At 40.0% G+C, this 72,089-nt stretch overlaps 1 protein-coding gene across 2 annotated transcripts; it reads right to left on the reverse strand.

Moving 5' to 3' along the window:
• Positions 1-10,503: 10,503 nt before the first annotated feature.
• On the reverse strand, positions 10,504-11,607 carry LOC110652445 (uncharacterized). 2 transcript variants are annotated; one of them, XM_058129144.1, is made up of 2 exons: positions 11,485-11,607; positions 10,504-11,397 (listed from the first exon to the last, which is right to left on the reverse strand). In XM_058129144.1, exons 1-2 carry the CDS (start codon positions 11,490-11,492, stop codon positions 10,827-10,829), a joined length of 579 nt encoding a protein of 192 aa, XP_057985127.1. In that variant the 5' UTR covers positions 11,493-11,607; the 3' UTR covers positions 10,504-10,826. The 2 variants fall into 2 exon arrangements, with proteins under 2 accessions (XP_057985127.1, XP_057985126.1); XM_058129143.1 differs by having other exon boundaries at positions 11,526-11,581.
• Positions 11,608-72,089: the final 60,482 nt, after the last annotated feature.

Raw genomic sequence — 72,089 nt, forward strand, 5'->3', positions numbered from 1 at the left:
GATTGTCAGATATGCAGTCTTTCTCGGGCAGCAGGTTTCACAATCTGCGACAAAATCCGCAACACAACCGATTCAGCTTGTGTCGTTCTACTGAAAATGGCTGACGTGGCATTTTCGTTCCTCTGATTTAATACATCACTTTCTCTAGAATCTTCTACCTTTTTACCCATTCTAGGGTAGATCTCTGAACCATATAAAAGCTCCTTTATCTATTTCTTTCCATAAGAAAAAAAGAGAGAGATTTTTGGCAAGAAAGAAGGAGAGGAAGAGGAGCACGTGAACCATTTTGCAGCAGCAGCAGAGGACATTTTCTGCACTCTCCAACAGCAGATTCATCATCATTCTACAGGGTTTTTCTATTCCTTAGCTTAGATTTTCATTAATTCTTCATTTCTACACTTGGGTTTGTCTTGAAACCATGATTTGTGAGTAGATATTTGAGATTCTAGAGATGGCTTTGTAAATATTGCTTTGTATTGTGGTTTTTAAACTGATTTAGTCATGTAAATGAGATTTGCTGCAATTTGATTTATTGCTTATGAGCTTGTTGCCTTGCTTGATGAATGGGCCCTCATTAATTTAAGTTTTAATCCTTGACAGATGGACTGAAAAGTGAATGTTTGGGATAGATAATCTTGCAATAAACTTAGTTTTCTTAGTGTTAGAGATAAGCTAAGAGGATTAAGGGGACTTTCCTAAATCAATTAGAGCTTTAATTGGGTTTTTGTTAGGTTTGAAATACCGTGAAAACAGGGTTTGATTTAATGAATACCAACTTTGAAATGCTTGAAAAAGGTTTCAAAGAACTAAGAATTGATTTCCTTTAAAATTGCAAATCTCATGTATTTGGCTAAATTAGGGATAAATCACATGCAAATAATATTGAAAACCCTATCTCTAGAATCATTTTAATTTTTATTGAATTTAGATTTAATTCCTCCAAAATTCATAAATAGCAATTTCAATTTAAATCTTGGTAATCTAGTTTAATTAATTTAGTTAATTATTTGATTTAGCTTAAATTCCTCAAATACCAATCTTAAATTTTAAATTTCATTTTATATCTTTAAATTTTACCATTCTAATTAGCTTATCCTTTTATTTCCAATTTAAGCACAATTCCTTGTGAGAACGATATTATTTTTAAAACTATACTACTATGACCTGTGCACTTGCGGAAGCACATTATGTCCTATTCACTACCTTAGTTTGTCCATCAGTTTATGGATGACAAGTAGTAGAAAATAGAAGTTTAGTGCCTAACTTACCCCACAAGACTTTCCAAAAGTGACTTAGGAACTTAACATCTCTATCACTAACTATCGTCCTAGGTATGCCATGCAATTTGACAACCTTCGAAAAGAACAAATTAGCAATATGAGTGGTATCATCAGTTTTATGGCATGGAATGAAATGTGCCATCTTAAAAAATCTATCAACAACCACAAATATGCTATCATGTTTTCTGTGTCCTAGGTAACCCTAATATGAAATCCATGGAAATGTCAGTCCAAGGTTCTTTAGGCACAGGCAATGGTGTATACAACCCATGTGGCATAACTTTACACTTGGCCTTTCTACATTGCACACAACTAGAACATAATTTTTCAACATCTTTTCTCATCTTAGGCCAAAATAAATATTCATGCAAGATGTCCAAAGTTTTTGCCACGCCAAAATGACCCATTAAACCCTCACTAGGCGATTCCAACCCAAGCAAGTCATTTATAGAACACTTAGGCACACAAAGTTTAGTATCTTTAAACAAGTACCCCTCATGCCTATAATATTTTTGAAATGCACCCTTCTCACAAGCATCAAACAAACCAGCAAAGTCATCATCAATAGCATACAAATATTTCATGAATTCAAACCCAAGCAACTTTACATTAAGTGTAGACAAAAGTGAGTACCTCCTAGAAAGTGCATCAGCAACAACATTTTCCTTTCCTTGTTTATATTTAATCACATATGGAAATGAATCAACAAAAGTAATCCATTTAGCATGCCTTTTACTCAACTTATTTTGATTCTTAAGATGCTTCAATGATTCATGATCAGAATATATGACAAACTCTTTAAGCCATAAATAATGTTGCCAAGTTTCCAAGGTCCTAACAAGTGCATACAATTCTTTGTCATAAGTAGAGTAATTCAAGGCAGCACCATTCAATTTCTCACTAAAATATGCAATAGGGCGTTTCTCTTGCATCAGAACCGCACTTATACCTACACCACTAGCATCACATTCAATTTCAAACATTTTATCAAAATCAGGTAAGCTCAATAATGGTGCAGTGCATAATTTTTCTTTCAATTCAACAAATGCATTTTCATGCTTCTTTTTCCATTCAAACACAACATCCTTTTTCACAAGTTCATTCAAAGGAGCAGCAATAGTACTAAAATTAAACACAAATCTCTTATAGAAACTAGCCAATTCATGAAAACTCCAAACCTCAAATGCATTTTTAGGAGTTGGCCAACCCCTAATGGCTATGACCTTTTGCTCATCTACTTCTACACCTTTGCTACTCACAACTAACCAAGAAAGATAACTCTATCTATGCAAAAAGAACACTTCTTCATATTAGCGTATAGTTTTTCAAATCTCAACACATCAAATACATATCTCAAATGATGCAAATGCTCATCCATGTTTTTGCTATAGATCAAGATGTCATCAAAATAAACTACCACAAATCTGCCAATGAATTGTCTAAGCACATGGTTCATTAACCTCATGAAAGTACCAAGTGCATTGGTTAACCCAAATGGCATAACCATCCACTCATACAACCCATATTTTGTCTTGAATGCGGTTTTCCATTCATCCCCCTCTTTCATTCTAATCTGATGGCAACCACTTTTGAAGTCAATCTTTGTAAACACACATGCACCAAATAACTCATCAACCATATCATCCAATCAAGAAATGGGATGTCGATACTTTAACATGATTTTGTTGATAGCATGGCAATCTACGCACATGCTGAATGTCCCATCCTTCTTTGGTACAAGGAGCCCTGGAACCGCAGATTGACTCATACTTTCACGCACATAGCCATTTGCCAAAAGTTCCTCCACTTGCCTTTGTAGTTCTTTTGTCTCCTCAAGATTACTCCTATATGTTGATCTGTTTGGAATTGAAGCACCCAGAATGAGGTCAATTTGGTGTTCTATCCCCAGAATTAGTGGCAAACCCGAAGGAAGACCATCTAGAAACACATCCTCAAATTACTGCAACAAAGAAACAACACACTAGGTAAGTTTTGGTCAATGTTAGATAAATATAAATTCACCTCTCGGTACATAAGCACACAAAAAGGTCTCCCCCCTTGTAAGGCTTCCCTCACTTCTTTTCCTCTCACATACAAACTCATTTTCTTCTCTCTACTCTCCTTTTGCCCTGAGCCCTCACTCTTTTTTTTTTTTTTTTTTTTTTTTTACTTCTTTTGCTCTCACTCTCCTCTCATTTTTCTTCTCATCAAGCTTGGCCTCTCTCAAATTTTCTCTCTAATCTTTCTTTTCCTCAATTGATTTTAAGATCCTCACTTGGTATTCATGCACTTGAGATGGTGACATAGGAAGCAAGGTGTAGGTTCGGCCATCTTTCAAAACTATATACTTGTTCTTTTTCCCATCATGAACCCCACTTCTATCAAATTGTCATGGACGGCCCAACAAAAAATAGGTAGCTACCATAGGCACTACATCACAAAATACCTCATCATGGTACTTCCTAATGCTAAAAGGCACTACAACCTGTTTGGTAACTCTCAATTTCCCACAATCATTAAGCCATTGGAGACCATATGGCTTTGGATGCAAAGTGGTAGGCAATCCCAATTTCTTAGCCAATAAGCTACTAGCAACATTGCAACAACTATCACTATCCACAATCATACTACATAGTTTCTCATTCACCAAACATCTAGTATGGAAAATATTGTCCCTTTGCACCTCATCTCCATCACCCAAACTGACTTGTGCACTCAAGGTGCGCATAGTGACAAGGACATTACCATCCATGGGAGTTTGCTCTCCCTCATCAAGATACTTATCATCAATATCATCACTAGCACTCTCTTTGACCTTTTCTTCACTACTCTCCCATTCTCCATCTTCTTTAATAAACATCACTCTCCTGTTTGGACACTTATTGGAATAATGCCCCCTTCCCAAACACTTGAAGCACTTCACATCCCTTGCTCTATTTTCCACCTTCTTATTTTTCTCTTCTACTTTTCCTTCCATCTTTCCTTTTCCTTTCCACTCCTCTTTCTTCACTTTTGGCACATCTTTTTCCACTCTAGGTGTTCCACTCCAATTCGGTTTCCATGGTGCATTGGAAGCTGAATTGTATGATGATTGAGTGTTCCATTTACTTTTGGCAGCCCGCTTCCTCTTCATCTCCTTTTCTGTTTTGATGGCTACTTGCATCATTTGCTTTAGCATTCTACAATTTTGCAAGTTAACCATGTAAGCAATGTAAGAATTCAACCCATTCAAGAACCGAACCATGGTGGCCTTTTCATCCTCCTTTACTTCAGCCCTAATCATGGCAATTTGCATGGCTTTGTAATACTCCTCCACACTCCTACTTCCTTGGGTAAGTTGCTGCAATCTCAACTTCACCTCTCTTCCATAGTGTGGCAGCACAAACCTTTCCCTCAAGATCTCCTTCATTTCAGCCCAAGTAGTAACGCCCCTCAAGCCATGTCTTCTCCTCCTTGCAAGTAATTGATCTCACCAAACCAATGCATAATCCTTGAACTCAATTGCTGCCAACTTAACTTTCTTCTCCTCACTATAATTGTGGCACTTAAAAATCATCTCAATCTGCCTCTCCCATTCAATATAGGCTTCGGCATCCTCCTTTCCATGAAAAGGAGGTATTTTCATCTTTATGCTTCCCACATTGGCCTCAACCCTCTCATGGTGCACCTCTCTCTCACCATAGTCATCAAATTTAAGTTGTCTTGCTCCTCTCCTACCTCTAACATCTCTCCCCCTTGGTGGCTGAAACCTCATACCATCAAAGTGATGGTTCCCATACTCAAACACTTCCTCAAACTCATCATCATACCAATTCAACTCCTTTTCCTCCCCCATCCTAGGTTCTACCCGAATTCCCCTTCCAACTCTACCTCCATCTCCCATATGCACACCTACTTCCTTCCTCCTATTTCTATTCTCCCTCTCATTACCCATCATTTATTTCATCATCCTATTCACATCAGCTCTCAAACCCTTCAACTCATTCAAGTCTCTTCTCATAGTTTGCAATTCTTCATTATGAGTGGCTGTTTGGAGAGAAAGTCTCTCAAATTGTTATGCCATAGCCTCCTTATAAACCCTTTCATCTTCAAAATTCCTCCCCTCAACTCCACTACTACTACTTGTGTTTTGTTCCATTTTGCTGCAAAGAAAACAAGGTTAGAAAATAAATGGCTCACCCTCTCAAGTGTTTAGCACACAATTAGGCTTTTACCCTCTTATGCACTCACCACTCTTGCCTTTTACCACTCAAATTCCTTCTTTCACTTCTTTTAAGAACCCCAAATACAAAACAAACAAAACACTCACAAACTTTATCAAAATATTTAAGAACGAGATGAAACAAGACGTAAATAAAAATATGCAATGAGACACAGAATCAAAGAAAAGAAGATTCCAAAATTAAAGCAATTAATATAAGTGAAAAGATTTTGTAGACTTAAAAAAACTAACAACCTAAGGATCAAATATTAAGCCAAAATTCCAGAAATCATAGCTAAGTCACACAACTTCCAACAATAGCATAATTTCACCACAAGATGCAATAATTTAGTTCACTACTCAAATGAATGAGTTTTTCCCTGAAATTTTGTGGACAAACCTATCTCAAAACTGACTAATTGCTGGTAAAATTGCAGAATTTTCTGGGTAGGTTTGCTATGTAAACCAGAAAATGCCCATTTTGTGTCAAAAAATTTTGTTTTCAACACAAATTATGAAATTTTTGGCTGAAATTTTATATGGAGACTACAGAGATGGTATTTAAACAGTGGGAAAATTTTCAGATTTTTTCGGGTGGATTTACTATGTAAACCAAAAAATGACTAGTTTGTGCTGAAAATTTTGTTTCTAACCCAAATAATGAAATTTTGAGCTGAAATTTTATTTGAAGGCTACCGAGATAGTATCTAAATAGTGGGAAAATTTTCAGATTTTTCTGGGTGGGTTTACTATATGAACCAAAAATTAGCCGGTTTGCGAGTAAATTTTGATTTAACAGCCAAACAGCATCATCTACCCCCTAAAATTGATATGTGATGTCCCAAATACCTCAAAATATCACAGATTAAATTTCAAGATCAGCAACTAAGTGTAACCCCAGAAATCAATACAAACAACTTATCACAATTTTCCAATTCTCGCCAAACAGCAACAATCACGAACCAAACAGCACATATTTTTATTCAAACTCAGATTTTAATTCAATCCAACAACCAACATCAATTCACAATTATCAAATGCATCATCAATAATTTTCTCAAGCTTGATATTCAAATTAAAAAGTTAAAAGATAGCAATAATAAATAGATTAGCTTGAATGACTGCAACCCTAAGACAAACACAAAAAAAACTCAATTTCAAGCAAAAATCAAATCTAAAACCCAATGTAGAGTGTTTGGCTATGATGTATTAATGTCATATTTGAATGAAAAATCACTAAGGAAACAAGAAATATTCAGCCAAACACAAGAAAAATTCGGACAGATTTGAAGCTACTACAATAAACCCTAGAAAAATCACTTTAGTGAAATGCTATTGTGATGAAAAACAAATAGAATGTGAATGAAGGATTCTAAGCAGAAATTAAAAGGGTAGATCTAAGGATATCTCTTATGGCTTTCTAAATTTTTCTCCCTCTCCTGAAAGTCAAAAATTCTATCTTATTCATATCATACTCTATTAAGGCATGAGCATGCTCTATGCTTGCTACTTTTAGTGGATCCTATATATTAAAAAATGCTAGTTCATTGATTCATTGCTACGGTCCTCTAAATCTAATTCTATATAATAATACAAAAGAGTAAAGCCTTGAGATTTGGCTGGCCATGGTGGCTTGTTGTATCTCAGCACCAAATGAGTATTTTGATGCTTAACTCAGGTTGTCTTTGCCCTAGAAGAAATCTTTTCAAACGAAGAAAAATCTTTATGAACATATTGTGCTTGGCACATTTATAACCACTCTTTACGTTGGAAGTGTGGTTCTTACTTTCTTCCCCAACTATAACACGTCTCTTTAAGACTAAGAAAACATAAAGATACGTAGACTCAGTTCAATCCAGATGCTTCATTCCTCACAGTTTTCTATTTTAGTCCCTCAGATGACCTGCTACTTGAAGAAAAATAGTTCTTATGGTGTATGATAACTCTCTATAACATTGGTTTTGAAGTTTCTACCACTCCCATGTATTATTTCCTAAATGATAGGAACAATAAGAAAAAAGTAAAATGGAATTTTCTTGAATGGTTTAAGCCAATACCTCAATGGTGCAATGACCTAAAAAAGATTATTAATCACTATGGTCTATGGCATAGATGATCAAACGATGGTAAAGAATTCTGCTCACTATTCATCATACATCATCTTTTTCCTAGAAAAAAATTGGCTAAAAAATGGACCTGATAGTCAGTCAAGCTCAATTGACTGGATCCTACGTATTAGAAAATGCTAGTTCATTGATCCATTGCTATGGTCCTCTAAATCTAGTTCTATATAATAATACAAAAGAGTAAAGCCTTGAGATTTGTTTGGCAATGGTGGCTTATTGTATCTTGGCATTGCATGAGTATTATTATGCTTAACTACTTTCTAAATTTCTTCCCCTCTCTTGATAGTCAAAAATTCTATAAGATGAGAGGAATTGTTTGAAGAGAAGTAAGGGTATGTTTGGAGGTCTAATGAGGAGATCTGGATTGAGATTGAGATGCCCTTTTATATGTTCGACAATATAGTCATATTTATCAAACCAATTTTTAAGCCTTAACAGTTGTGGTTCTGGAAGAGAGCTTTCTAACCATAATGATCTCTCCAATTCAAGAAAAAAGAGAAAAGATTGTTGTTCACTCCTTTCGAGCAGATGGACGACTAGTCTATAGAGTGAACCAAGGACCAGAAGTTAGCCTAAGGAGGACTTTATTTGGATTTTCTCCATCATGAGTATCAATTGGTTACTCTACAACAAGTTCCGTGATCTTATTATTAAAGCCTATTGAAGTTGCCATAAGCAAGTTTGTGATATCTGCTAGATCTTTTTCAGAATCTTCATTAGAAGATGATTTTGAATACCTTAGTATCAATGCTCTTCAATCATGTCATCTAGTACAGCCCTTGATCACAATTCCATTAGGACATATTCATGTAATACCTTCCAAATATGAGAGACCAATTCCTATCATTGGTTTTTTTAATACTGGTGCCCATAGAAGCATGATGAATCCTGCAGTGTTACCTAATGAAGCCTAGATGGCCCATTCAGAATATTTTAAGGCCTCAGATGGGAAAGTTTTCCACACCAACCTCATTACCAAAAGGCCTATTGGAATACAGTTTTTTCTAGACTAAAATTTAGGTCCTAACCCAAAAGCCAACTTGTGAGTTAGAAGTGCTCAATTAATATATAAGCTAGGCTGGATACAACAAGCCACCATAGCTGAACAAATATCAAGGCATTTCCATTTTGTATTACTGTACAGAACTAGATTTAGAGGATTGTAGCAATAGATCAATGAACTAGTATTTTTTAATACATAGGATCCACTAAGAGTTTTATCTCAGCCAAAGGTATCCTTTGATGCTTTATTCATTCTTGCAGACACAAAGACTAGATTTTCTACCACTCAAGCACCAGATTGACCCAGCCCTTCACAAGTCGGCTTTTGGGTTAGGCGCAAAGTCTTAAGTGGTATCAGAGCCCAGGTTCTTTCAGGGGTGAAGGTGAAGGAATGTGGAGCAAAAATCCCACATTGCCTGAATACCTGATGTCAGCCTGGCTTATATACTAACTAAACACTTCTAACTCATAAGTCAGCTTTTTGGTTAGGCCCAAAGGCTTAAGAAACTGTCTTGACAATGCCATTTGTTTGCCTATGAAATGTCGGCTTTTGAGAGCATTCTTTGGATATGGCAAGGACATTGATTCTGATGACTCAGACTATTATAATCTTTGGTTATGGCAAGGATATTGATTCTGATGACTCAGACTATTATAATAATAATAATTTAAGTCTAGGCTAGTACTTCCCATTTTCAAATTTCATTTCCAAAAATTTAATATCATTTTGGGCTAAATAGCTCTTCTTTTTAGATAACATAATCCCATATTATTGGACCAAAGAGTGAAATTGGGCCAAGAGTTGTTTATGGGCTGAACTATCGTTTGAAAATAGCAAAATATTATCAATATACATCATAGCACTTTGAAGAAAATGACAATGTAAAATGATTTTTCCAAATAAAGATCAAAAATTAAATGATGGATTTGGCCTTACTTGGAAATATACAGTAACTTGTTTCTTCAACATATTATAGTTGTCATTGCCTTAAGGGTTTTTTTTTTAATTAATTATACTATATATTAGAAACATTAAAAAAAATCTTATGAACACATAAACACTTAATTTTATATAGAAAAAGTATATGCTTCCAAAGCCCACGATAATTTTTCATTGTTTTAATCTCAACCACAGCATGGTGATGTCTTTTTCCCTTTTTTAAAACACATAAAAATTAGAAACATGCACCCCTCCACACCACAAGGACATTATCACCTCACAAAAATTGATGTATATATACCTAATTAATAGAAATTTAATAAATTGTAATTTTGGATAAACTCTACTCTATCCTATCATTATGATTTTAAACAGAAACCATCATGAGTTTATATATTGTGATATTTATAAAGTAGTTGTATCTATATATCCGGATGCAGGGATTAGTTGAGTGTAGACACCCGGATATGGATAAGACTCACTACTTTCTTACACTTTAAAGGTAGATTATAATGCTTTAAAGTATTTCCCTTGTTAGTAGAAATACACATGATCTAAGTGAGAAATTCTTATTTAAATTTAATTTATTATTAATCAAAACGTATTATATACAGTGAAACTCATATATTAAATATCTTAAATCCACGTGTTCATATTCTAGGTGCAGTTAGTAAGTTTTTCCCAACTTGAAGGGCACCTACTTAGAGTGAAAGGCACTCCTTGATTAAAGGAAAGAAAACTTTTAGTAGCCAGCCGAAAAAAGGAAAGAAATCCTAACTTTCAAGAAAAAGGTGAGTGGAAGTCTTTCCTTAAAGCAAGTTCACAGAAAAAACAATATCCAGAATCTCAATAAATCATCCATGATCTTGAACAAGAGGTCGTTTGGTATCAATTCGGTGCTAAGTACCCACACATACAAAGATGGCGAAGAAGAGATATGCTAACTACTAAGAATAGAGAAAAAGGCCCATCCGCTTTGGTACTCTATTATTTGGGACAACATATTATCTACTTTTTAAGTTACAGCGGAATGAAAGTAGAGTAAACAGAAAACACATTACACTTTACAAATGAGAAAAAGACGACACTCGCTTCTGTTGAGTAGTAAACTGGACTCTATATAAAGCATGAACAGGTTCTAGAGAAAGCCCAGCACATAGAAAGACACGCTCTTGACATTTTGGGACGGTACTCATGATCAATCACTACACTTGGACTTCAACTTCCACAAGGTTACAGGCGTATACGCAGACAGAGACATCCATATATGATAAACATTATGCTTTGGGTTTATCTTCGCGATCGGGTTTGGGTTTGTAATTGAGAGATTTCCATATAGCATAAAACATGGATGGTACATAAATGAAGAGAGCAAGAAGTACTATTCCACAGAGTGATCCAACTGCGCGATAAGCATATACGCTCCCACAAGACAGCTTCCCAATCCTTATCTGGATGACATTAGCCATGGAAAGTGCCAAAAACACAACCCCTACAATTGATGCGATTGCTGATAAGTATAGCATAAAGCCTCTTCCCAACTTAAGATGCCATTGTTTGAATTCATCTTCTTGGTAAATATTGAGATGAACCTTGAGTGTCTTGGCTACCAAGCTTGAAAGGAGGAAGCAAGCGAAGGATATAACTTCGTAAAGGATGAGCCTCATAGCCATCCCTGGGTCTGCATCACACTCAGGTCGGTTTTCAAGGCTGTGTTGGCCTGGAGAGGCAAAGGACAAGCCCACGAACACGGCTATTGTAAAGAGAGAATTAACGTTCACCAAGTCATCCAATGCTTTTTGATGGATTTCTATAGGATCAATTGGCTTTTTCCCATCTGTTTGAACCCTGAAGAACAAAACAAAGGAAAACAAAAGTCAGATTTGTTGAAAGCATAAATTCTCAATATGGAAATGTTCTAAGAGAGGTGAAAACCCAGCCATGATTCTTCTTTTTGCTGGTGTTGCAGTCCTTACAAGTATCTTTTGGGTTTGGAAGGCTTCCTCGAGCTCTTCATATATAATTAACGAGTGTTGAAAAATCAACTATCTATTAAAAATATATAATTATATAACTTATATAACTTATGTAACTTATTCTTAATAGAGAGTTGTCTCCAAAATCAACTATCTAAATCCAAAATCAACTATCTAAAACACTGGTTATATATATTAGGTGCACAGAAGTAAGGTTTATAAATTTTATTAAACATACTCTAAAAATTTTAGTAAATTATTAATTTATTTTTGTTAGGGACGGAATATCATTTATTAGCAAAGGAAATTCCTGATGCTAAATTATAATTTTCTTGTAATGATTTGTACAAGAGAATGTTTCAAAAATATTAAAATCCATTTTTAAGTCCTTATAAGTTTAGGGAAGAAAATTTATTTTTACCCCAAAATTTTTTGTTCATGTTTAATTTTACCCATTTTCAAGTTTTTAACTCAATTAACTTAAATCTTTATATTTAAGCTCAAAATAGCCACTCCCTATGAACGTAATTAATCCTTTTTTTTGTTAATTAGTATTAAAAATTTATTTAAAATAACTTATACACTATTTTTATATGGAGGAGTTAATTCGAGTTTAAACAAAAAATTAAATAAATTTAATGAAAAACTTAAAAATAGATAAAATTAGATATAAATAAAAGAAATTTAAGGCAAAAAAGAGCTTATAGCAGACAACTTTTGTTTAATTTTGCATCCCATTTATTTAAAGATAGAGATATTAGTTGATAAGAAAGAAAAGGATTCTTGGCTCCCTTATCTATAAAATTGAGTGACACATGTTCAAAGAAGGTGCATATTTATGAATTTTATACATAAATTTGGAATGTGATAATAAATTGGAGTAGTGTAAGGGACAGAAATGGACATATATGTGAGAAATCTATACAATACATAATTTGAAATTTTAATGGAGTTTGGCTCATCAAGACAAATTGAAAGAGATGGGAAACTCCAGGTGTAAGCAAATGAATTAACGTGGACCATGACAGCGATCTCTTAGTTGTCTCCTATCCACCTATATATACACCCCAAATACTATATTAATTGTTTGTCTGAGAGAGAGACACACACAGGGTTTAACTCCTTAACTTTAGAGTTTATTATATTTTTATTTTCATTTTAATTTTATTATTATACTCTCAATTTAAAAAAATTTCATAACAACTTTTCATATTAGAATCTTATCATATTTCCAACCACTTTAATATGTAACAATGCCGTGCTGTAAAATAAAAAGAAATTAAAGAAACTAAAGTACTATATATGAAATTCATATTAGCTTTTCTTCTGCAAATATCTATTAATCCTCCTAAAAAATCTAGAAATTATACTCTTGCCCGATTAATGATTGGGTTATTATACTACTTGAAATATCCATAACAACGGGAACTCTGTTATTTTCTACCCTAGTACATAAATGAGGCATATTTAGTACAATAAATCATTCCACCAAAAAACTCTAGCTTTAAAATTAGAAAACCAATCTAACACACTTATCTCATATTTTTTGCATCCAAAAAAACTTCTTCTTTTTCATTTTATAGTGTGGTATTGTCATATATTAAATTGGTTAGAAATATGACAGGATTTTGATATGAGAGACTTTTATTTAATGTTTTTTAAATTAAGAAACTTTATAATAACAAAATGAAAATAAAGGACAAAAGTATAATAAACTCTAAAGTTGAGAGATGACCAATAAAAATTAGTGCACAGAGGGAGAGTGTAATGTGAAATGGATAAAAAAGTCATTGCATGGAAGCTGAAAACATTTTTTTGAGTTTTGCACTTGAACATTTTTCTTTTGATATTTAAATTTTGTAAAAGTATAATTATTTAATTCCCTACTATTAATGAGCATATAGATGTAATTTATATGTATTTTAATTTTTTTATTACATTTTTATAAAATTTAAGAGTTCAATAATTACATTTTCATATATTTAAAAATTAATTAATTATATTTTATAAATTAATTATTAAATAGGATGTAATTAAAATGACATGTTAAATGATTTTTCAAAATAAAGGTCAAAAATTAAATGATGCATTTGGCCTTACTTGGAAATATACAGTAATTTCTTTCTTCAAGATATCACGCTGTTATTGCCTAAAGGCATTTTTTATTATTAATTATACTATATATTGAGAGCACTAGGAAAAAAAATCCACAATAATTCTTCATTGTTTTAATATCAACCGTTATCTTTTTCCTCTTTTTAAAACACATAAAAATTGGAAACACGCACCTCTCCATGCCACGAAAATTTACACAATGAAATTGATATATGTACAACGATTTCATTATAACTATTGATTGTGGCAGGTCCCATCATAATCAATGATTATAATTAAGGAATTGTATGTTTGGTTACATCAAATAAAAATTCCCACACCACAAAGACATCATCACCTCACAAAAATTTATGGCATATATACCCAATCAAAAGAAATTTAATAAACCTTAATTTTGGATAAACCTACCCTACCTATCATGATTTTCAATAGGACCCATCATGATTTAATATATTGTGGCATCTATAAATTAGTTATATGTATACATCCGGTGTGGAGATATTAGTTGAATGTATGCACCCGGATATGGATAAGACTTGGTCCCTTCTTACACCTTAAAGGTACATTATAAAGCTTTAAAATATCTTCATTGCTAGTAAGCATACATATGGTTTGATTGGAAAATTCTTATTTAGACATGGTCTGTTATGAATCAAAATACATATATATAGTGAAACTCATGTATTAACTAGCTGAAATCTACGTGTTTATATAGCGGGAATGTGATGGATGCAGTCTAGTAAGTTTTTCCCAACTTGAGTCGGGATATCGAGTCACTTACCCCATAAGTGCACCTGCGTAAAGTGAAAGCCACTCCTTGATTAAAGGAAAGAAAACTTTTAATAGCCATTGGATAAACGAAAGAAATCCTAACGTTCAAGAAAAAGGCGAGTGGAAGGCTTGCATTAAAGCAAGTTCACAGCAAAAACAATATCCAGAATCTCTATAAATCGCCCATGATCTTGAACAAGAGGTCGTCTGGTATCAATTCGGCGATAAGTAGCCAAACATATAAAGATGGCGAAGAAGAGATATGCTAACTGCTACGAATAGGAAGAAAGGCCCATCCCCTTTTGTACTCTATTATTTGGGACAACATATAATCAATTTTTTTAGTTACAGCAGAATGAAAGTAGAGTAAACAGAAAACACTTCACAATGTACAAATGAGAAAAAGACGACACTCGCTTCTGTTAAGTAGTAAACTGGACTCTATATAAAGCATGAACAGGTTCTAGAGAAAGCCTAGCACATAGAAATACATGCTCCTGACATTTTCAGACGGTACTCATGATCAATCACTACACTTGGACTTCAACTTCCACAAGGTTACAGGCGTATACGCAGACAGAGACATCCATATATGATAAACATTATGCTTTGGGTTTATCTTCGCGATCGGGTTTGGGTTTGTAATTGAGAGATTTCCATATAGCATAAAACATGGATGGTATATAAATGAAGAGAGCAAGAAGTACTATTATCCAACTGCGCGATAAGCATATACGCTCCCACAAGACAGCTTCCCAATCCTTATCTGGATGACATTAGCCATGGAAAGTGCCAAAAACACAACCCCTACAATTGATGCGATTGCTGATAAGTATAGCATAAAGCCTCTTCCCAACTTAAGATGCCATTGTTTGAATTCATCTTCTTAGTAAATATTGAGATGAACCTTGAGTGTCTTGGCTACCAAGCTTGAAAGGAGGAAGCAAGCGAAGGATATAACTTCGTAAAGGATGAGCCTCATAGCTATCCCTGGGTCTGCATCACACTCAGGTCGGTTTTCAAGGCTGTGTTGGCCTGAAGAGGCAAAGGACAAGCCCACGAACACGGCTATTGTAAAGAGAGAATTAACGTTCACCAAGTCATCCAATGCTTTTTGATGGATTTCTATAGGATCAATTGGCTTTTTCCCATCTGTTTGAACCCTGAAGAACAAAACAAAGGAAAACAAAAGTCAGATTTGTTGAAAGCATAAATTCTCAATATGGAAATGTTCTAAGAGAGGTGAAAACCCAGCCATGATTCTTCTTTTTGCTGGTGTTGCAATCTTTACAATTATCTTTTCGGTTTGGAAGGCTTCCTCGAGCTCTCCGTATAAATATACTCATCTTGTCATCTTGCCAATAACCGCATAGAATTATAAGTTAATAAAAATCATATATAATTAACAAGGATTGAGTCTCAAATTAAATTTTTAAAAAAGAGATTGTTAAATTTAGAAGGACGAAATTAAAAAACAAAAACCGTTTGATCCTATATATGAAAGAGCCAGGGATAAATTTTAACAACTGTTCCTGAACTTATATAGTTGTAACACTATAGTCCTTTAACTTTAAAATGTAACATAAAATCTTCTAAACTTTTAAAATTTTCACAATAAAATCCCTCTGACTTTCAATTACTGATTTTTCAGTTAAAAAATGATGTAAATAGCTCCCGCATGGCGCTTAATCAATATTTCTTTCTCCTCTTTTATGCAAAGTGTAAAATTATTCTCTTTACGTATGAAAAATTATTCTGTCTATAGAGAGAAGAGGGATTCAAATTACACATGGCTTGTGAGAGAAAAGAGAAATACTGACTAAGTTTTATGCTGGAACTGCCATGGTCAGTGTTTAACTGAAAAACTAGTAATTAGAGGTTTGAGGGATTTTACTGTGTAAAATTTGAAAGTTAATGGGGTTTTATGTTACATTTTTAAGTTGAGGGACTGTAATGTTACAACTAGATAAGTTCAGAGCCAGTTGTTAAAATTTATCCAAGAGCCAATTTGCCGTAAAATCTCTTCATGATTTAGGTGTGTTAGAGATCTGGGGAGCCCAAAGCACTTGAGGAGAATCCTTCTTGATGGGTTTTGTGAAAGAACACACTTATGAGCTTGACATCACATCTAACTCAAGACCTTAAGGTAATAGGTATATAGATCCTTTCCACTTATATATCTCTCACTCATCCCATCTTTTTCCGATTTGGGAATTCCATACTTGCATATTCCCAACAAGGTGACACTTACCATTCAAAGGCTTTTTTCATGTGATGTGTGAACAAATTATATTTGGTGCCATGAGGCTTGAATGATGGAAAGTGGAAATGATTAGGCAGTAGATCAAATAATATAACCATATCAACATCTTGGTAATCTTTTTTTTACTAAATGCACTTTACTAGAAATTATAAATGGCTTAATTTAATCACTTTGTCACACCCTACCCCTCTGTAAGGCATAACATGATCCCGTAGTATACCTAATGAATTACCAACTCCGTCTACTGATAACCCATTAAATACACTACAAGGGATTTTAAAAACTTTTCTTACTTCTTTTACAGTGGTGAGCACTATTTACAGTGTTAAAACCTTTTTGAACAAGCGATAAAACTAACACATTTGAATTATTTGGAATTTCTGTAAAAATTTTGGCAGAGTGCCATCTGTATTTTGGACAAAACAGTTCTTCAGAAAACCTGTAAAAAGCACTTCAATATATTTCCAAATCTCAACTCCAACATATTTCTCAACACAACATATTTCTCAACTCAAAACCACAGTGATTTTTCAAAGACTGAGATAAAGAAATACAGTACAAATTTTACAAGTCAAAATATCTCATAATTTACTTTACAACTTCAATGTACAATTTTAATTTACAACTGCTCAAAACCAAAAACACTATGTACATACAGTGGTCATATATTACAGTACAAAATGCAAAATGTGGTATACTCATTATACCCGATAATCTTTCGCTGGATGTACTAGCAGCCTAGTTCTCACGCCTCGTCTGTCTGTCTACTGCGATAAAGAATGAAAAGCTATCGCTGAGACAATGTCTCAGTGGTGCACAACATTAACCAAATACAACTTTAAATCATAGTTCATAAATCATATAAATGATGGATACGTAAAACCATAGTTAAATTCAAGACAATGAACGTCATAAGGAATTTAACACAATATCACAATAAATCTCAGTAATCAAAACGTAGTTAAATTCAAAAGACAGTGAATGTCAATAAGAATTTAAACTCCATTTCACAAATTATCAAAGCTCATAATAACACAATTTAGTCAAATAATTTATGAACACAGTGTTGCCAATTCATACACAACTTAAGCCATGACACAAAATTTCCGATCAATGTCGCGTTGTACACCACGACAAAGCAATCACAACCCCACTAATCGAAATCAATGAGGAAGGGAGCTAGCTATATAATGAGTACTCATCCGATCACCTCAACTGGTAAACTAGAGAGGGAGAAAAATAAACGATCACGACTCCATAAATGGAGAAGGAAAATAAACGATCACAACTCCATAAATAGGGAAGGAATGATATGATACTGTCATGCTAAGTGTGAACACAAAATCAATTCCAAACATTTTATTCAAATGATTCGTGAGAATCCAATAAATTTCTAAAGTCATAAATTCATTCACAAAATAGCAACACAATTCATAATTAACTTCAAATTTTCACAAATCACACTAAATCAATTTTTCCACAGTTTCAAACCATTTACAATGCTTTTCAAGCAATAAGTATCCATTCAAACACATTTCCATAATTGAAAACAATAATATACAAATAGTCATAATTTATTTCAATTGAAAAATTCAAAAGAAATAATCATGCACAAACCTCTCGATAATCGTCTTCCTGGCCTTGACTCAGTGTTTCCTTCCCTTTCCCTGAGTCTTTGCTAACTGAGAAACACAATTTGAAGTGTTTCAGTACTTAATTAAACTATCTCTAACGATAATATTTGATAAGTAATTCACTGAATGCTAGTATTTGCTTAATCAACCTAATATGTCGACCCTCGGTGCATTCTAGGTAATTTAGGTTTTAATGTTACTAACATGTCACATTCGATAGTCTTTTAGGGTTAGTACATGTTACCAAGTTCATTTCCGTGTATATTGCATTTTCTTGCAATTTGCTGGATTTCGGGATACTAGTTTGACCTAGCCGGACGACCTAGTTCTCTCAGTTTTCAGGTTTCGGTCAAAACTACAAACTTGTAGATCTATGTCTTATGGAATGCGGAGCAAAATTTCAGGTCATTCTGAGTTATGTAGGCCAAGTTATGGTCATTTTACTATTGCTGGTCAAAATGCATCAAAATTGATCACTTTAGGTCACTTTAGGTCATTTTAGGTTCGGCTAGTTTTTGAACCGAAACTTGTGTAAGCTGTTTGACTTGCTTATGGTCATTTCTGGGCTTTGGTGTCTTCATAAGACTTGTAGATATGGGTCTTAACTATTCATGGTTAAAATTTCAGGTCAATTGGACCTGTTTTGAGTGAGTTATGGCCTAAATACTAACTGCTGCCCAAATGGTCAATTTTCAGGCCTTATTTGCACTTAATCCGGATTTGGTCATTTTTCAAGCTACCTTGCATGCAGAATTCGGCAAGCTTTCTTCATGAAAGTTGGCACATTTTGTTCCTAGTTTCACCTCTAATTAGTCTCATACCAATTGGAGCCACACACTTAAAGTTATAGGCCTAAAATACAAACTGCCTTATTGCATTTTTTGCATACACATCAAGGATCACTTTTAACACTTACCAAACTCAACATTCAAACCAATTCTGGTTGTACCACAACCTAAACATAATTTACAACATATTATAGGTCATTTTGGCAGCTTACAATTACATTCAATGTGCACCAACAAGTGCTGAATTTGTCCAACTCAATTTACAACAATTCAATCACCAATTCATGCTCATTTACATGTCCAACTTCACACCATCATACATGCACTCAAACTGCCATAACCCCTATCACAAATTAACATCATTATTCCATAAACCAAGCATGAATTCCATCATTCTTCAAGAGCTAACAAACTACCACAATGGTACATTTACATTCCATTAATTTTCAAGCTTTAAATTTCATTTCACATTTACATATACTAGTATACATCACCCAAACAATTTCCTACACAATATACATTTAATCAATCATTTAATTCACCATTTACAAGCAAAAATAAACTGCCTTCAAGATGTTTCCATGGCTGCCAAAAGTACACATCCCCCTTTGTCGCAAGGTGTTTTGCGGTCGCCTGGACGAACACTCACCGAAGTGGGAAAAGTGAGGAGTCGCCACTTTAATTTTGAGGGAAATTAAAGAAAACCATTTGCGAAAGTAAGTTAAAATAAAACCACTTCAAAAACAGAGATTCTAGGTTCGGGGTCCGTAAACGAGCGGGGAAGGTGTTAGGCACCCCACCTCGTCCCTCAACGAGGGTAAGCAGATTTAACTTCACGTTCTTTATAGTTAGGAGGGTTTGAATGGAAATGTTAATCCTTTTGACAAAAAGAAATATTTGATTTTTCACTAATCCGGATTACCCAGATACATAAGTAAATGAGACAATCTTAGTGAGTTGCTATTGCGTATTTGTTTTATTTTAGGGGGATCATCTTACGTATTTGTTAAAATTTAATTTGGAAATCGGATAAGAACTCTCCTCCGATCTCTTTAAAATATTTATTAAGATTTTTAAATTATAACCGGCTAAGAACCCTCCTCCGATCTCTTTTAAATATTTGTTAAAATTTTTAAGTGAGAACCGGATAAGAACTCTCCTCCGATCTCTTTTTAAATATTTGTTAAAATTTTTAAGTGAGAACCGGATAAGAACTCTCCTCCGATCTCCTTTTAAATATTTGTTAAAATTTTAGATTGAGAATCGGATAAGAACTCTCCTCCGATCTCCTTTAAAATATTTATTAAGATTTTTAAGTGAGAACCGGATAAGGACTTTTCTGATCTCTCGAAACTTGATTACAGCTACCCGTCACGAAATCCTAGAACTAAGGGTTCTGGCATTTAAAGATGCCGGGGCTCGGAATAAGGCTTCTTTTAACTCATTGGTACCTTGTAACTAGTCAGGAGATACCAAACCGAATTTTCTGACCTTCCTATGTAGTTGCCTTACCAGTACCTTTTGATACCCGATCTATCCCATTTATCTATCTTAAAGTTCGGTTTTACTCTACCTTGTGACGTCTTACTCAATTGTCTTTTGCATTATTCTATTGATTCGACCTTACTATTTTCCCGACTTATTGTTCAAACCTTTCATTATTTTAAAGAGACCCTTAAGATACAGTTACCTTCATTTTATCCGACCACTTATATGCTACTCGGGACTAGAAGACTTACGTTCAGGAATAACAAAGATTAACAAAAAGAATGGACTGGTCAACACGGAAGTAAACTCGAGAATGACCTTCTTCGTGTTCTTTAGCGAAATATAAACTTGGAGAAAATTATATATATATAAAGAATAAAGGAAATACGTAAAATAAGAACGAGCACTTAATAAAAAAGCAATATGAGCACTCACCTGTGGGGAGTCGGATCTATTGAACTAATTATGGGATCACAGAACGTAATGGGGGCCGCGGGCTGGTAGCCTGAAGACTAAGGTTCGCCTTGAAAAGAAGAATACCTTGTTAAAATGCAGTCCGATCAATATTATAACCAAGTATGAATGAAGTTGAGCTTGAACAACGGAAGTGGGAATAAATATAACAAAGACAGAAAGTGAGAGTGTCACAGGATAATGAACGAACTGAAAATGGAGAGTTTTAGTATTCAGAAATCCTTTGCAAGAAAATACTTCAGAAAATTGGTTTCAAAAGTTTTCTTATGAAAGCTTCAAAAATAGCAGAGTAACGAGCTGAATTAAGTTTCAGAGTCCTTCCGCTATCTTCACTATTTGTCCTCTCCTGAACAATTTTTCATGCAGGTATTTATAGGAACCGGGTGCTCCCTATGGAGGGTCAGGATCTGTTTTGAGGGAGATGGAGGGTTAAGATTTTGCAGGACATGATCTAAGGGCTCGGGAATTAAAGAGAATCAGAACGGACGACTGAGATCCCTTCCGGAGTATTTGTCCTTTTCTCTCTTCTAATCTGACGGCCCAAAATTTCTTGTCAAGAGCGATCTGAGGGCTAGGAGTGAAAGGCGCTGATCTTGTCGTTTTCTTCTTTGATCCGACGCTCCGAGCTCGTCCTTATAAGTAAGATCAACGGTGGAGATTAGGATGTACAGCGCTGTCCTGACGTACTCTGGCACATGTCAGTAATGCGGGCGATTCTGGGGCATGCGGTGGAGATTTTGTTTGCGACGCTTTAACTACCTCGGCCCTGATTATGACGATAATCAGTAGGAGCTATCTTATTCTTTTTGCTATCCGACCTCCTTTCTTTTCCGATCTTCCTAACATGCTCTTTTCTGATCTTTCATGCCGGTCTCCCTTCTACCGATCTTTACCACATCGGTCTTCCTTTTATCGGGTTCGGTCCAGTCAAAGCATTTATTTCCCTCAATTCTCGAGGCGTTCGCTTCGTTTTCTGCTTGTAATAAATGCTCAAATTTTCCTATATATACCTTCAACCGGGAAGCCCTACCTCATTTGACTTTCTCCCCTATTCTCCTCATTTTTCCTGTTCTAGCTGCTCTGGCAACAATCCCAGACAAGATGACCTCTTTTAATCTTTTTTCGGTTGCCCTCTTTGTTCCTTGCCTGAAAATTTATGATCCCGGTGATCGAAAAATCATGATGACCTTATCTGATGACAGTGAGAGAACTGGACTAATTAACCGATCTGGATCGAGGACCTCGATCGTGCCGATCTCGAATCGTTCGCCCGATATAATCGGTGAACTGATTTCGGGCGAGAAGACTGCTAATATTCCCCTCAACACCGGTGACTGCTCTTTGGCGTTCATCTGGCTCCTCTCCACACTGGGTGTTCCGACAGCGGCTCGGTTTCGAGCGGTAACTTTGATGACGACCTCTCTCATTCTCATGAGAGTCATATTCCCCCCAGCCGTTCTCCTGGTCAAACACATCTTTTGACTCAGCCACGAGACTAGGCTTTGACATAGGCCTTTTAGATAGAATTTTCCACCGATCTCTAAAGATCGCCCTTATGATGTACTCAGACCTTTAATGTAATCCGATCTCTAGAGATCGCCCAAATGATGTAATTAGACCTTTAATGTAATCTGATCTCCAGAGATCGCCCAAATGATGTAATTTGACCTTTTGGAAATAAAATTTATTTTGCCAATTATCACTTTATTATTATTGATTATTCTCCGATCTCTGGTGTGTTTATCCGATCTGGTTTTCAACTGAACAGCCCTTATTCGATCCGCATTTCCAAACATTTGCCTTAATTAGCCGATCTCTAACTAGCCAGTCTCTCCTTATGAAATTTTGGAATATTCGTGAGACGTGTCAGAACAGCTGGCGAGTCCCGCTAACCGATGCACTGCCTGGAACATCGTGAGCATTAAATGCTCAGACGAGTATAAATAGGGGTGGGGGTTAGCCAGTTGCTCCCTTATGTCATTTTCAGTCTCTCGCGAACGATTTCAAAATTCTCTCGTTTCCTCAAGTTCTTCCGACACCGATCAGACTCCGGTAAGGGTTTTGATCCTTCTTTTAGTTTAAATTTCTTGTTTCCTTTGAAAATGAGCGGCGCCGAGGGTCAGAGAGTGGCAAGCCCCCCTTCCATTCAAATCTCGTGGTCATCTGATGAAGTGGAGGTGGTCGGACCAAGCGTGCGACCTGAACCTTCTAGGGTCCTTGTTCTAGCTCGAGGGCAAGCAGCACCATCAAGGCCTGTACCTTGTTCAGGGAGGGAAAATCTTCCCATGGACGAGCTACCATCAGTTCTTCAAGAAACCGACCTACAATCGTTCAGCCAAGAATACAACATTCATCCTGATTCATTCGAACTCATCCGGTGTCACGGAGATATCCGAGCCGATCACTTCTTCGAAGGGAACGACATGATTATAGTATACGAAGAGCAATTAAAAGCCGGTCTACGGTTCCCTTTGGACGACTTCTTTAAGGAAGTTTTAAAATATCACAAAGTGTGCATCGTTCAAGTTCACCCGAACTCGTGGCGGATCTTAGTAGCCTTCCGAGGCCTATGCCGAGCTAAGGGACTCCGACCCACAGCTAAGGTATTCGCTGAACTACATAGATTAACTCGTCGAAAGGACGACGAGTATTGGTTCTTCCAGGTGAAACCTCATTGTGGACTTTTTACCGACCTGCCTTCCTCCCTGAAGAATTGGAAGAACAGCTTCTTTATCCTGAGGAGAAAAATTCCGAACAGCTTTGAGGGCTTCCCACTGGCCGCACTGTGGCCCCGCATTCAAGCGCATCACCTTAAATAGAGAAGAAGGCCTGATGGTGATGGAGCTAAAGGATCAGGCGGGCAGAGAAGTTTTGTTCGATGTCGTGGATCGCCGAATCGCATCACCGACAATGGAGTTGATCACGGGCGAAGATCGCGGGCTTTAGCTCTCTGACCTCGGCATCGGTATTTTCTTATATCTCAAATCTTTGGACCTTAGCGATCTCACTGACCTCTTCTTTGTGCAGGTATGGCAAGCGGCGAAGCCTCCAAGGAGAGCCGGAAGCGAAAGAGAGAGGTCTCCGGGAAAGTGCGGGAGATGAAGCGATCCGAGCTGCTCCAGACACCCAGCCATGAGCCCGGGGAAATACAAGGGGGCTCATCTCAACCTTCGGGGTAGCCGATCCCCGAGGTAGAAGTGATCCGATCTCCTCCTCGCCAAGAAGAGCCGCCTCCAGCTCCTCCAGTTGCTTCAGGTGCGGAAGGGGGTCCTTCTCAACCTACCACACGGACCCTCTCCCGCTGTGCTCAAGTGTTGATCCATTCCTTGGAGAAGAACCGAACTGTTTGGGGGAATCCGGGTTTGGCTAAAGTCCTGGGTGCTTTTATTTGCCTTCGGGAGGATCGGGACAGGCTGTCTCCGGACAACCTTGATGATATCCTGACCCGATCCATGAGCCTGAACGTGGAGTGCTTGGTGAATCAGCACATCGTCCGGGAGAAGGCTCATCGCCTGGGTAAGGAGGTCGAGAAGATGGGTCATGAAGCGGCTTCCCTCTGATCCCAACTCTCATCAGCTCAGAAGTACATATCTGAAATTGAGGGGCGGATGAAGTTCTACGAGGACAAGCTGGCCGAGCAAGCTCGTGTTCTAGCAGAGCGAGATCGTGTTCTTGAAGAGATTCAGGCGCTCCGGGCTGGTGAAGTTGCTCAGCTCACTGAGGAGCTCAAAGCGAAAGAGGAAGAGGCAGTGACAAGGGAAGTCGGCACTTATGTGAATGCTCACAGGGATCTCCTGGCCGAGCTCAAAAATCGGTACCCCGAAGAGGACTTCTCTTGGATGGTAGATCTGGCTCCCTAGGACGAGGGTGAGGATAGCGAGAGAGAAAATGAGCAAAATGTAGATCAGGCTGGGGGTGATCCTCTAGCCAAATGACTTGTACAAACTTTAATATGAAATGAAACTCGCTTTTTGTTCAGTGAATGGATGTGATCGGAAATCTCTAAATTACTTAAGCACTTGATTGTCTGAGCATATTAAAACAACCTAAGTTGATTATTAATCTAAGTGTATGAGGTCGGAAAACACCATAAGCATGAGATCGGCAGGGAACCAACGCTAAACAGGACTTAATTTAAAATTGGAAATTTGGCTTGAGTACTTAAGATCGGGATCGCCATTAAACCGGATTGGAACCTTAACTTGATTATTCCTAAACTTTTAAAATGAAGATCTAGTGCTGGTTCAGTTTCGTCTAACGAGAGAGATCGGGAATGTAATTGACTATTCAGGATATTTTACAATTGGTTTGAGAGATCGGCAAGGCTTTAAATGACATGGGGACTTAGTATTGGTTTGATTCCTTTTGAGGAGAGGTTGGAAATGTGATTGTTCGGTAAAGAGAGATCGGAAATGTAATTGGCTGGCAAAAGGAGACTTAGTGCTGGGGATCAGTTTCGAAATTTATTGATTTTGGGGATCGGCCAAAATATGGTGTCGACAGCTGCCCCTCTTTACATAATTTCTATTAAAGGGAAAAATTTTTCCGTGTAGGAGTTATGTAAAGATTCAGACCCATATTTTGGGCGGTTAGGAGTTCAAGGTTAGGAAGCTAAAGCCTACTTAAGTTAGTGACCTAGAGATTGGTAACAGGAGTTAAAATGCTAAAGATTTGAAATCAACTTGGATCAAGGAACCAGAGGTTGATTAACAAGAAATTTAGAATGCTGAAAGTTAAAATCAACTTTGATCAATGAACCAGAGGTTGATTGACAGGAAATTTAAAATGCTGGAAAATTAAAATCAACTTATATCAAGGAACCAGAGGTTGATTGACAAGAAATTTAAGATACTGAAAATTAAAATCAACTTAGATCAAGGAACCAGAGGTTGATTGACAGGAAATTTAAAATGCTGAAAAATTAAAATCAACTTAGATCAAGGAACCAGAGGTTGATTGACAGGAAATTTAAAATGCTGGAAAATTAAAATCAACTTAGATCAAGGAACCAGAGGTTGATTGACAGGAAATTTAAATGCAGGAAATTAAAATCAACTTAGATCAAGGAACCAGAGGTTGATTGACAGGAAATTTAAAATGCTGAAAAATTAAAATCAACTTAGATCAAGGAACCAGAGGTTGATGACAGGAAATTTAAAATGCTGGAAAATTAAAATCAACTTAGATCAAGGAACCAGAGGTTGATTGACGGGAAATTTAAATGCAGGAAATTAAAATCAACTTAGATCAAGGAACCAGAGGTTGATTGACAGGAAATTTAAAATGCTAGAAAATTAAAATCAACTTAGATCAAGGAACCAGAGGTTGATTGACAGGAAATTTAAAATGCTGGAAAATTAAAATCAACTTAGATCAAGGAACCAGAAGTTGATGACGGGAAATTTAAAATGCTGGAAAATTAAAATCAACTTAGATCAAGGAACCAGAGGTTGATTGACAGGAAATTTAAAATGCTGGAAAATTAAAATCAACTTAGATTAAGGAACCAGAGGTTGATTGACAGGAAATTTAAATGCAGGAAATTAAAATCAACTTAGATCAAGGAACCAGAGGTTGATTGACAGGAAATTTAAAATGCTGGAAAATTAAAATCAACTTAGATCAAGGAACCAGAGGTTGATTGACAGGAAATTTAAAATGCTGAAATTAAAATCAACTTACAAAGCAAGTCTAATCTCGACACAAGAAGTTCTTCCCCGATGAAGTGTACTTAACAGGATCCTGAAAGCCAATGATTAATGGAGGACGAGTTACAAGACTTGGCCCACGACCTCATTTCTTCGGATGCCCCTTGACTTTCTTCTTATTTTGCGAAAAGCGCCCTTGCGGGTTTTCACTTTCCTTTCGTCCATTTGACTAGAAGCGCCCTTCCAGGTTTTCACCTCTAGTTTTTTTTTTTTTCCGGCCATTTCCTGCAAATCTCATAGTAAAGTACGTGAGGTTATCAATTTTCAAATCCTAACCTTATGGCAAAATTTTAAATGATTAATAGCGTAGAGAAAATAGTGTGAGTATAAAGATAAAGCAAAAAGACGAATTGAAACGGGAAGAAGATAGATTGGAGAAGAAGAATGACTTTATTAAGGCTTTAAGAAACAAAGATACAGTTTTAAAGGAAAAGGGTACAAGGATAGATCTCACATGTTTCTTGTAGTTAGCTTTGAAGCCCCTTAACTGCCATTATTTCAAGTACTCTAAAGCCTCGTGCCATGACGGTTTATTTCCCTTCTCGGTTTCATGCCCCGCTCCTTATTTCTCCCCTTTTGGTTCTTGGGATGCCCTTTCGGGTTTTCTTTTCTCTTTTTTTTTTTTTTTTTTTTTTTTTTGGCTTGCTCTTTCAGGATGCCCTTTCGGGTTTTCATTCTTCACTCATTTTACAGAAAGCGCCCTTCGAGGGTTTTCGCCTTCTTTCACACATTTTGCTAAGAGCACCCTTTCGGGTTTTCACCCCTACCCCTTTTTTTTTAGGCATAGTATCTCTTGACGGCGTCAGTATTCACAGGTCTTGGAAATTCTTCACCGTCCATGTGGGTTAAGATCAGGGCCCCACCAGAAAATGCCCTTTTAACCATATAGGGTCCCTCGTAGGTTGGTTACCATTTACCCCGGGGATCATTTTGATTCGGGAGAACTTTCTTCAGAACTAGGTCCCCGGGTTAAAATTCGCGAGGGCGAACACTTTTGTCAAACGTCCTGGCCATTCTTCTCTGGTACAACTGACCATGACATGCTGCTGCTAGCCTCTTCTCATCCAGCAAGTTTAATTGATCCAACCTTGACTGGATCCATTCCGACTCATCAATCCCTGATTCCTTCAGAATCCTTAGGGAAGGAATTTCAACTTCGATAGGCAATACAGCTTTCATCCCGTAGACCAGTGAGTACGGAGTTGCCCTAATTGATGTTTTTACGGAGGTCCGGTATGCATAAAGAGCGTAAGGGAGCATATCATGCCAATCCCTATAAGTGATCGTCATTTTCCAAATTATTCTTTTGAGATTTTTGTTTGCGGCTTCCACCACTCCATTCATCTGGGGACGGTATGGGAAGGAATTGAGATGTCGAATCTTGTATTGATCACATAACTTCTGGATCTTTGGGCCATTCAAGTTCTTGGCATTGTCAGTGACGATTTCATTGGGGAGGCCGTGCCGGTAGATGATATTATTTCTGAGGAATTTGAGAAATGTGTTCTGTGTAATGTGAGCATATGATGTCGCTTCGACCCATTTAGAAAAATAGTCGATTGCTACTAGGATAAACCTGTGCCCATTGGATGCCTTAGGGTTGATGGGACCAATCACATCGATGCCCCACATTGCGAAAGGCCATGGTGAAACGAGGTTGAACAATTGGTGAGGCGGAACATTTATCGGATCCGCGTATATTTGACACTTATGGCACTTTCGGAAATACTCGACGCAATCCTTTTCCATGGTAGTCCAAAAATATCCTCGTCTCATGATTTATTTAGCCATCATGTGTCCATTGGCATGGGTTGCATAGTTTCCCTCATGAGTCTCGAAAAGGATTCTCTTTGCCTCTTTTGCATCCACACATCTCAGCAATTCGCCGTTAGAGCTCCTTTTGTATAAGGTTTCTCCACTAGGGAAGTATCCCAATGCTAATCTCCGAATCATCCTTCTTTCGTTTTTGCTCGCCCCTGAGGGGAATTCTCTGGTTCTGATGTAGAGCAAGATGTCATGGTACCAAGGTTTACCATCAGGTTCTTCTTCGATCATGAAGCAGTAAGCCGGCTCACTTCTTACTTTAATCTTTAACACCTGAGTCGTTTGCCCTTCTTCCATTTGAGCCATAACAGCCAGGGTGGCTAAGGCATCTACAAATTGATTTTTGTCTCGACTAAGGTGAGTGAAAGAGATTTCTTCGAATTTCTTAATCAGCTCCAGTAAGTACTTCTGATATGGGATTAGCTTCGGATCCTTAGGTTGCCACTCTCCCTTGACTTGATAAATGATCAGAGCTGAGTCTCCATACACCTCCAACTTTCTGACCTTCATTTCAATAGCAGCTTGTAGACCCATTACACAAGCTTCATATTCTGCGATGTTGTTGGTGCAGTCAAATCTCAACTTGATAGCTATCGGAAAGTGTCTCCCATCCGGAGATATCAATACAGCTCCGATTCCATTACTGGACAAATTGACAGCTCCGTCGAAATACATTTCCCAAACATCAGCTGGCTCTTCTTCTTCGCAATCTACTTCGTTGATATGCTTATCGGGGAACTCGAAATCCAGAGCTTCATAATCCTGGATAGGGTTTTCCGCTAGGAGGTCAGCGATCACACTACCTTTCACTGCTTTCCGGGTCATATAGACAATGTCATACTGGGAGAGTATGACCCGCCACTTGGCTATCCTTCCTGGCACGAATGGGCTTTCGAATACATACTTGATAGGATCCATTCTGGAAATGAGCCATGTCTTGTGATTCAACATGTAGTGCTTGAGGCGATTCGCTGTCCAAGCTAGTGCGCAGCAAGTTTTCTCTAGGAAAGAATACCTTGACTCACAATCATTGAACTTTTTGCTCAGGTAATAAATAGCTCTTTCCTTCCGGCCAGTATCATCATGTTGCCCCAAAACACATCCCATTGAGCTTTGTTGGACTGCCATATACAGAATCAGAGGCCTTCCGGCCACTGGTGGAACCAACACTGGCGGGTTTGACAGGTAATGCTTGATTTTCTCGAATGCCTCTTGGCAAACTGAATCCCATTGAGTGGTGTTGTTCTTCCGGAGTAGTCTAAAAATAGGCTCAGCCTTAGCGGTTAGATTGGAAATAAACCTTGATATGTAGTTCAATTTTCCCAAGAAACTGCGCACCTCCCTTTCTGTTTTTGGGGATGGCATCTCTTGAATGGCTCGGACTTTGTCCGGATCAACTTCTATTCCCTTCTCGCTCACTATGAATCCCAACAATTTCCTAGATCTAGCTTCGAATATGCATTTGGAAGGGTTCAGTTTCAGCTGATATTTCCTGAGTCTCTCGAATACTTTCCTCATTACCTGCACATGGCTCTCCTCTCCCCGGGATTTGATGATCATATCATTCACGTACACCTTCACCTCGTGCATCATATCGTGGAATAATGTGACCATGGCGCGTTGGTAGGTGGCTCCAGCATTCTTTAACCCAAAAGGCATGACCCGATAGCAAAATACCCCCCATTGAGTGATAAAAGCAGTTTTCTCCTTATCTCCCTCATCCATTGGGATTTGATTATACCCTGATGCCCCATCTATACACGAACACCTGCCCAATCCCGCAGCATTGTCTACTAACACATCAATGTGAGGGAGAGGGAAATCATCTTTTAAGCTCGCCTTATTAAGATCCCTGTAGTCAACGCACACCCTAACTCTCCCATCCTTCTTCATTACCGGGACAACGTTAGCTATCCATTGGGGATATTTGACTACTTCCAGGAACCCAGCCTCATACTATTTCTTGACCTCATCCCTAACTTTGAGCAGTGTGTCAGGGTTCATTCTTCTTTGCTTCTGCTTTACCGGGATTGTCCCTGGAATTAGAGGAATTTTGTGTGTCACTATCTGGGGGTCCAAACCAATCATGTCGTCATAGCTCCAGGAAAACACGTCCAGGAATTCTTTGAGCAAACTGATCATATCTCCCAATTCCTCACTCTCCACAACCTTAAGTTCCCTTTTCACTTCTTCCGTGCCTAAGTTTATGGTGCGCGTTTCGTCTCCACAAGGCACTAGGGAAGGTTCATCCCTTTCATCCCTTTCTTCTGTGAGCTCTACCTCAGAATCACTTGAAGTAATGGCAGTTATGGGGATTTCAAAATTAACCAGAGGAAATTCTGAGTCTATTGAATTATTAGGTGTTAATTGATGAATGGTCCTGAATAAACGAAAATAGAATATATTATAAGGATGGAATTCAAGTGAAAAGAAAAAGAGAATTGGAAATAAATGCACTATTAATTCATTAAGATTTATGAGATAAGAAAAGGGTCCATTTACAATGTTACACTTGCCACCATGGACAAAATGATCAAGTGTAGATAACCAAAGGTACTTTACTCGAAATTAAGTACAGGGATGTCCTCTGCCGTCCAGTTGTCCAACTCTTGCCCCTCAGCTATTGGCGAGACCAGAGCCTCATACAAGGAATCCAAGTGGATGACATCAATAGATGGTTCATCGGGTGATTCTTCAACCTCTGCCAGATTTTCGATGACCGGTTTAGTGAAAACCTCTGTGATCCTCGGGACTACTTTCATTCTCCCGATTTTCTGGTCAAATCTCTGATCCCGAAGTCTATTCCTCATCCAGAATCGTCCATCCATGAGGGCATCTTCCTCATATCCCAAACCGCAATGGCCCACCTTCTGGATAGCCGGTATAGGTTCAACAATTCCTTGTAATGTGGCGCCTAGGCCTTTGCCTTCTTCATATCCATTCCTTGACATTATCTTGGCTACCATAGCCATAGCCCCTTCATTTCTGGTTTCTTGTAATTCGAGGGCCTGGAAAGAGCTTTCCAACGACTCCTCAGCAGCTTCCACATAAGGAAGTGATTGTGGCTTAGTGACCAATATGGCTTCTTCCCCTCTCACCGTGATGATTTTGCCGTACATGATGTACTTTATCTTTTGATGCAAAGTTGAAGGAATGGCATTTGCTGAATGGATCCACGGCCTCCCCAGCAACATAGTGTAGGCCGGTTCAATGCTCATCACTTGGAATGTGACGTTGAAGGTGCATGCGCCAATTTGAAGTGGCAAGTCGATGTCTCCCAGCACTTCTCTTCTTGTACCGTCAAAGGCTTTTACCACCATAGCACTCTGATGTATATTTGATTGGTCAACTGGCAGTCTAGCCAAGGTAGCACTAGGCAGTACGTTGAGTGCTGATCCATTATCAATAAGGACCTTGGCCACTATACAACCTTTGCATTTCACTATCACATGGAGGGCTTTAGTGTGTGCCAAGCCTACAGGATCTATCTCTTCTTAAGAAAAGGTAACAAAACTGGATGCCTGGATTTGTCCCACTATCTTCTCGAACTGCCCCGGTGTGATGTCGGGGTTCACAAAAGCCTGATCCAGGATTTTCTGCAAGGATTGACGGTGCACCTTAGAGCTCAAAATCAGCGATAACAGTGAAATTCGGGTAGGTGTCTTTCTCAACTGTTCCACCACATCATACTCACTCTGCTTCATTATTTGGAGCAACAGCTCCTCCTCTTCTTTAGGCCCGGCGAGCTCTACTTCCGCCGTTTTCTCAATCTCCTCTTCTGTACTTGTAGCAAGGGATTTTGCGGTTGCCTAAACGAACCCTCACCGAAGTGGGAAAGAGTGAGGAGTCGCCACCTTAGTTTTGAGGGAAACTAAAGAAAACCATTTGTGAAAATAAATTGAAATGAAACCACTTCAAGACAGAGATTCTAGGTTCGGGGTCCGTAAACGGGTGGGGAAGGTGTTAGGCACCCCACCTCGTCCCTTAATAAGGGTAAGTAGATTTAACTTTGCATTAGTTAGAAGGGCTCGAATGGACATGTTAATCCTTTGATTAAAGGAACATTTGATTTTTCACTAAATTTGGATCACCCAGATACATAAGTAAATGAGACAACCTTAGTGAGTTACTGTTGCATGTTAATCTTATTTAAAATTTAATTTAAGAATTGGATAAGAATTCTTCTCCGAACTCTTTAATATTTATTAAAATTTTGAGTTGAGATCGGATAAGAACTCTCCTCCGATCTCTTTTAAATCATTAAAATTTTGAGTTGAGATCAGATAAGAACTCTCCTCCGATCTCTATTAAGTATTTATTTTAAATTTTGAGTTGAGACCGGATAAGAACTCTTCTCTGATCTCTTTTGAGTATTTATTTTAAATTTTGAGTTGAGATCGGATAAGAACTCTCCTCCGATCTCTTTTGAGGATTTATTTTAAATTTTGAGTCGAGACCGGATAAGAACTCTCCTCCGATCTCTTTTGAGTATTTATTTTAAATTTTGAGTTGAGATCGGATAAGAACTCTCCTCCGATCTCTTTTGAGGATTTATTTTAAATTTTGAGTCGAGACCGGATAAGAACTCTCCTCCGATCTCTTTTGAGTATTTATTTTAAATTTTGAGTTGAGATCGGATAAGAACTCTCCTCCGATCTATTTTGAGGATTTATTTTAAATTTTGAGTTGAGATCGGATAAGAACTCTCCTCCGATCTCTTTTGAGGATTTATTTTAAATTTTGAGTCGAGACCGGATAAGAACTCTCCTCCGATCTCTTTTTAAATTAACAGGAACCTTAATGGGATCTTTCTGACCTTCCAAATTTTAATTTAAGCTACATGTCATAAGGTCCTGAAGCTAAGGATTCTGACGTTCTAAGGTGTTGGGGGGTAAGGCTTCTAATTGATATTTTGTGACTAAATAAGATAAGTCGGATGAATTTTGTCGACTTCCTAAGGTCACTTTACCAGTACCTATTAATGTCCGATCTATTTTGTTTCGTTTACTTTGGTTTTATTCCACTTTATGGCATCTTGCCGAATTGCCGTTTACGTCAGCCTAATAGTTTGGCTATTTTCCTGACGTGTTATTCAGGCTCTCTCTCTCTTAAAAGAGACCCTTAAGTTGCAGTTATCTACATTTTACCCAACCACTTACACGCTACTAGGAACTAGAAAATTTGCATTCGGAAACAACGAAGGTTAATAAAATGATAGACTGATCACTAAAGAAATAAACTCGAGAGTAACATTCTTTAAGGTTCTTTGGCATTAAATGAACTTGGAGAAAATCACATGTATAAAAAAAAGCAAAGAAAATGCGAAAAGTAAACGTAAACACTTAACAAAACGGCAATATGAGCTCTTACCTGTAAGGAGCCAAATCTATTGAAATGACTACGGGGTGACAAATAGTAATAAGACAGTAGACTGATTAGCTTGAGGGTCGACGTCAGCTAGAATCAAGGGTGCTTAGCTAAAATGCAATCAGATTAAGATAAAAACCGAGTGAAATGAAATTGAGCTTGGATAATGGGGACGAAGACAGAGATAATAAAAGGCTGAAAGTGAGAGTGTGACCGGATAATGAACAAACTGAAAAGGTAGAGTTTCAGTATTCAAAATCCTTTTCAAGAAAACACTTCAGAAAACTAGTTTCAAAAGTCTTTCTAATCAAAACTTCAAAGTAGCAGAGTAACAAACTGAATCGAGTTTCAAAGTTCTTCCGCTATAATAACTACCTCTCTTTTTGCCCGCCCTGACAGCTTTTTCATGGAGGTATTTATAGGAATCGTGCTCCCATGAAGGGTCAGGATTCATTTTGAGGGAGATGGAGGGTCAAGATTTCGAAGGAAATGATCGGATGTTCAGGAATTAAAGAGAATCAAAATGAATGGCTGAGATTATTCTTCAGAATATTTGTCCTTTTCTTCTTTCAATCTGACGGTCCCAAATCTTCTCGTCCGGAACGATCTGAGGGCTAAGAGCGAAAGACGCTGGTATTGTCGCTTTCTCTCTTGATCCAAGGGTTCCGGTTTGTCCTTACCAAAGTGAGATCAACGGTGGGGATTGGGATGTACAGGATCGTCATGACATACCTCGCACTGCCACAAGATTAAGTGCGATTCTTAGGCGTGCGGTGGAGATCTCGTCTGCAACGCTTTAACTACCTCGGCTCTGATTCTGACTACGGTTATTGGGATTTGTCTTATTCTTTTTGCCTTCCGATCTTCCCTCTTTCTAATCTCTTTTACATGCTCTTTTCCGATCTTTCATGTTGGTCTCCCATCTTCCGATCTATTATTCCGATCTTTCCCTTTCTCAGGTCCGGTCTAGTCAAAGCATTAATTTCCCCTCGATTCCCGAAGCGTTTGCCGTTTCTCGCTCAAAGAATAAATGCCCGTTTTCCCCTATATATCCCCCTGACGATAGAGACATTTCCTTCATCTGATTTTCCTCTCTTCCTTCTTTCTTTTCTAGTTCTAATGCTCGTGATCGTTCGCCATGATTGTGGTTTTGATCCTCTCCGATGGACTTCCTTATTCCTCGATGAAAATTTACGACCGTGATCGCATACCCTTGTCCGATGATGGTGAGAGGATCGTTAATTGACCGATCTGGATTGCGATTCGACCGCGTCGATCCCGAGTTGTTCAACCGCATGATCGACAAACCGATTTTGGCCGAGCAAATTGCTAATGCTCACGACTTGGCGGTTGCTTCCTCAAGTTCATTCGCTTCACCACATTGAGTGTTCCGACAGCGTTTCTTCCACATTGGGTGTTCGACAATGATTAAGCTCCGGCGACACCCTTTGGGATCGATTATAAACCTAGGACTCTTTAGATAGGATGTTCCACCGTCTCTAGAGATCGCCAAATGATGTAATCCTTCAATGTAATCAGATCTCTAAAGATCGCCCAAATGATGTAGTTAGACCTTCATTGTAATCCGATCCCTAGAGATTGCCCAAATGATGTAATCCGATCTTTTGGAAATAAAAATCTTGTTTCTCCAATTATTTTCTTATTGATTATTTTCCGATCTCTGATATATTTGTCCGATCTGGTTCCTAACAAAACGACTCTTAACTAATCCTTCATTCAAAATATTCAACTTACTATGCCGATCTCCATTTAACCGATCTCCTTAGAATGTTCGAGAGACGTGTCGAGCAACCGCGAATCTCGTTAACCGATGCACTGCCTAGAACCTCGTGAGCATTAAATGCTCGGACAAGTATAAATAGGGGTGAGGGGTTAGCCATTTGCTCCTGTATGTCATTTTCAATCTCTCGCTCACAACCTCAAAGTTCTCTCGTTTGCTCAAGTTCTTCCGACGCCGATCAGACTCCGGTAAGGGCTTTGATCTTCTTTTTAGTTTAAGTTCTTTGTTTTCTTTGAAAATGAACGGTGCCGAGGGTCAAAGAGCGCGAGTCCTCCTTCCATTCGCCTCGTGGTCGTCGACGAAGAAGAGGTGGTCGGGCCAAACGCGCAAAATGTAACCTCCTAGGGCCTCTGCTCCACTCGGGGCGGATCGACCATCAAGGCACGCACCTTCTTCGTGGAGGAGAATCTCCTATGGACGAGCTGCCATCGATCTTGCAAGAGTCCGATCTGCAATCGTTCAGCCAGGAGTACAATCTTCGTCCTGATTTGTACGAACTTATCCGATGTCACGGCGATCACCGAGCCGATCACTTCTTTGAAGAGAATGACCTGGTTATGGTATACGAGAACGCTTAAAGGCGGTCTTCGCCCTCCGATGACTTCTTCAAGGAGGTCCTAACACTTCACCGTGTGCATTGCTCAAGTTCACCCTAACTCGTGGCGGATCTTAGTAGCCTTCCGAGGTCTATGCCGAGCTAAGGGAATCGACCTACGCTAAGGTGTTCGCCGAATCAAGAGCTAACTCGCCAAAGGACGACGAGCATCGGTTCTTTCAAAGAAGCCTCATTGCGGCTCTTCATCGATCCGCCTCCTCCCTTAAAAATTGGAAGAACCGCTTCTTCATTCTCGAGGAGCAAAATCCGACCGCTTTGAGGACTTCCTCGTAGTGGTGGCACCAGGGGCCCTTGCTTCCGAAGCGCATTAACCTGAACCAGGAGGAAAGCTTAATAGTGATGGATCTGAAAAATCAAGCTGCCACTTAAAAGTATTCCTGTTTAGATGCGGTGACTGCCGAGCTGCACCATTGGACCATACAATACTCACCGCCAAGATCGCGAACTTTCGCTCTCGACTTTAAGATCGGTATTTTCTACATCTCAGATCTCATGACCTCAGCGATCTCACTGACCTCTTCTTTGTGCAGGTATGGCGGGTGATGAGGGTTCTAGGAAGCAGAAGAAAGAAAGAGAGATCTCCCGGAAAGTAAAGGAGATGAAGCGTTCGGAAATGCTTCGAACTCCCGGCCATGAACTAGGGGAGACGCAAGGAAGCCCGGCCCCGACCTTCTGGCCGCGATCATCAAGCCGTCCGATCTCCTCCTCAACAGAAGAGCCGGCTCCACCTCCTCCACCGCTCCAAGCACGTAAAGGGGGCCTTCAATCTTCTCGTGAGAGCCTTCTTCGTGGCGCTCAAACGTTGATCGAGTCCTCAAGAATAACCGATCGTTTCGAGAACCCCGCTTGCCAAAGTCTTGGGGTCTTCCATCCGCCTTCGAGGATCGGACAAAGCTATCCCCGGATAGCCTTGACGATATCTTGACTCGCGCCATGAGCTCGAACGTGGAGTGCACAGTGAACCACCATAGTTCGAAAAGGCTCATCGCTGGGCAAGGAGGTTGAGAAGAAGAATCAGAAATGGCTTCCTCCGATCCCAACTCGCATCCGCTCAGATTACATATCTCAAGTTGAGGGGCGAAGTTCTATGAAGACAGGTGGCCGAACGTAATCATGTTCGCCGAAAGGATCGTGCTCGTGGAAGTCCAGGTGCTCCGGGCCAACGAAGCTTCTCAGGTCGCCCAACTTATTGAGGAGCTTAAGGCGAAAGACGAAGAAATGGTGACAGGGATAGCTGGTGCCTATGTGAATGCTCACAAGGACCTCTTGGCCGAACTCCAGAAGCGTTACCCAGAAGAGGACTTCTCTTGGATGGCCGACCTGGCTCCCGGGGGCGAGGGTGAGGATAGTGAAGAGGAGGGAGAGGATGAGCAAAATATAGATCAGGCTGGGGGTGATCCCCCAGCCGAATAACTTGTACAAATTTTGCAATGAATGAAATAGAATGCCCTTTTGTTCGATGAATGGTTGTGATCGGAAAATTTCTAAACACTTCATTGTCTGAGTATATTGAAACAACTGAAAACTATTATTATCCTAAGTGCGAGAGATCAGAAAATACAACATGCATGAGATTGCTAAACGGAACTTAATTGAAAATTTTGGCTTGAATATCTAAGATCGGGATCTTCATTAAACCGGATTAGAACCTTAGCTTGGTTATTCCTAAACTTTTAAAAGGGAGGTCGACCATGAATACTGGCAGCAAGGCTCTAGTGTTAATTCGATTTCGGCTGACAAGAGAGATCGGGAATATAGTTAACTGGTCAGGATATTTGACAATTGGCTTGAGAGATCGGTGAATGATTGAGAGACCGGTAAGGCTTAGCATTGACTCAATTCTGTGTGAAGAGAGATCAGAATTGTGGTTAAATAGCAAGGAGAGACTTAGTACTAGGGATCAGTTTCGAAGTATATAGATTCTGGGGATCGGCCAAAATATGGTGTCGACAGCTGCCCCTCTTTACATAATTTTTATCAAAGGGAAAAGAATTTCCCGTGTAGGAATTATGTAAAGATTCAGACCCGTATTTTGGATGATTAGGTGTCCGAAACTAAAGCATACCTAAGTCAGTGACTTAGGGATCGGTATCAGAAGTTAAATTAAAATCAACTTGGATCAAGGAACCAGAGGTTGATAACAGGAAATATAAATGCAGGAAATTAAAATCAACTTAGATCAAGGAACCAGAGGTTGATAGCAGGAAATTTAAATTGCAGGAAATTAAAATCAACTTAGATCAAGGAACCAGAGGTTGATAATAGGAAATTTAAATTGCAGGAAATTAAAATCAACTTAGATCAAGGAACCAGAGGTTGATAGCAGGAAATTTAAATTGCAGGAAATTAAAATCAACTTAGATCAAGGAACCAGAGGTTGATAGCAGGAAATTTAAATTGCAGGAAATTAAAATCAACTTAGATCAAGGAACCAGAGGTTGACAACAGGAAATCTAAATTGCAGGAAATTAAAATCAACTTAGATCAAGGAACCAGAGGTTGATAACAGGAAATCCAAATTGCAGAAAATTAAAATCAACTTAGATCAAGGAACCAGAGGTTGATAACAAGAAATTTAAATTGCAGGAAATTAAAATCAACTTAGATTAAGGAACCAGAGGTTGATAGCAGGAAATTTAAATTGCAGAAAATTAAAATCAACTTAGATCAAGGAACCAGAGGTTGATAGCAGGAAATTTAAATTGCAGGAAATTAAAATCAACTTAGATCAAGGAACCAGAGGTTGACAACAGGAAATCTAAATTGCAGGAAATTAAAATCAACTTAGATCAAGGAACCAGAGGTTGATAACAGGAAATCTAAATTGCAGAAAATTAAAATCAACTTAGATCAAGGAACCAGAGGTTGATAACAGGAAATTTAAATGCGGGAAATTAAAATCAACTTAGATCAAGGAACCAGAGGTTGATAGCAGGAAATTTAAATTGCAGGAAATTAAAATCAACATAGATCAAGGAACCAGAGGTTGATAACAGGAAATTTAAATTGCAGGAAATTAAAATCAACTTAGATCTAGGAACCAGAGGTTCATAGCAGGAAATTTAAATTGCAGGAAATTAAAATCAACTTAGATCAAGGAACCAGAGGTTGATAGCAGGAAATTTAAATTGCAGGAAATTAAAATCAACTTAGATCAAGGAACCAGAGGTTGATAGCAGGAAATGTAAATTGCAGGAAATTAAAATCAACTTAGATCAAGGAACCAGAGGTTGACAACAGGAAATCTAAATTGCAGGAAATTAAAATCAACTTAGATCAAGGAACCAGAGGTTGATAACAGGAAATTTAAATGCGGGAAATTAAAATCAACTTAGATCAAGGAACCAGAGGTTGATAGCAGGAAATTTAAATTGCAGGAAATTAAAATCAACTTAGATCAAGGAACCAGAGGTTGATAGCAGGAAATGTAAATTGCAGGAAATTAAAATCAACTTAGATCAAGGAACCAGAGGTTGATAACAGGAAATTTAAATTGCAGGAAATTAAAATCAACTTAGATCAAGGAACCAGAGGTTGATAACAGGAAAATTAAAATCAACTTAGATCAAGGAACCAGAGGTTGATAACAGAAAATTTAAATGCAGGAAATTAAAATCAACTTAGATCAAGGAACCAGAGGTTGATAACAGGAAATTTAAATGCAAGAAATTAAAATCAACTTAGATCAAGGAACCAGAGGTTGATAGCAAGAAATTTAAATGCGGGAAATTAAAATCAACTTAGATCAAGGAACCAGAGGTTGATAACAGGAAATTTAAAATCAGCAGGAAATTTAAATTGCACTCACAAAGCAAGCCTGATCCGGACACAAGAAGTTTTTTCCCCAACGAAGTGTACTTAACAGAATCCCGAAGACCAATGACGAATGGAGGACGAGTTGCAAGACTTGACCTTGTTTCTTCAAATGCCCCATTTCTGTTTTTCAGATTTTCTCCCGAAAAGCACCCTCACGGTTTTTACTTCCCCTTCGTCTATATGATTAGAAGCGCCCTTTCAGGTTTTCACCTCTAGTATTTTTTTTTTTTTTTTAGGTCATTCCCTGCAAATCTCATAGCAAAGTACGTGAGGTTATCAATTGTCAAATCTTAATCTTATGGCAAAAATTTTAACTGATTTAAATAGCGCATTAAATAACGAGATTGCAGAAAGATAAATATAAGGGAAAGATAGAAACATGGGGAATGAAGTGCGATTTTATTATGGTTTAATATAAACAAAGAAGAAGTTTCAAAGAATAAGGGTACAAGGATAGATCTCACATATTCCCTGTGGCTGATTTTGAAATCCCTTAAATGCCATTATTTCAAGTTCTCTGAAGCCTCATGCCGTGACAGTTTCCTCTTCATCCTGGTTTTATGCCCCCCATTCCTTATTTCTCCCTTTTTGTTCTCGGGATGCCCTTTCGGGTTTTCACCCCTAGATTTTTTTTTTTTTACTAACTTACTTTTTCAAGACGCCCTTTCGGGTTTTCATCCTTCACTCGTTTTACAGAAAGCGCCCCTTCGGGGTTTTCGCCTTCTTTCACACATTCTGCTAGGAGCGTCCTTTCGGATTTTCACCCCTACTTTTTTTTTTTTTTTTTTAGGTATAGTATTTTTTGATGGTGTCAGCATTCACAGGTCTCGGAAACTCTTCACCGTCCATGTGGGTCAAGATCAAGGCTCCTCCAGAAAATGCCTTCTTAACTACATAGGGCCCCTCGTAGGTCGGTGACCATTTGCCCCGGGGATCATTTTGATTCGGCAGTACTTTCTTCAGAACTAAGTCCCCGGGTTGGAATTCACGCGGGCGAACATTTTTGTCAAATGTTCTAGCCATTCTCATCTGGTATAACTATCCATGACATGCTGCTGCTAACCTTTTCTCATCAAGCAAGTTTAACTGATCCAACCTTGACTGGATCCATTCTGACTCATCAATTCCTGACTCCTTCAGAATCCTTAGGGAAGGAATTTCAACTTCAATAGGCAATACTGCTTTCATCCTGAAAACCAGTGAGTATGGAGTTGCCCCAGTTGAGGTTCTTACAGAAGTCCGGTATGCGTGGAGAGCGTAAGGAAGCATATCATGCCAATCCCTATACGTGACCGTCATTTTCCGGATTATCCTCTTGAAGTTTTTGTTTGCAGCTTCCACCGCTCCATTCATCTGGGGATGGTATGGGGAGGAATTGAGGTGCCGGATTTTGTATTGATCACACAATTTCTGGATCTTTGGACCATTCAGATTCTTAGCGTTATCAGTGACGATTTCATTAGGGAGGCCATGCCGGCAGATGATGTTGCTTCTGAGGAATCTGAGAAACGTATTCTGTGTGATGTGCGCATAGGATGTTGCTTCGACCCACTTGGAGAAATAGTCGATGGCCACAAGGATGAATCTGTGCCCATTGGATGCCTTGGGATTGATGGGACCAATCACATCGATGCCCCACATTGTGAAAGGCCATGGTGAGACGAGGTTGAACAACTTGTGAGGTGGCACATTTATCGGATCGGCATAGATTTGACACTTATGGCATTTTCGGAAATACTCGACGCAATCCTTTTCCATTGTGGTCCAAAAATACCCACGTCGCATGATTTGCTTAGCCATCATGTGCCCATTGGCATGGGTTGCACAATTTCCCTCATGAGTCTCAAAAAGGATTTTCTTCGCCTCCTTTGCATCCACACATCTCAATAATTCGCCGTAGGAGCTCCTCTTGTATAGGGTTTCTCCATTGGGGAAGTATCCCAATGCTAATCTTCGAATCATCTTCTTTTCATTCTTGCTTGCCCCCAAAGGGAATTCTCTGGTTCTACAGTAGACCAGGATGTCATGATACCAAGGCTTTCTATCGGGCTCTTCTTCAATCATGAAGCAATATGCTGGCTCACTTCTTGCTTTAATCTTCAATGTCTGAATCATCTGACCCTCTTCGATTTGAGCCATAACAGCTAGAGTAGCTAAGGCATCAGCAAATTGATTCTTGTCCCTACTAAGGTGAGTGAAAGAGATTTCTTCGAATTTCTTGATCAGCTCCAATAGGTACTTCTGATACGGAATTAGCTTGGGATCCTTGGTTTGCCATTCTCCCTTGACTTGATAAATAATCAGGGCTGAGTCTCCGTATACCTCCAGCTTCCTGATTTTCATTTCGATGGCGGCCTGTAGACCCATCACACAAGCTTCATATTCCGCGACGTTGTTGGTGCAGTCAAATCTCAACTTAACGGCTATCGGGAAGTGCTTTCCATCTGGGGATATCAATACAGCTCCAATTCCATTCCCGGACAAATTGACAGCTCCGTCGAAATACATTTCCCATACATCGGCTGGTCCCTTTTCTTCGCAGTCCACTTCATTAATATGCTCATCAGGGAACTCAAAATCCAGACCTTCATAATCCTGGATAGGATTTTCTGTTAGGAGGTCAGCAATCACGCTACCTTTCACCGCTTTCCGGGTCATATAGACTATGTCATATTGGGAGAGTATAACCTGCCATTTGGCTATCCTACCTAGCACGAATGGGCTTTCGAATACATATTTGATAGGATCCATCCTGGAGATGAGCCATGTCTTGTGATTCAGCATGTAGTGCTTGAGGCGATTCGCTGTCCAAGCTAACGCGTAGCAAGTCTTTTCTAAGAAAGACTACCTTGACTCACAATCATTGAACTTCTTACTCAGGTAATAAATAGCCCTCTCCTTTCGCCCGGTATCATCATGTTGTCCCAAAACACATCCCATCGAGTTCTGCTGGACTGCCATATACAGGATAAGAGGCCTTCCTGCCACGGGTGGGACCAATACTGGTGGTCTTGACAAGTATTGCTTGATCTTCTCAAAAGCCTCTTGGCAAACTGAATCCCATTGGGTGGAGTTGTTCTTCCGAGTAGCTCAAAATTGGCTCACTTTGGCAAGTGAGATTGGAAATAAATCTTGAAATGTAGTTCAACTTTCCTAAAATCGCGCACCTCCCTTTCTCGCTTTGGGGATGGCATCTCTTGAATAGCTCGAACCTTGTCCGATCAACCTCTATTCCCTCTCGCTACTATGAATCCCAACAACTTTCCCGATCTAGCTCGAATATGCATTTGGCGGTGGTTCGCCAACCGGTATTTCCTAAGTCTCTCGAATACTTTCCTCAGTACCTGCACATGACTTTCTTCTCCCCGGGATTTGATGATCATATCATCCACATATATTTCCACCTCTTTATGCATCATATCGTGGAATAATGTGACCATTGCACGCTGGTAGGTAGCACCAGCATTCTTCAACCCAAAAGGCATGACTCGATAGCAAAATACTCCCCATTGAGTGATGAAAGCAGTTTTATCCTTATCTTCCTCGTCCATCGGGATCTGATTGTACCCTGATGCCCCATCAATACACAAACACCTGCCCAATCCCGCAGCATTGTCAACTAACACATCAATGTGAGGGAGAGGGAAATCGTCTTTCAAGCTCGCTTTATTGAGATCCCTGTAATCGACGCACACCCGAACTCTCCCGTCCTTCTTCATTACGGGGACCACATTAGCTATCCATTGGGGATATTTGACCACATCCAGAACCCCACATATCAAGCTTTCTTGACTTCATCCCGAACTTTGAGCAAAGGTGTCGATTCATTCTCTTTAACTTCGCTTACGGACTGCCCTCGAATTAGGGGAATTTTGTGCGTCACTATCTGGGGGTCCAAACCCACCATATCATCATAGCTCCAGGAAAATACGTCGAGGAATTCTTTAAGCAGACTGATCATATCTCCCAATTCTTCACTCTCCACTACCTTGAGTTCCCTTTTTACTTCTTCTATGCCTAAATTTATGGTGCGCGTTCCGTCTCCATAAGGCACGAGGGAGGGCTCATCCTTTTCACTGTCTTCTTGTGTAAGGTCTTCCTCAGAATCATTTGAAGTAATGGCAGTTATGGGGATTTCAAAATTAACCAGAGGAATCTCTGAATCTATTGGATTATTAGGTGTTAATTGATGAATGGTCCTGAATGAATAAAAAAATGTATATTAAGGATGGAATTCAAAAGAAAGAGAGAATTGGATTTAAAATGCGCTATTAATTCATTAACATTTGTGCCATAAGAAAAGGTCCATTTACAGTATTACACTTGTCACCATGGACAAAATGATCAAGTGTAGATAACCAAAGGTACTTTACTCGAAATTGAGTACAGGGATGTCCTCGGTTGTCCAGTTGTCCAGTTCTTGCCCCTCAGCTATCGGTGAGACTAGAGCCTCATACAGGGAATCCATGGATGGTTCTTCAGGGGACTCTTTTCTCAAATTCTATCATGTTCACACCATTGCCTGCATTATGGTTGGGCAATGGGTTTGAGGTAACATTGGGGAGGGAACCATTTCCCTCAATCTTCAACCACCCGTTTCTGATTAAAGCGTGCACTCTCCCCTGAGTGCACCGCAGTTATCAGTTGAATGGCTTTGTGCCCCTCCATGGTACTCACAACGGGCAGTGGCATCATACCACCTGGGATATGGCAGCTGGATCGGGTCTAAGGGGACTGGTACAATTTGGTTTATACCGACAAGGTATCGGTATATTTCACTGAGTGGGAGGGGAAGAGGTGGATCAGGGTTTCTTGGGGGTCTTGGGTTGTTTAGTGGTGGTTTTGATTGAGCGGGAGGAAGAGATGGTCTTGGGTGGTAATTTGTAGGTGGAGGGTATTGTGGGCGTGGGTGTGGATAATTAGGGAAAGGAGGTGGAATATTTGCGACTGTTTGGCCATGAGGGGGAGGATATGGCCGATAATTGTTTTGAGGTAGTGGAGAGTAATTATTCTGCCGGGTGACTGAATGGACATCACCCTCCTTTTTTTCTTGCCGAAATTGGCAGTTTTCTTTGCAGGGTTCTCAGCCAACTCCTGCAATTGTCCCATTCTTAGGTTGGCCTCTATTCTTTCACCAGCCTGTATGATGTCAGAGAAGCTGTTGGAAGTGTTCCCAATCATCAAGTTGAAGTAGGGAGCCTTCAAAGTTTCGATAAATAGAGAGCATAGCTCATTATCGGTCACCAGGGGATGTACTTCTGCCGCCTTTTCTCTCCACCTCTGGGCATACTCCTTGAAGCTTTCCCGGTCTTTCTCGCACTGCATTTTGAAGATCCTCCTTGTGGGGGCCACATCGCAGCTTAAATTTGTATCGCTTCAAAATGCCTCACTAAATCCTTCCAGAGTGCACGCTTCCTCGTTTAATCAACGCACCACCTCGTGGCTCCAGAGAGGCTCTCGTGAAAGAAGTGGATTAACAGTCTGTCATCATCTGTCATAGAGGATATCTTGGCAATATAGGTGGCCAAATGAATTCGAGGGTCTGAATTCCCAGTATACTTGTCAAAATCGGGGACCTTGAATTTGGGTGGCACCACCACATCCGGTACTAATCTTAGTGATGCCACGTCAACTGAGCCATACATATTCAGGCCCTCTATAGCTCTCAATCTTTCTTCCAGAGCGGACAGCTTCTCATTTTCTCTCATCTTACTTTCTCCTCCTATTGTGTGAGGTACTCCCCTGACTGGGAAATGAGAGGCAGAATGAATTGGAGGGTTCGGGACCGAAAGGGATGGTTCGGCATTTGGGATGGTTGGGTAATAAGAGAAAGGAGGTTCATTATTTAGTGGAACCGGATTGACAGTGATTGTTGGATCCTGGATTGGTGGCTGGAAAGTGAAAGAGGTTGAAGCGTAGTGAGAATCAACCGTTGTAGGAGGTGGGGGAGGTAACGGTAGGTTAAGGTCTGAAGCTGGCTTATTCTGAGACATCTCCCTCATCAATTTCATAAGTTCTGAAACCTGGTCTTTTAGTTCAGACACTTGCCCCTGTAGGTTCTGTACTTATTCTTGGTCTTCCATTAGTTTTCTTGTTCGAGATCTTGTTAAGTACACTCGCTGGGGTTGAATCGCGTGCTTGGTCAGACTTGCCTTGCTCGAAGAAATGTTGTTTTTCTGTAAGAAGTAAAAAAAAGAAAATTTTAAATGAACTTTGAATTTTGCAAAGAAACTAAAAGTCCTGGTCTGGACGAAGGATACAGTGGCATTTGAAAGCCAGGTTGAAATCTGTAAAAGGATAATCGCATCAATTTTATCATGGCATCATTTGATAGTCTGACTGTGAATGACTGGATTGAATGCGTATTTATGATACCTGTCCATATAGCGCATTCAATTTTTCACATAACCCTAGCGAGGGAGTTCCTACGGGAGTCATATTATTCATTCACAATTTTGCTAAACAATGGTCCAGAAATCATTTCATTAGCTGAATAATTTGTACATCGTATCCTCTACATTGGCCTAGGCTCTGGAAGGTTTTTTATAATAAGATGACATCTTCTGAGATACTCATATAACCTTTCTTCTTGCTTGGCAGGGTCGAATGCTTTGAGAGCATATTCGGATTCAGGTAATAGTTCTTGTTTTCCCTGTGCTATCGTTCTTTCCAGCTGGTCAACATTCTCTTTCATCCTTGATAGAGAGCAAATTTTGTTTTTCTCTCTCTTTCCTTTCCTTAGCACACTCTTTCAAGATATCGTTGATGAGTAGTGCCTGTTCTTTTAATTCGAGCTTCTTCTTTTTGTTTTCCTGTTTATATTCTTCAATGAGCACCTCTTGGTATTTCATCTTTTCCTGAAGTTTACTATTCTGCACTTTTTCTTCTTTTACCTCAGCTTGGAGAGAGTCTTTTTCCTTTTCCCACTGTTCCTCTTGCTCTTCGAACCCCATCCTTACGGCCCTTGCCTCTTCCTTGAGCCTTCTCACTTTTCTTTAAGTTTCTGCTGTTGGTCCTCCAACTTTTTTATTTGTTCTTGCAGTTGTGAGTTCTCGGTGTTTGCTTTTTATAGTGAGTCAAGCAGACGATTATCAGCTTCTTCTAATAGGATGTTTTGGCGAGGGTTGCTGTCCTCGAATTCTGTAGTTGAGTGTTCTCGCCCCGCGCCTCTCCATTTAAGATAATGGCCCGAGGCACTTGGGCCTTTAGGCGATCTCTCCATCAGAGTAATATTTTCCCAAGACTTGTGAGCCAGTTTCAATCCTTCCTCTTCCTTGAGCTCATGGTAGAAGTGACCTTGGTGGTATTCTTCAATGTTGATCATGGACTGCGTTGAGCCAAACTGCCTCATTACCAATGCCGGAGTGTAACTTGTATATCCGGTTACTCCGATTAGGGATACCGACCGATTACCTCCCGCATCGATCAAATGGGTTGGCTCGGCGCCCACAGCCTTCCTCCAACAAGAATCATGGCTATTGAAACTCAAAATCCGCTCCACCACCGCTGCTCATTCTTCTGACCGACATTAACCGGTCATCTTTTCGATGGGAGGCTGGTCAAGGTACCAAGTTAATCCCTTTGTCTCCACAGGACACATGTGACTGATAATCCAGAGGTATAGCAACTGAGAACAACACTTAATGGACCCTTTCCCCTGTTGTCTGCAGTAGGTTAGGGTTAACAAGGTTTCCGCAAGAATTGCCGGTATCGGATTGATCTCCTGCCTTTCCACCGTCCAGAATGCTTCCACCGCGCTGCAAGTTACGATTCCCAATGGTCCTGGGAACAAAATCAGACCATAGATCCCCAAGGCGAGTGCCACTGAAGCTTGATTCCACTTTTTCTCTTGGAGGTACTGATCTAACCACTTCTGGAGATATGTCCAATACCAACCATGTGTGTTTCCTTTGACAGTTTCTTTTGACTTTGCCTCCTCCGAAGGGATGCCCAACAAATGTGTTAATCGTTTCCAGGTCTGCCTATGCTCAAGGTGTAGGTAGATCCGATTCTGTGTTGAATAAGGGATCCCTAGTAATGCCTGATATTCTTCCAGAGTGGGAACTGTATCAATATCATTAAAAGAGAATACCCCGTACTTAGGGTTCCAAACCGACAACATGGCCTTTAATGCCGGGATTTGGACCTTGACTCGCATTAAGGTTGCAATCCTCCCATACTTCTCTTCAAATCGTACCTTGACCTGATCGGGAAGCGACCTCCATCCATTAGACAGACCCTGGAGGCTGTTCATTCTGACTTCAATTTTATTCAGATCTAATGAAGGTAGTAAGCTAGCATGTGCCTTGGAAACATCATTTTGTGGGAGTACTGGAGTATGAATCAATTTGGACCAAAGTTTAGCATTCTGAACTTCTTCTGCCGACTGACTCGAGGATGCCATGATAAATATGATGCTTATCCTTTTACAGACTCTTGGTTTGGTAATGCCTGCGGGAAAATTTGTTAGCAAGATAAATTAGGGTAATTTTGAATCATACTATTGACAGGATGACATGTACACATTTATCAAAGTAGGAAAATGTGTAGGTGTTTTAGTAGAATTCAAGATTACCCTCACAAAAAATGAACAAAAGGAAATTAAAGCAGAAAAAGGATAAGAGTAAGTATGCCCCTTTTGTCCTATAATAGGGAGACTCCTGATATCGGACGAGCGCTACCTATTTGGATAGTTCTACCTTACGAGGTAGCTTACTACGGCTTTCAGCTATCGTGATAGTTTAGCTCAGGATCTAATTTTCTAAAAGCCACAGGTTCCCAAATTGCCCCATTCTATAACCATGATATTATCGGGAAAATTCCACGAGTATCACAGTGGATAGAACAAGTTTCAATTTGAGCAGAAGCCTTCACGGATACTAACGGGGTAGAACCCACGGGTACCGCTACATGACTCCCTCCTACTTTCCTAAAAGGGTAAGAAAGCTCGGGTATAGGGCTAAAGTGTGTGAGGACATCGTGTGAGTGTTTAGTGTGTGAAGGGACACCTTTACCTCTTCCCAATTCAGGGGGATTTTATTTTTCCATTTTTCTTTTTTTCTTTTTTTTTGAAACGAAGAGCACTGTAGGAAATAAAACTGGCAAAACAAGCAAAATAGTTAGCAGCAATAACGTATAAAATATCGCTGAATGAGCCCATCTAACTATAATTTGATCGGACAAAATTAAATCTACTTTTGGACCACTAGACCGGGGTTAAGTCAGTCTTTGTACTGTCCCCAGTGGAGTCGCCAAGCTGTATCAAGGGATTTTGCGGTCGCCTGAACGAACCCTCACCGAAGTGGGAAAGAGTGAGGAGTCGCCACCTTAGTTTTGAGGGAAACTAAAGAAAACCATTTGTGAAAATAAATTGAAATGAAACCACTTCAAGACAGAGATTCTAGGTTCGGGGTCCGTAAACGGGTGGGGAAGGTGTTAGGCACCCCACCTCGTCCCTTAATAAGGATAAGTAGATTTAACTTTGCATTAGTTAGAAGGGCTCAAATGGACATGTTAATCCTTTGATTAAAGGAACATTTGATTTTTCACTAAATTTGGATCACCCAGATACATAAGTAAATGAGACAACCTTAGTGAGTTACTGTTGCATGTTAATCTTATTTAAAATTTAATTTAAGAATTGGATAAGAATTCTTCTCCGAACTCTTTAATATTTATTAAAATTTTGAGTTGAGATCGGATAAGAACTCTCCTCCGATCTCTTTTAAATCATTAAAATTTTGAGTTGAGATCAGATAAGAACTCTCCTCCGATCTCTATTAAGTATTTATTTTAAATTTTGAGTTGAGACCGGATAAGAACTCTCCTTCGATCTCTTTTGAGTATTTATTTTAAATTTTGAGTTGAGATCGGATAAGAACTCTCCTCCGATCTCTTTTGAGGATTTATTTTAAATTTTGAGTCGAGACCGGATAAGAACTCTCCTCCAATCTCTTTTGAGTATTTATTTTAAATTTTGAGTTGAGATCGGATAAGAACTCTCCTCCGATCTCTTCTCCGATCTCTTTTGAGTATTTATTTTAAATTTTGAGTTGAGATCGGATAAGAACTCTCCTCCGATCTCTTTTGAGGATTTATTTTAAATTTTGAGTTGAGATCGGATAAGAACTCTCCTCCGATCTCTTTTGAGGATTTATTTTAAATTTTGAGTCGAGACCGGATAAGAACTCTCCTCCGATCTCTTTTTAAATTAACAGGAACCTTAATGGGATCTTTCTGACCTTCCAAATTTTAATTTCAGGTACATGTCATAAGGTCCTGAAGCTAAGGATTCTGACGTTCTAAGGTGTTGGGGGGTAAGGCTTCTAATTGATATTTTGTGACTAAATAAGAGAAGCTGGACTGAATTTTGCTGACCTCCCCTAAGGTCACTTTACTAGTACCTATTAATGTCCGATCTATTTTGTTTCGTTTACTTTGGTTTTATTCCACTTTATGGCATCTTGCCGAATTGCCGTTTACGTCAGCCTAATAGTTTGGCTATTTTCCTGACGTGTTATTCAGGCTCTCTCTCTTAAAAGAGACCCTTAAGTTGCAGTTATCTACATTTTACCCAACCACTTACACGCTACTAGGAACTAGAAAATTTGCATTCAGAAACGACGAAGGTTAATAAAATGATAGACTGATCACTAAAGAAATAAACTCGAGAGTAACATTCTTTAAGGTTCTTTGGCATTAAATGAACTTGGAGAAAATCACATGTATAAAAAAAAGCAAAGAAAATGCGAAAAGTAAACGTAAACACTTAACAAAACGGCAATATGAGCTCTTACCTGTAAGGAGCCAAATCTATTGAAATGACTACGGGGTGACAAATAGTAATAAGACAGCAGACTGATTAGCTTGAGGGCTGACGTTCGTTGTGAACTGAAGGGTGCTTAGCTAAAATGCAATCAGATTAAGATAAAAACCGAGTGAAATGAAATTGAGCTTGGATAATGGGGACGAAGACAGAGATAATAAAAGGCTGAAAGTGAGAGTGTGACCGGATAATGAACAAACTGAAAAGGTAGAGTTTCAGTATTCAAAATCCTTTTCAAGAAAACACTTCAGAAAACTAGTTTCAAAAGTCTTTCTAATCAAAACTTCAAAGTAGCAGAGTAACAAACTGAATCGAGTTTCAGAGTTCTTCCGCTATAATAACTACCTCTCTTTTTTGCCCGTCCCCTGAACAGTTTTTCATGGAGGTATTTATAGGAATCGGGTGCTCCCCATGAAGGGTCAGGATTCATTTTGAGGGAGATGGAGGGTCAAGATTTCGAAGGAAATGATCGGATGTTCAGGAATTAAAGAGAATCAAAATGAATGGCTGAGATTATTCTTCAGAATATTTGTCCTTTTCTTCTTTCAATCTGACGGTCCCAAATCTTCTCGTCCGGAACGATCTGAGGGCTAAGAGCGAAAGACGCTGGTATTGTCGTCTTCTCTCTTGATCCAAGGGTTCCGGGTTTGTCCTTACCAGTGAGATCAACGGTGGGGATTGGGATGTACAGGACTGTCATGACATACCCTGGCACCTTAGGCGTGCGGTGGAGATCTAGTCTGCAACGCTTTAACTACCTCGGCTCTGATTCTGACTACGGTTATTGGGATTTGTCTTATTCTTTTTGCCTTCCGATCTTCCCTCTTTCTAATCTCTTTTACATGCTCTTTTCCGATCTTTCATGTTGGTCTCCCATCTTCCGATCTATTATTCCGATCTTTCCTTTCGTGTCCGGTCTAGTCAAAGCATTAATTTCCTCGATTCCCGTGTTGCCGCTTCGCTTTCGCTCAAAGAATAAATGCCCGTTTTCCCCTATATATACCCCTGACGATAGAGACATTTCCTTCATCTGATTTTCCTCTCTTCCTTCTTTCTTTTCTAGTTCTAGCTGCTCCGGCGGTCGTTCCGGCCATGATTGTGGTTTTTGATCCCTCTCCGATGGACTTCCTTATTCCTCGACTGAAAATTTACGACCCCGGTGATCGCATACCCTTGTCTGATGATGGTGAGAGGATCAAGTTAATTGACCGATCCGATTATGGATTTCGACCGTGCCGATCCCGAGTTGTTCAACTGGCATGATCGACAAACTGATTTTGGCCGAGCAAATTGCTGATGCTCCGCTGACCCTTGGCGGTTGCTTCCTCAAGTTCATTCGGCTTCTCACCACATTGAGTGTTCCGACAGCGGTTTCCTTCCACATTGGGTGTTCTGACAGCGGATTAAGCTCCGGTCGGCGACACCCTTGGGATCAGTTATAAACCTGGGACTCTTTAGATAGGATGTTCCACCGGTCTCTAGAGATCGCCCAAATGATGTAATCCTTCAATGTAATCAGATCTCTAAAGATCGCCCAAATGATGTAGTTAGACCTTCATTGTAATCCGATCCCTAGAGATTGCCCAAATGATGTAATCCGATCTTTTGGAAATAAAAATCTTGTTTCTCCAATTATTTTCTTATTGATTATTTTCCGATCTCTGATATATTTGTCCGATCTGGTTCCTAACAAAACGACTCTTAACTAATCCTTCATTCAAAATATTCAACTTATTATGCCGATCTCCATTTAACCGGTCTCCTTAGAATGTTCGAGAGACGTGTCAGAACAGCTGGCGAATCTCGTTAACCGATGCACTGCCTAGAACCTCGTGAGCATTAAATGCTCGGACAAGTATAAATAGGGGTGAGGGGTTAGCCATTTGCTCCTGTATGTCATTTTCAATCTCTCGCTCACAACCTCAAAGTTCTCTCGTTTGCTCAAGTTCTTCCGACGCCGATCAGACTCCGGTAAGGGCTTTGATCTTCTTTTTAGTTTAAGTTCTTTGTTTTCTTTGAAAATGAACGGTGCCGAGGGTCAAAGAGCGGCGAGTCCTCCTTCCATTCAGTTCTCGTGGTCGTCTGACGAAGAAGAGGTGGTCGGGCCAAACGCGCAAACAGAACCTCCTAGGGCCTCTGTTCCAGCTCGGGGGCGGATCGGACCATCAAGGCACGTACCTTCTTCAGGGAGGGAGAATCTCCCTATGGACGAGCTGCCATCGATCTTGCAAGAGTCCGATCTGCAATCGTTCAGCCAGGAGTACAATATTCGTCCTGATTTGTACGAACTTATCCGATGTCACGGCGATCACCGAGCCGATCACTTCTTTGAAGAGAATGACCTGGTTATGGTATACGAGGAACAGTTAAAGGCTGGTCTTCGGTTCCCTCTGGATGACTTCTTCAAGGAGGTCCTAACACTTCACCGGGTGTGCATTGCTCAAGTTCACCCTAACTCGTGGCGGATCTTAGTAGCCTTCCGAGGTCTATGCCGAGCTAAGGGAATCAGACCTACGGCTAAGGTGTTCGCCGAACTGCACAGGCTAACTCGCCGAAAGGACGACGAGCACTGGTTCTTTCAGGCGAAGCCTCATTGCGGGCTCTTCATCGATCTGCCCTCCTCCCTTAAAAATTGGAAGAACCGCTTCTTCATTCTGAGGAGCAAAAATCCGACCTGCTTTGAGGACTTCCCTCGTAGCTGGTGGCACCAGGGGCCCTTGCTTCCGAAGCGCATTAACCTGAACCAGGAGGAAAGCTTAATAGTGATGGATCTGAAAAATCAAGCTGCCACTCAAAAGTATTCCTGTTTAGATGCGGTGACTGCCGAGCTGCACCATTGGACCATACAGCTGCTCACCGGCCAAGATCGCGAACTTTCGCTCTCTGACCTCGGCACTGGTATTTTCTACATCTCAGATCTCAGGACCTTAGCGATCTCACTGACCTCTTCTTTGTGCAGGTATGGCGGGTGATGAGGGTTCTAGGAAGCGGAAGAAAGAAAGAGAGATCTCCCGGAAAGTAAAGGAGATGAAGCGTTCGGAATGCTTCAACTCCGCCATGAACCGGGGAGACGCAGGAGGCCCGTCCGACCTTCGGGCCGCCGATCACCAAGCCGCCCGATCTCCTCCTCAACAGAAGAGCGGCTCCACCTCCTCCGCCTCCAAGCACAGAAAGGGGGCCTTCTCAATCTTCTGTGAGAGCCTCTTCTCGTGGCGCTCAAACGTTGATCGAGTCCCTGAAGAATAACCGGACTGTTCGGGAGAACCCCGGTTTTGCCAAAGTCTTGGGGTCTTCCATCTGCCTTCGGGAGGATCGGGACAGGCTATCCCCGGATAGCCTTGACGATATCTTGACTCGCGCCATGAGCCTGAACGTGGAGTGCCTGGTGAACCAGACCATAGTTCGGGAAAAGGCTCATCGCCTGGGCAAGGAGGTTGAGAAGAAGAATCAGGAAATGGCTTCCCTCCGATCCCAACTCGCATCCGCTCAGGATTACATATCTCAAGTTGAGGGGCGGGCGAAGTTCTATGAAGACAGGGTGGCCGAACAGAATCATGTTCTGGCTAAAAAGGATCGTGCTCTCGGGGAAGTCCAGGCGCTCCGGGCCAACGAAGCTTCTCAGGTCGCCCAACTTATCGAGGAGCTTAAGGCGAAAGACGAAGAAATGGTGACAGGGATAGCTGGTGCCTATGTGAATGCTCACAAGGACCTCTTGGCCGAACTCCAGAAGCGTTACCCAGAAGAGGACTTCTCTTGGATGGCCGACCTGGCTCCCGGGGGCGAGGGTGAGGATAGTGAAGAGGAGGGAGAGGATGAGCAAAATGTAGATCAGGCTGGGGGTGATCCCCCAGCCGAATAACTTGTACAAATTTTGCAATGAATGAAATAGAATGCCCTTTTGTTCGATGAATGGTTGTGATCGGAAAATTTCTAAACACTTGATTGTCTGAGTATATTGAAACAACTGAAAACTATTATTATCCTAAGTGCGAGAGATCGGAAAATACAACATGCATGAGATTGCTAAACGGAACTTAATTGAAAATTTTGGCTTGAATATCTTAGATCGGGATCTTCATTAAATCGGATTAGAACCTTAGCTTGGTTATTCCTAAACTTTTAAAAGGGAGGTCGACCATGAATACTGGCAGCAAGGCTCTAGTGTTAATTCGATTTCGGCTGACAAGAGAGATCGGGAATATAGTTAACTGGTCAGGATATTTGACAATTGGCTTGAGAGATCGGTGAATGATTGAGAGACCGGTAAGGCTTAGCATTGACTCAATTCTCTGTGAAGAGAGATCGGAACTGTGGTTAAATAGCAAGGAGAGACTTAGTACTAGGGATCAGTTTCAAAGTTTATAGATTCTGGGGATCGGCCAAAATATGGTGTCGACAGTACTCTTCTGTAATTCTCCCATTTTTACTTTCCCCTTCTTCTTTTCTTTCTCTTCGTTCCCGTAACATCTCCCACTTCGAGTTATAAACTCGACTTCTTGCTCAGGTGGGGAGGATTTTGTGACAGTGATGGGCTGAGGATTAGGTTGGGGAGTAGTATTGCTGGTAGGTCTGGCGTAAGTCATTCTGAAGTGCTCATGGGGAGTGAAGCACGGTTTTGGAGGTGTCGGAGGTGAAGCAAGATTAGGAGCCGACGTGCTGCTTGATGCTCCTTGGGTGAAAACTTGGAAGTTATAATTCCAAGGTATGGCATGAGTATTGGTGACAGGAAGCTGGGGCAGGGCTCGGATAATCGTTACTGGTGGTGAGGGCGTTGGGGCATTGGGGGCAGAGAAGGTTAATCTAGGATTGGGGGTAGAGGTATTCTGGCCAAACCTGGCAGTATTTACTTCGCCCTCGACTTTTGATCTCCTTTGGCATATTAAAATTTTGAGGGACAGCAAGTTCTGGACCTCTTGCCGGAATCCCTCACAGTCTCGCAACTCATGACCAGCTGCCCCTCCATGGTAAGGACATCCCGTACCTTTTTCTGATCCTGATACCTGAGGGCAAAGGTAACCTTCCCTCATCGCCATGGCAAAAATTTCCTCAAAGAGGGGAATTAGCTCGTCTACCTCTGGTGTCGACCTCTCCCCGTCTGATTCTATCATGTTTACACCATTACCTGTATTATGATTAGGCAGCGGGTTTGAGGTAACATTGGGGAGAGAACCATTCCCTTCAATCTTTAACCACCCGTTCCGGATTAAAGCGTGCACTCTCCCTCTGAGTGCCCCGTAGTTGTCAGTTGAATGCCCTTGTGCCCCTCTATGATATTCACAACGGGTAGTGGCATCATACCGCCTGGGGTATGGTGGCTGAATTGGGTCTAGGGGAACTAGTACTATCTGGTTTATACCGACGAGGTATTGGTATATTTCACTGAGTGGGAGGGGAAGGGGTGGATCAGGATTTCTTGGTGGTCTGGGGTTATTTTGAGGTGGTCTGGGTTGGGTAGGTGGAGGAGGAGGTCTAGGCTGGTAATTTGTAGGTGGTGGGTATTGTGGGCGTGTGTGTGGATAATTTGGGAAAGGAGGTGGAATGTTTGCAACTGTTTGGCCATGAGGAGGAGGATATGGCCGGTAGCTATTTTGAGAAAGTGGGGAGTAATTATTTTGCCGGGTGACAGAATGCACATCACCCTCCTTCTTTTTGCCAACACTGGCAGTTTTCTTCGCAGGATTCTCAGTCAATTCCTACAGTCGTCCCATCCTTAAATTAGCTTCTATCCTCTCACCGGCTTGGATGATGTTAGAGAAGCTGTTGGAAGTGTTTCCAATCATCAAATTGAAGTAGGGAGCCTTCAATGTTTCGATGAACAGGGAGCATAGTTCTTTATCAGTTACTGGAGGATATACTTCTGCAGCCTTCTCCCTCCATCTTTGGGCATATTCCTTGAAGCTTTCCTTGTCTCTTTGCACCAGGTTTTGAAGGTCTCTCCTTGTGGGGGCCACATCACAGTTAAATTTGTACTGCTTCAAAAATGCGTCTGCTAAATCCTTCCAGGAGCGCAGTTTGCTCCTATCCAACTGAATACACCATCTCAGGGCTACTCCCGAGAGGCTCTCGTGAAAGAAGTGGACGAGAAGTCTGTCATCTTCTGTCAAGGTAGACATTTTGGCGATGTAGGTTGCTAGGTGAATGCGGGGGTATGAATTCCCGGTGTACTTGTCGAAATCTGGGACTTTGAATTTGGGTGGCACCACCACATCTGGTACCAATCTAAGTGACGCCACATCGACTGAACCATACATGTTCAGTCCCTCTATTGCTCTCAGTCTTTCCTCTAGAGCAGACAGTTTTTCATTTTCCCTGATCTTATTCTCTCCTCCTACTGCAAAAGATACTCCCCCAGCTGGGAAATGAGAGGTGGAGTGAACCGGAGGGATCAGTATTAAAGGGTATGGGTCGGCATTTGAGATAGCCGGGTAATGGGAGAAAGGTGGGTCATTATTTATAGTAGCCGGATTGACAGTGATTGTCGGATCCAGGATAGGTGACTGAAAGGTGAAAGAAGTTGAAGCTTGATGGGGATCATTTGTTGTAGATGGTGGGGGAGGTAGTGGTAGGTTGGGTTCTGAAGCTGATTTATTTTGGGACATCTCCCTCATTAGCCTCATGAGTTCTAAGACCTGGTCTTTCAGCTCGGATACTTGCCCTTGTAAGTTCTGTACTTGTTCCTGATCTTCCATTATCTTCTTTGTTCGGGATCTTGTTAAGTACACTCGCTTGGGTTGAACCGTGTGCTTGGTCAGACTTGCCTTGTTTGAAGCAATGTTGATTTCCTGTGGGGAAATAAATAAAAGCTTTTAGTGAATTTTGAATTTCGTAAAAAAACTAAAGGTCCTGATTCGGACAAAGGATACAGTGGCATTTGGGAGCCAAAACGAAATCTGCAGAAGGATGGTTGCATCAATTTTATCATGGCATAATTCGATAGTCTGACTGTGAATGACTGGATTGAATGCGCGTTTATAATACCCATTCATATGGCATATCCAATTTTTCGCATAACCCTAGCGAGGGGGTTCCTACGGGAGTTATACTATTCATTCACAATTTTGCTAAACAATGGCCCAAAAAGTTTTCCATTAACTGAATATTTATACACAACATTCTTTACATCGGCCTAGGCTCAGGGAGGCTCTTTATAATGAGATGACATTTTCTGAGATACTCGTATAACCTTTCTTCTTGTTTGGTAGGGTCGAATGCTTTCAGAGCATACTCGAATTCAGGAAGGAGTTATTGTTTTCCCTGTGCTATCGTTCTCTCCAGATGGTCAACATTCTCTTTCAGCTCTTGATAGAGAGCAGCTTGTCTTTCTTTCTCCTTCCTTTCCTTAGCACATTCTTTCAGAATATCGTTGATGAGTAATGCCTGTTCCTTCAATTCGAGCTTCTTCTTTTTGTTCTCTTGTTTATACTCTTCTACGAGTATCTCTTGGTATTTCATTTTTTTCCTGAAGCTTACTATTCTGCACTTCTACTTCTTTTACCAGAGCTTGAAGAGAGCTTTTTTCCTTTTCCCACCGTGCTTGTTGCTCTTCGAACCCTATCTTTTCAGTTCTTGCCTCTTCCCTGAGTCTTCTCACTTTTCTTTTAAGGTTCTGCTGTTGGTCCTCTAACTGCTTTATTTGTTCTTGCAGTTGCGAGTTTTCGGTGTTTGCCTTCTGTAGTGAGTCAGCCAAATGATTATTAGCTTCTTCTGATAGGATGTTTCGGCGAGGGTCGCTGTCTTCGAATTCTGCAGTTAAGTGTTCTTGGTCCCTGTCAGCCCTCCATTTAAGATAATCGCCCGTGGCACTCGGGCCTTTAGGCGACCTCTCCATCAGAGTGATGTTTTCCCAAGATTTGCGAGCTATTTTCAACCCCTCCTCTTCTTTGAGCTCATGGTAGAAATGACCTTGGTGGTATTCTTCCATATTGATTCTGAACTGTGTTGAGCCGAATTGTCTTACTACTAAGGCCAGAGTGTAACTTGTGTATCCAGTCACTCCGATTAGGGATACTGATTGTTTGTTCCCCGTGCTGATCAGAGGATTGACTTGACGTCCACAATTTCTTCCAACAATAGTTATGGCTATTGAAGCTCAAAATCCGTTCTTGCCACTGCGGCTCATCCTTCGGGCTGATTACCAATCGGGTCATTTTCTCGATGAGAGGCTGGTCAAGATACCATGTTAATCCCTTCGTCTCCACAGGACACATATGACTAATGATCCAGAGGTGCAACAACTGAGAACAACACTTAATGGACCCCTTGCCTTGCTGTCTGCAGTAAGTGAGGGTTAAAAAAGTCTCGGCAAGTATTGCCAGTACTGGATTGACTTTTTGTTTCTCTACTGCCTAGAACATTTCCACAACACCGCAGGTTATGATTTCGGAAGGTCCAGGGAACAGGATCAAACCGTAAATTGCTAAAGCAAGCATCAATGAAGCTTGATCCCACTGTTAATCTTGGATGCATTGATCCAACCCTTTCTTGAGGTAAGTCCAATACCATCCATGCGTGTTTCCTTTAATGGTTTCTCTCGCCTTTGCTTCTTCTGGTGGGATCCTCAGCATATGTGCGAGCCGTTTTCAGGTCTGCCTATGTTCGAGGTGCAGGTAAATCCGATTCTGCGCCGCATAAGGGATTTCTAGCAATGCTTGATATTCTTCATAGTGGGAGCAGTATCAATGTCGTTGAAAGAGAACACTCCAAACTTAGTGTTCCAAACTGGCAACATGGCCTTTAGTGCCGGGACCTGGACCCTAACTCGCATCAAGGTTGCAATCCTCCCGTATTTCTTCTCAAATTGTGCTTTGACCTGATCGGGAAACGACTTCCAACCATTGGCCAGACCCTCGAAACTGTTCATCCTGACTTCAATCTTGCTCAGGTCCAATGGGGGTAATGAGATAGTATCCCTTTGTGGGGGCACTAAGCTATGAGACGATTCGGGCCATGGTTTAGCATTTTGTTCTGATTTAAGAACTTCTTCTGCCGACTGACTCGAGGATGCCATGTTAAAAATGATGCTTATCCTTTTACAGACCTTATTTCGGTGATGCCTACAGGAAAAACTTGTTAGCAGGATAAATTCAGGTAATCTTGAATTATACTATTGGCAGAGTGACACCTGCACATTTATCAAAGTAGGAAAATGTGTAGGTTTTCTTAACAGTATGATTCAAGATTACCCTTAAAAATAAGAACAAAATAAAATAAACAGAATAGGGTAAGAGTAAGTATGCCCCTTTTGTCTTAAAGTAAAGGAAAGTCCTAATACCGGCTGGGTGCTACCTAATCGGACAGTTCTATCTTACAAGGTAGCTTGCTAGTTTAGCTCAAGGTCTAATTTTCTAAAAGCCACAGGTTCCCAAATTGCCCCCACTGTAAACAGTAGAGCCCCATTCTATCCCCCACAATACTGTCGGGAAAATTCCACTGGTATCACAGTGAATAGAACGAGTTTCAATTTGAGCAGAAGCCTTCACGGATACTAACGGGGTAAAACCCACGGGTACCGCTACATGACTCCCTCCTACTTTCCTAAAAGGGTAACAAAGCCCGGGTATAGGGCTAAAGTGTGTGAGGACATCGTGTGAGTGTTCAGTGTGTGAAGGGACACCTTTACCTCTTCCCAATTCAGGGGGATTTTCATTTTTCCCTTTTTTCTTTTAAATGAAGAGTGCTGTGGAAAGTAAAACAAGCAAGACAAGCAAAATGGTTAGCAGGAATAACAATAATTAACGTACAGAATTTTGCGGAGTGAGCCCACCTAACTATGATTTGATCGCAAAATTAAATCTACTTTTGGACCTCTAGACCGGGGTTAAGTTTTCAATATCCCCAGTGGAGTCGCCAAGCTGTCGCAAGGTGTTTTGCGATCGCCTGGACGAACACTCACCGAAGTGGGAAAAGTGAGGAGTCACCACTTTAATTTTGAGGGATATTAAAGAAAACCATTTGCGAAAGTAAGTTAAAATAAAACCACTTCAAAAACAGAGATTCTAGGTTCGGGGTCCGTAAACGGGCGGGGAAGGTGTTAGGCACCCCACCTCGTCCCTCAACGAGGGTAAGCAGATTTAACTTCACGTTCTTTATAGTTAGGAGGGTTTGAATGGAAATGTTAATCCTTTTGACAAAAAGGAATATTTGATTTTTCACTAATCTGGATTACCCAGATACATAAGTAAATGAGACAACCTTAGTGAGTTGCTATTGCGTATTTGTTTTATTTTAGGGGGATCATCTTACGTATTTGTTAAAATTTAATTTGGAAATCGGATAAGAACTCTCCTCTGATCTCTTTAAAATATTTATTAAGATTTTTAAATGATAACCGGATAAGAACCCTCCTCCGATCTCTTTTAAATATTTGTTAAAATTTTTAAGTGAGAACCGGATAAGAACTCTCCTCCGATCTCTTTTTAAATATTTGTTAAAATTTTTAAGTGAGAACCGGATAAGAACTCTCCTCCGATCTCTTTTTAAATATTTGTTAAAATTTTTAAGTGAGAACCGGATAAGAACTCTCCTCCGATCTCCTTTTAAATATTTGTTAAAATTTTAGATTGAGAATTGGATAAGAACTCTCCTCCGATCTCCTTTAAAATATTTATTAAGATTTTTAAGTGAGAACCGAATAAGGACTTTTCCGATCTCTCGAAACTTGATTACAGCTACCCGTCACGAAATCCTAGAACTAAGGGTTCTGGCATTTAAAGATGCCGGGGCTCGGAATAAGGCTTCTTTTAACTCATTGGTACCTTGTAACTAGTCAGGAGATACCAAACCGAATTTTCCGACCTTCCTATGTGGTTGCCTTACCAGTACCTTTTGATACCCAATCTATCCCATTTATCTATCTTAAAGTTCGGTTTTACTCTGCCTTGTGACGTCTTACTCAATTGTCTTTTGCATTATTCTAGTGATTCGGCCTTACTATTTTCCCGACTTATTGTTCAAACCTTTCATTATTTTAAAGAGACCCTTAAGATACAGTTACCTTCTTTTATCCGACCACTTATATGCTACTCGGGACTAGAAGACTTACGTTCAGGAATAACAAAGATTAACAAAAAGAATGGACTAGTGAACACGGAAGTAAACTCGAGAATGACCTTCTTCGTGTTCTTTAGCGCAATATAAACTTGGAGAAAATTATATATATATAAAGAATAAAGGAAATACGTAAAATAAGAACGAGCACTTAATAAAAAAGCAATATGAGCACTCACCTGTGGGGAGTCGGATCTATTGAACTAACTATGGGATCACAGAACATAATGGGGGCCGCGGGCTGGTAGCCTGAAGACTAAGGTTCGCCTTGAAAAGAAGAATACCTTGTTAAAATACAGTTCGATCAATATTATAACCAAGTATGAATGAAGTTGAGCTTGGACAACGGAAGTGGGAATAAAGATAACAAAGACAGAAAGTGAGAGTGTCACAGGATAATGAATGAACTGAAAATGGAGAGTTTCAGTATTCAGAAATCCTTTGCAAGAAAATACTTCAGAAAACTAGTTTCAAAAGTTTTTCTTATGAAAGCTTCAAAAATAGCAGAGTACCAAACTGAATTAAGTTTCAGAGTCCTTCCGCTATCTTCACTATTTGTCCTCTCCTGAACAGTTTTTCATGCAGGTATTTATAGGAACCGGGTGCTCCCTATGGAGGGTCAGGATCTGTTTTGAGGGAGATGGAGGGTTAAGATTTTGAAGGACATGATCTAAGGGCTCGGGAATTAAAGAGAATCAGAACGGACAACTGAGATCCCTTCCGGAGTATTTGTCCTTTTCTCTCTTTTAATCTGACGGCCCAAAATTTCTTGTCAAGAGTAATCTGAGGGCTAGGAGTGAAAGGCGCTGATCTTGTCATTTTCTTCTTCGATCCGAGGGCTCCAAGCTCGTCCTTACAAGTAAGATCAACGGTGGAGATTAGGATGTACAGTGCTGTCCTGACGTGCTCTGGCACATGTCAGTAATGCAGGCGATTCTGGGGCGTGCGGTGGAGATTTCGTTTGCGACGCTTTAACTACCTCGGCCCTGATTATGACGATAATCAGCAGGAGCTGTCTTATTCTTTTTGCTATCCAACCTCCTTTCTTTTCCGATCTTCCTAACACGCTCTTTTCCGATCTTTCATGCCGGTCTCCCTTCTACCGATATTTACCACACTGGTCTTCCTTTTATCGGGTTCGGTCCAGTCAAAGCATTTATTTCCCTTAATTCTCGAGGCGTCCGCTTCGTTTTCTGCTTGCAATAAATGCTGAAATTTTCCTATATATACCTTCAACCGGGAAGCCCTACCTCATTTGACTTTCTCCCCTATTCTCCTCATTTTTCCTGTTCTAGCTGCTCCGGCAACAATCCCGGACAAGATGACCGCTTTTAATCTTTTTCCGGTTGCCCTCTTTGTTCCTTGCCTGAAAATTTATGATCCCAATGATCGAAAAATCATGATGACCTTATCTGATGACAGTGAGAGAACTGGACTAATTAACCGATCTGGATCGAGGACCTCGATCGTACCGATCTCGAATCGTTCACTCGATATAATCGGTGAACTGATTTCAGGCGAGAAGACTGCTAATATTTGTAACACCCTAGGCAAATCCCACATCGACAAAACACGGGAGAGATGTTCATAAGTTCTATTGGCGCGTTTTAAAAGCGTGAGGGCTTGCTGAGCGGACAATATCACTAGTCATTTAGTGGTATCTAGACCTAGATAGATAGAAAGAAATAGTTGCATCACATGCATGGGCCTTTAGATAGAGTCGAGGTGACACTAATGCGATCGATGACATCCGATCCTTGAGGAGGAAGTAGAGAGTCACGCAACCATCATTGGGTACTTTAGTAAGGACACAAGCCTTCCTAGAGCAAATGACTCAATTGTATGCCACCACCTCCCATAGGACCCAGAGAGTTAGAAATGATGAGCGAGGAGAGGAGGTCATGAGTGTATCAATTGGCAAGATCAAACATTGTAGGAAGAACCACAGAGGAAAGTGTAGATTGCTAACGGGTGGATGTTTTGTGGCTCCATTGAGCATTTTTGAGAGATTGCCGAGTGCTCCCCACCACATAGAGGGTAGAAGACCGATGAGACCAGAGATAACGGTACATCACGTAGAGCTTCTAAGACTATAGAACACCGTAGCATCCCGCTGCGCTATGGCTCGAGAGGAGCCTAGATGTTATCGGTACATTTCCTAATTATAATACCTTTAAGTATGTATTGATAAACCCTAACTATGTTCACCCCTATAAATGCATTGTACCTCCGTTGAAAGAGGATACCGATAGATGGGTCGAAGATGACATACTTGTCACCAACCCTTTAGGTCACGGTGATTGTAGATTATCAAAAAGGATCGTGTTAAAGATAATATATGGAAATGAGAAGGAGGATATGAGATGAAAGAAGATGAGTACAAAAAAAAAAAAAAGAGTTAGTTTATTGGGATATACCGTAGTAACTATTCAATGCTCTTGATGTTTGCATGGGACTATTGTGTAGAGCTACGATTTTCAATAGTAAATCGAGATAAGGATAAGATTGTAGAATAAGGATTAATAAGAAAAAAAAAGTAAAGTATTATAACACAAAAAGGTGAAAAGACAAGGAGATAGCGATCCCTCGATTAATTACTAAATTTTGAGGACGAAATTTTATTTAGAGGAAGAATTGTAGGTAGTCCATACATTTTACTAATGTCTATTCATGTCTGGAACTACACTTAAACTATAGTGAGGAGGCATAAATTAATGAAATAAATATTAAAAAAAATATATAGAAAAAATTTTGAGAAATAAAATAAAATTTAGAGAATTTATTAATTGGTATAAAAAAATAAAAATAATCCGATGAGCACCATGAAAGGCATTTTAGTCATTTTATCCCTAGAGGTAAATTTTGACTTAAATGTCAAATTAAAATTTGGAAATAGAATAATTAACATAAATTAATTATATGAATTTGAATTTGGAAAATGGAAAGAGCAAGAAAAGAAAAGGAAAGAAAAGAAAAGAAAAGAAAATAAAAAGACTTATGGCATTTAAAGAAAAGAAAAAAATAAGCTTATGAAAATTTAAAACAAAATTAAGTACAATAAAAAAATAAATATATAAAGCACAAGAGACAAAACCCACCTACTTTTCTCTCCATCTTCTTCCCCACTCTCCCTCTCTCTTGCCGTCCACCCTTGTGCTCCCTCTCCACCATTTTTGTCAATCTTTCAAGCTTGATTTTCCAAGCTTCCACACACCAAAACTCATAGCTCCCTTTACAAAAAATACTCCCTACACCCTAAGGAAGCTTTAGATACCCATTTGAAGAAGAGAAATTGAAGTTTGGTAAGACACCCAAAAAGGTTAGTGCACTAATCCCTCTTCTTCTCTTTATTAAACATGAAAAGCATGTTTAGCTAAGCATAAATACCATTAAAACAAAAAGAAAATCTAGAGAAAAGAACCCTTGAATTTTTGGCAGCCATGGAACTTGAAGTTTATTGCTTTTAAGTGATGAAAAATGGTTCCATGAGAATGTGTAATTAGTTGAAATGTTTGGGTGTTTGATTGTGTAAATTTGAAACTTTGAAAACTAGGGTTTGTGTAAATGTTGAGGACTTTGTGTAAAATGTTGAAATTGACCTATTGGGATGAGATTATTGCTTATAGAAGTGTATTGCATGCAAATTGAAGTAAGGAAGTTGGAGGAGATTGAGTTTTGGAAGTGTTAATTTTCTGCAGGTTGTGTTTGTTGAGGGCAGTGTACAATTTAGGCCATAAATAAAATTGTGTGACCCCAATTGGTATGAGGCCAATTGGAGGTGAAACTAGACCCAAAATAGCCCATTTTCCATGAAGAAACCATGCCCAAATTCTGTCCAAAACTTGAGCTAAATACTGCCCAAATTCGGATTTCCCTGCAACCCAACCCAGAAAATGACCAAATGAACAGTACGTGTTCATTTGGTCATAACTCTCTCTATACTGGTCCAAATGACCTAAAATTTTAACCATGGAAAGTTTAGACATAGGGCTACACTTTTCATGAAGACCACTTAACCCAGTTTTGCCTTTAACCAATTCAAATTATTAGCACAAATTGGGTCACTGAAACTGCCAACCCAGAAAATGACCAAATGAACAGTACGTGTTCATTTGGTCATAACTCTCTCTATACTAGTCCAAATGACCTATAATTTCACCCATGGAAAGTTAGACATAGGGCTACACTTTTCATGAAGACCACTTAACCCAGTTTTTCCTTTAACTAATTCAAATTGTTGGCACAAGTTGGGTCAAAATGACCAAATGAACAGTATCTGTTCATTTGGTCATAACTCTCTCTATACTGGTCCAAATGACCTAAAATTTTACCCATGGAAAGTTTAGACATAGGGCTACACTTTTCATGAAGACTACTTAACCCAGTTTTGCCTTTAACCAATTCAAATTGTTAGCACAAGTTGGGTCACTGAAACTGCCAACCCAGAAAATGTCCTAAAATACTGTTCCTTTGGTATGCTTGACCAGTTTTGGCAAAAATGCCATAACTTGGTCTCCAAATCTGCAAATTGAGTGAAACTAGTGCCAAAAGTTTTATAAGACATAGCACAACAATTTTTATGTTTTGACCAAGCTCTAGAAACCACTGCATCCTAGGGAAAATATTAGCTAAAGTTAGGAATTGAAATCTAGAAAATGTTAAGTTGAACCCAGAATGCCATTTGATACCTGTGTGTTCATTTGGGGCCATAACTCCCATTAGGAAATTCCATTTGAGATTTGCCAATATGATCTAGAAACATGATCCTTAGGGATACAATATTGATTTAGACACCTTTGCCAAATTCTAAGTGTAAAGACCCTAAAAAGAGGGTCAAACATAGTTGATTTTTGCCCTTATAGGACTGAGAGTCCAGGTTAATACATTGACCATAACTCACTATACCAAGCTTGAAAAATTATGAAATTGTACATGGGAGTCCCTAAGACATAGAGGAACATATCTTGTGAAGGAACCTAAGTCTAAAAATGACAATAAAATGATCAAATGACTGGTCAAAGTTTATTGACTAGAAATTGTAAATTCTGGACAGCTTAGAGGCAAAGGGACCAGTTATGGTATTTTGACCATAACTTGAGTTCTATAACTCCAAATTCAGTGATTCAAAAACTGAAATTCAAGTTTAAACATAGAGGAGCAATTGTTATGAAGAAAGTGTGACTAAATAGACATCCTAACCTAGTCAAATTCTTAGATAAAGATAACACATCAACATGAACCTAAAGAAAGGTTCATGGGAAAAATGCTATATATGATAATTAAAATACTCATAAGGATAATTAAATATTAAAAATGATATGAATATGTAAATTGGGACTAATGTCCTATTAATATGAAATTTATGGTACTAATTAAAAATAGTAAGAATAGTGCTAAAATAATTAAAAATGTTTAATTGCCCATAGTATACCTAGACTTATTTATTTAGTTTGGATAAATTGGTATACCAATTAGGGACCACAGATAGCGATCACAGCAAATCATGAACGGCAATATATGTGTGATTGTTCTACAGGCTATATGCCTACTTCCATTGTGCCTACTTTATTTCGTATACGAGGTAGACATATGGTCGTCTAACCCGTATACTCCCGTGTATCCAGCTTTTATAATTTGTTGTAGGTTTCATGGGCATTGATAATAATTAATTAATATTGAATATACAATAAGTAAACAGGAAAGATCCCAATAATGTTAATTGTTTCCAAAGAGCAATAAAAATGTAAAAGACCCAGAAATTATGATTTGTAAATATTAATTCAATAGATTAACTATTGTTATTATAAATAATGCACCACTACGCATTATGCTTAGCGCGTTGGTTTTCCATCAAGATCTATTTGTCACCTCACGTATTTTGTTAGTGCCCATGTGTAGACTATTATTTTAGTTCATTATGTTTAGTCATGATGTATTTCATTTTGGACTTGTAATTAAACTTTGAGATTGAAATGAAAACTTGTAATTTATTATCTATGAATTTCTATATGAATGCAATAGATGATACTTCATATATAGATCTCAAAAATAATTGTAAATGATAAGAAAAAAGAGAATATTATATTGAAATGTGTTAAATGAATATTGACATGTTAAAAATTTATTAGTGGAACCATGCTAATAAAAGGAGGCTCAATAAGATATAAAAAAAAATTCTACACATAAATTACCTGACTTAAATGACATTAAAATTTACAATAGACATGACAAGACAAGATAGGGTGCTCCGGCACCGAATGTGGCACTTCTTGCTCGGCTACACAATAGAGGGGTGAGGGGCGTCACATTTAGTGGTATCAGAGCCGCTCCGCATGCAACCTTGCACGATGGTAGTCCCATAAGGGGTGGATTGTAACACCCTAGGCAAATCCACATCGACAAAACACGGAGAGATGGTTCATAAGTTGAACCGTGAGGGCTTCAATTGGTAAGAGGCGAGTAAAATCGTGAGGTGATATGGGTTCGAATCCTGGATTAACTCCACCAGAAGGCTCACTAGAGGGGCTTGGTGTGACAATATTCCCCTCAAAACTAGTGACTGCTCTTTGGCGTTCATCTGGCTCTTCTCCACACTGGGTGTTCCGACAGCGGTTCAGTTTCGAGCGGTAACTTTGATGACGACCTCTCTCATTCTCATGAGAGTCATAGTCCCCCCAGCCGGTCTCCTGGTCAAACACATCTTTTGACTCAGCCATGAGACTAGGCTTTGACATAGGCCTTTTAGATAGGATGTTCCACCGATCTCTAAAGATCGCCCTTATGATGTAATCAGACCTTTAATGTAATCCGATCTCTAGAGATTGCCCAAATGATGTAATTAGACCTTTAATGTAATCCAATCTCCAGAGATCGCCCAAATGATGTAATTTGACCTTTTGGAAATAAAATTTATTTTGCCAATTATCACTTTATTATTATTTATTATTCTCCGATCTCTGGTGTGTTTATCCGATCTGGTTTCTAACTGAACAGCCCTTATCCGATCTGCACTTCCAAACATTTGCCTTAATTAGCCGATCTCTAACTAGCCAGTCTCTCCTTATGGAATTTTGGAATATTCGTGAGACGTGTCAGAACAGCTGGCGAGTCCCGCTAACCGATGCACTGCCTGGAACATCGTGAGCATTAAATGCTCGGACGAGTATAAATAGGGGTGGGGGTTAGCCAGTTGCTCCCTTATGTCATTTTCAGTCTCTCGCGAACGACTTCAAAATTCTCTCGTTTCCTCAGGTTCTTCCGACACCGATCAGACTCCGGTAAGGGTTTTGATCCTTCTTTTAGTTTAAATTTCTTGTTTCCTTTGAAAATGAGTGGCGTCGAGGGTCAGAGAGCGGCAAGCCCCCCTTCCGTTCAGATCTCGTGGTCATCTGATGAAGTGGAGGTGGTCGGACTAAGCGTGCGACCTGAACCTTCTAGGGTCCCTGTTCCAGCTCGAGGGCAAGCAGCACCATCAAGGCCTGTACCTTCTTCAGGGAGGGAAAATCTTCCCATGGACGAGCTACCATCAGTTCTTCAAGAAACTGACCTACAATCGTTCAGCCAAGAATACAACATTCATCCTGATTCATTCGAACTCATCCGGTGTCACGGAGATATTCGAGCCGATCACTTCTTCGAAGGGAACGACATGATTATAGTATACGAAGAGCAATTAAAAGCCGGTCTACGGTTCCCTTTGGACGACTTCTTCAAGGAAGTTTTAAAATATCACCAAGTGTGCATCGTTCAAGTTCACCCGAACTCGTGGCGGATCTTAGTAGCCTTCCGAGGCCTATGCCGAGCTAAGGGACTCCGACCCACAGCTAAGGTATTCGCCGAACTACATAGATTAACTCGTCGAAAGGATGATGAGTATTGGTTCTTCCAGGCGAAACCTCATTGTGGACTTTTTACCGACCTGCCTTCCTCCCTGAAGAATTGGAAGAACCGCTTCTTTATCCTGAGGAGCAAAATTCCGAACAACTTTGAGGGCTTCCCCCGTAGCTGGCTGTACCAGGGCCCCGTACTTCGGAAGCGCATCACCTTAAATAGAGAAGAAGGCCTGATGGTGATGGAGCTAAAGGATCAGGCGGGCAGAGAGAAGTTTTCTTATGCGGATCTTTGTGGCGAATCGCATCACCGACAATGGAGTTGATCACGGGCGAAGATCGCGGGCTTCAGCTCTCTGACCTCGGCATCGGTATTTTCTTATATCTCAAATCTTTGGACCTTAGCGATCTCACTGACCTCTTCTTTGTGCAGGTATGGCAAGTGGCGAAGCCTCCAAGGAGAGCCGAAAGCGAAAGAGAAAGGTCTTCCGGAAAGTGCGGGAGATGAAGCGATCTGAGCTGCTCCAGACGCCCAGCCATGAGCCCGGGGAAATACAAGGGGGATCATCTCAACCTTCGTGGCAGCCGATCCCCGAGGTAGAAGTGATCCGATCTCCTCCTCGCCAAGAAGAGCCACTTCCAGCTCCTCCGGTTGCTTCAGGTGCGGAAGGGGGTCCTTCTCAACCTACCACACGGACCCTCTCCCGCAGTGCTCAAGTGCTGATCCATTCCTTGGAGAAGAACCGAACTGGTCGGAGAATCCAGGTTTGGCTAAAGTCCTGGGTGCTTCTATTTGCCTTCGGGAGGATCGAGACAGGCTGTCTCCGGACAACCTTGATGATATCCTGACCCGATCCATGAGCCTGAACGTGGAGTGCTTGGTGAATCAGCACATCGTCTGGGAGAAGGCTCACCGCCTGGGTAAGGAAGTCGAGAAGATGGGTCATGAAGCGGCTTCCCTCCGATCCCAACTCTCATCCGCTCAGAACTACATATCTGAAATTGAGGGGCGGATGAAGTTCTACGAGGACAAGCTGGCCGAGTAAGCTCGTGTTTTAGCCGAGCGAGATCGTGTTCTTGAAGAGATTCAGGAGTTCCGGGCTGGTGAAGTTGCTCAGCTCACTGAGGAGCTCAAAGCGAAAGAGGAAGAGGCGGTGACAAGGGAAGCCAGCGCTTATGTGAATGCTCACAGGGATCTCCTGGCCGAGCTCAAAAATCAGTACCCCGAAGAGGACTTCTCTTGGATGGTAGATCTGGTTCCCCAGGACGAGGGTGAGGATAGCGAGGAGGAGGCTGAGGGTGAGAGAGAAAATGAGCAAAATGTAGATCAGGCTGGGGGTGATCCTCCAGCCGAATGACTTGTATAAACTTTAATATGAAATGAAACTCGCTTTTTGTTCAGTGAATGGATGTGATCAGAAAATCTCTAAATTACTTAAGCACTTGATTGTCTGAGCATATTAAAACAACCTAAGTTGATTATTAATCTAAGTGTATGAGGTCGGAAAACACCATAAGCATGAGATCGACAGGGAACCAACGCTAAACAGGACTTAATTTAAAATTGGAAATTTGGCTTGAGTACTTAAGATCGGGATCGCCATTAAACCGGATTGGAACCTTAACTTGATTATTCCTAAACTTTTAAAATGAAGATCTAGTGCTGGTTCAGTTTTTTCTGACGAGAGAGATCGGGAATGTAATTGACTATTCAGGATATTTGACAATTGGTTTGAGAGATCGGCAAGGCTTTAAGTGACATGGGGACTTAGTATTGGTTTGATTCCTTTTGAGGAGAGATCGGAAATGTGATTGTTCGGTAAAGAGAGATCGGAAATGTAATTGGCTGGCAAAAGGAGACTTAGTGCTGGGGATCAGTTTCGAAATTTATTGATTCTGGGGATCGGCCAAAATATGGTGTCGACACCCTTTAAACATCAAACCTCAAAAATCTCTCCATAATTCAAGTACCCTTAACATTCTTACTAACTTTAATGAAGCACTAACCAAAAACACAAACTTACCACTTTGGAAACTCTTCAAAATCTCTCCAAAACTTGGTCTTCTTGCTGCCTATCTACTGCCCAAGTGGTGTAGAACAATTTTTGTGAAGGAAGCTAGTGAAAAATGTGGCTAAATCATGGTTGCATGGCTTGGTTAAGCTTTGGCCATGGAGTATCTTCAATGGAGGTTCACGGC

The sequence above is a fragment of the Hevea brasiliensis genome, chromosome 10 (assembly GCF_030052815.1).
Source record: "Hevea brasiliensis isolate MT/VB/25A 57/8 chromosome 10, ASM3005281v1, whole genome shotgun sequence".
NCBI lineage: Eukaryota > Viridiplantae > Streptophyta > Magnoliopsida > Malpighiales > Euphorbiaceae > Hevea > Hevea brasiliensis.

What these genes read in the sequence shown, in the direction of transcription:
- LOC110652445 (XM_058129143.1), bottom strand. Translation starts at nt 11,566, where the DNA reads ATGAAGAGCTCGAGGAAGCCTTCCAAACCCAAAAGATACTT. An exon ending in TCCAAACCCAAAAGATACTT is followed by an intron (nt 11,398 to 11,525) that starts GTAAGGACTGCA and finishes TTTGTTCTTCAG; the next exon opens with GGTTCAAACAGATGGGAAAA.